This window comes from Galeopterus variegatus, unplaced genomic scaffold, assembly GCF_000696425.1.
Source record: "Galeopterus variegatus unplaced genomic scaffold, G_variegatus-3.0.2 Scaffold648, whole genome shotgun sequence".
Classification (NCBI taxonomy): domain Eukaryota; kingdom Metazoa; phylum Chordata; class Mammalia; order Dermoptera; family Cynocephalidae; genus Galeopterus; species Galeopterus variegatus.
Window position 1 is genome coordinate 444,854 of NW_007726759.1, and position 69,935 is coordinate 514,788.

The 69,935-nt window shown below is 35.4% G+C and overlaps 1 protein-coding gene across 1 annotated transcript; it reads left to right on the top strand.

Moving 5' to 3' along the window:
- Nucleotides 1-10,285: 10,285 nt before the first annotated feature.
- SPOPL (speckle-type POZ protein-like) lies at nucleotides 10,286-60,391 on the top strand. Its single transcript, XM_008570963.1, has 11 exons — nucleotides 10,286-10,427; nucleotides 41,678-41,815; nucleotides 42,191-42,312; nucleotides 42,594-42,745; nucleotides 44,267-44,394; nucleotides 50,045-50,222; nucleotides 50,304-50,359; nucleotides 51,871-51,993; nucleotides 55,049-55,191; nucleotides 55,281-55,334; nucleotides 58,921-60,391. The coding sequence occupies exons 2-11, from the start codon at nucleotides 41,738-41,740 to the stop codon at nucleotides 59,063-59,065; spliced, it is 1,179 nt and encodes a 392-aa protein (XP_008569185.1). The 5' UTR covers nucleotides 10,286-10,427; nucleotides 41,678-41,737; the 3' UTR covers nucleotides 59,066-60,391.
- The last annotated feature ends 9,544 nt before the right edge of the window (nucleotides 60,392-69,935 follow it).

Here is a 69,935-nt window from a genome sequence, read left to right on the forward strand (position 1 = left end):
AATCATAGATGAGAAAATGAGTGTAATTCTCCTGAAGCAATCAGTATTCTTTTTACCCTTTTTGGAGATGTTGTGTGTCCACTAAACTTTAACATACTCATGTCAAGGATACTATATCTCTTCTGCCTTCCCAGCAAAAGTAACCCTTTTGCTACAACTTGTTTCACCTGTTTTACAACTTGCTTTGGTCAATATTTTCTTAAGCTAGGAAGAAAGCCAACTGAAACAGTTGGAGATTGGGAACGGGTCTCAGAAACCCACTGATATAAGCTAGAGGACACATGTTTGGAGACTTGGGATCAATATTTTAAATATAATAATTTCTAGACTTTAAAAAGTTATGGTTTGGTTTCCAGTTTCCTAGAAATTCATATTAGGAATAGTAATAATATGAAGGATTTTACAGATTATGACCCAGCTTTGATGCTCATAAAATTCTAACTCCCACAGCTATTCAGGGTAGTCTATACATGTACAGATTCAGAATATCTGAGTAATGTTATGATTGAAACATATGTCCCTACTAATGTTCAATCTGAGTTTCCTTGTCCTTTTAAGGACATCAAAAGACTTCAACATATAATAGTTAGATATAAAGTATTAGTGTATTTTTTAAATACCTAGTAAAAATAACAAAAGGTATTCATTGCATGAAGGAGAAAAATCCATCCTGGTTAGGCAGTCCAACCTCAATACTTAATAGGAAGATTAGCCTCTCCAACATAAATATTTAGTAACACACACCACTACTGTGACAATAACCACTGACTTTCACTGCAGGGTTATGGATCTCTAACACAGGTTATCTTTCATGACTGAACTGAATTTTTATGTTCTTTGGAAACATATTTTTATCATCTTTGGAAAGCCTGACTCCTTTTAATTTTTGTTTGTTAACAACTTAAATTAAAAAGAGATGACATTTTTCCAAGTAGGTTTTGTTAAATCAGTGGTTTTCAACCTGGGCTGCTTTTGTCACCCTTCTCCCATTGGATATTTGGCAATGTCTAGAGATGTTTTGATTGTCACAGTCAGGTGGGTGCTACTGGCAGGGATGCTGCCAAACATCTTACAAGGCACAGGATAGCCCCCAACAACAAAGAATTATCCAGGCCCACATGTCAATAGAACTGAGATTGAGAAATCATATGTTAGATCAAAGCTATTAAACTTCTGGATAAATTCCAGTTCAGAAATAACTTTGTTGCTAACTTTTAAAAATACATTTGTTCCAAGAAAAATAACTGATTTAGTCTTATTTATTCTTTTAAAATAAATTCTTACATTTGTTTAGCACTTTATTATTTACAAAATCCTTTAATATGTTCTGTCTCATCTTCTCCTCATAGATCTGTAGTGTAGTTATCTTTTTCCCTGTTTTACTACTGAGGAGGGCACTGTTGTGTAGGAAGAGGCCAAGGGATTCAAACAAAGTCACACTGATTCAAATTCTAAATAAAAAATCCAGTGCCCTTTTTGCTATTCTACAGCTGTGAAATTCTTTTTAAGAACACTCTGTAAAAACGGATTTAAAAATAAACAAAAACAAATTATTGTGCACCTTTGGGGATGTGCTCCCAGAAGACAGATGTCATATGCTCTAAGGATGGAAAGACTGGGAGAGGACAGGGCACGGGTTGGGTATAGGAGATGGAGAGCTAGTATGGGGAATAAAGAGTGAAAAAAAAAAATGACATTAGTCAAGGCATCTGGTGGAGCACAGATAGATTCATAAATTTAATGTGACTGCTTTCCTGTGAAAATCATTTCTTCTCCTATAAGAATAAGGCTCTTATGAAAATATAAAATGGATAAATGTGATGAGTCCAACCAGAAAAAAAGAAGTCACACGCATTACTTCAAATAAAGAATGTGATACAAGGAAATCATTGCACATGGAAAAACTGAGAAGAGTCCAGGGATTTGCAACCATAGGAAACCATTACACTTTTGAACAGGTGGGAGGGAGGAAGCAGTATTGCCAGAGCCCAGGGCTGATTTCATGGTGGGCCTGTCCTGCAGGAGATGGAGCCTGGAGGAAACACAGTTGCTGCCGGGGACAATGCCTAAGGCAGAAAGAGAAGGGGAGAATCACTGGTTTTTCCCACCCTCCAGTCACCTGGGTAGTATGCTGTTGGCCTAACCCAGCAGGAAGCCAGCTGATATAGGAGTCTGGGAAACAGCCTGCAGGAGCTAGCTGAGATAAGGAGCAGAGAAGAGCAGGGGAAAAATCTGAAAGCAAACAGGTTCAGAGTCATCACATGTCCTGTGGACAACAGGCCAGTGGAAGAACATCAAGGAAATATTCCAGGACCTTAACCACGTTTTCCTTCAAGGTTGATATGTCTTAAGTCTCTTCTGGAACACAAACAAATAAGTAAAATAAAAATCAAACTCAGTAGAGAGAGGGGATTTGACAAATGAAGCATGGTTAACATTTTGTATAAATACCTAGGCCTTTTAGGGTTAAGTGATTACAACTGAGACAAATAAAAGAAATAGGAAAAAAAAAAAAAAGGAAAACAGTTTGAATAGGTGCTTAAAAGGTAGCTGGGATTTTGTCACACATGTTTTGCACATAGTAGGTTCCACAGTCAAAATAGAGGCTAATTCTTGCTGAGCTCTTGACAACAGGAAAATAAAAACATTCATCACCTTTCCTCTCAAAATTGCAGACTGCAGCAGAACACAAGACGTATATTGAAATTGCAGAATCACTAGTATAAAGACTGCAGAAATCCTGGAATGTAAAAGCCAAACTGCTAATGGCTATTTCAACTAAGTAATGGTTAATATTCAGAAGAGATATAATCTAGGGTAATTGCTGGGGACACTTTTTGATTTCTTGTATATGTTCTCAATCTGCATAACGAATGATCAGGAAAGCCCTCAGAGAAGTGTAGAAGTGATGCTGTATGTAACTGAGGCATAAAAGATCTCCTTTAGAGAAGGGGACCCTCAAAGCACAAACAAATGTGAGAAGGAACTTAAATAAAAATCTAAAGTGTGGTTTCTGGTAGCTATTCTGCTTGGACACAAGCGGGCTTTACTGGTCAGTCCCAGCAGGCATGGCAAGACTGAAGCATCCAAAATTCAGTACTGGACCTGTCTCTCAGAGTGAGGGGGGCTACCAGAGAGCCAGATGCAGCTGCAGGCTTAAGAAAGTCCAGTCTGAGAACATCATCATTTCTACAGTGTCAAGCAAACAAATGCCATAATCCAAAGCAGGAGTCTCCTATGGACAGGGTCCTCAGAGACGGAAGGAGAGCTGTGAAGGAAATGAAGGGGCTGATGATGCGTTGTAATCTTGGTGGGCCAGCCAGCGCTGGGAATAAGGGGTGTGTCTGTGTTAGCACTGCTGGCAAAAGGTGAGTGGCCGAGGCAGGGGTCAGGCAAAGGCCGTCTGGTTATTAAAAACTGGGCAAGAGGGAGATTTAAGTGATGATGGAGGAGGGGCTTAAAACAGAGTCACAGAGACATGCAGAAGTTCTTATCTCCTTTTCTCCCTTTCTCTCAGAGCTATTTTTTAAACCTTTAAGGCTCGGATTCTCACTATAGGCATAGCGTCCTGGGCCCATAAGTGTTTCCAAGTTTTATCAAATTGTTTGAGCTGGAAACAAAAATGTCTTGGCTCTAAACTACAAGGAAAACTGCAAAATAAAATTAATAAATATTTCAAGAGGAAAAGGATATCAATCCCTTTAATTTTTCATAATAGAGCACTGTATCCCTCATATGAGATATGGCTATATTTTCCAGTGTTTGATAGGATGCGGAATGAGGCCTCTGAAAGAACATCCAGGGTTTATATAACCCTTGAATTGGCCCTTCTTCTGCCTGGCATAGTTAAGGCAGGGAAGGTCAAGTTGTGTTAAAACTTCGGCAAGTCTGGGCAAGCCAGAAAAGTGGGGGAAGGGAGGGCGCTGGGGATGGTATCCGGGACAGTTGTGAAGGTTGGCTTGACCGAGTGCTGGGAGGTACAGGAACAGTGCCTGTGGAGATGGTGCAGTCTAGTTTCTAATTTTGGAAATGGCCATACAGGGGTTTCCAATCCAGTAGGAGGGCTGGCAGCAAAGGACTCTGAATAGCAGAGAGAACCATCTGGAGGCAGGTGGCCATTCAGTGTTGTATAGGGGTATGAAAGCAGAATTGACAAAAGAGAGACAGCAGGGCTTAGTTTCTAAAGCAGGGAGATGGCAGAAGGGGAGTCAGGACTGAGCAGAACTTGGTCCTTCTGAGGCAGCAGAGCAGTGAAAAATCAGCAAGTCAAGGAATATTGAGGCCCAGAGATACCGAGGCTCCAGGGTTTACCTAGTGTCTGATTGGCTGCAAGGCAATCCAAGGAACCCTGCAGAAGCTCAACCAATGAGACAGAACTTCTAGACTGTTGGTCTGGGCACAGGGCCTAATTCTATATGCCTCCCTCTTGGGAGGAGTGGGTCCTGAGTCTAAGAGAAAAAGGAGATGATAATATCCAAGATTATCCTGGAGGCAGGGCCCCTTTGTGTGTCCAGTGAAATAGACTACGGAGCTGCCATTTCTTGAGTCAGGTTCAGAGGCGACTTGGGTGAAGTGGCCCCAATTTGCGGGGAGGAGAAGGATACAGAGACAGGGAACCACCCAGTGGGCATTGTGGGGACAGATGTTTGAATAGACTTTTCTAGCCTGGTACTGCTCTGATAGGAAGAAGCGTGTGTCTCTCTGGGAAGGGATGACAGACCCTGACCTGGATACATTGTGATGACTGAACAAAGATAAAAGAGGAGACTGAGCAGCTGCACCTCTACAGTCATTTAGGGCCGCCACAGAGACTGGTTACCTCCGGCTGGAGAGCAGACTCGAGAGCATCAGGCTTCCCCTGGGACTATCTCCAGGGTCCAGAGTTAACTGCAACTTCTCAGGTTACCTGACAGCAGAGTAGGGGCAGGGTCAGAGCACCAGAGAGGAGAGAGAGATTAGCTGGCTAAGCCGAAGAAAGAGGCCATCAGGGATTAGCTCATGGCAGCAGCCTGGATGCTGGCACAGTAAAAGACTTCCAGCAACTGTAAGTGACCTTGAGTAAGAGTCCTCAGGGGATAGCTGGAGGGATGCTGTAGGGGCTTTGGATAATCTTGTAGAAGAGATCATTTTTATTTTTCTTCTATTACATTGTGAATATTGGACCTGCAAGAAGTATGACCAAGATTTCTCCAAGATGATATATTCCTCAGCAGAGGTATTGCTATTTCTAATTTTTTAGACACTTAATGATCCAGAATCTAGGGATTACTAGCATTTTAAAAGTCTCAAAAATGTTTCAAACCTGATTAAAATTAATATTTAATTGAATGACTATAAAATGTAGCAATATGTCAACTACTCAACTGCAACTCAACCCTTACTCTTTAAATTGTGATAGAAGAAAAAACAACAAAAATCATCTCTCCTACAGTAGACCTGACAGATTATAATGGACCAAAGCAGTTAATTTGAAATAAGGGAGCTTTCTGGGATATTTCACATAATGTGGCTAGGGACATGAAAGTAATGGTGTCAATGAAGACTTAAAGAACTTAAAATTAATCCTGTTCTCAGAATTCTAGGTGGGGACCATTCTCAGTTCTCTGGGAATAATTTGTGAGTGATAAGAACATCACGCTTAGAGGCCCTTTTTTGCTATAGGTATCACTAGACAAGGGCTGTAGTATAATGTTTCAGTTCTGAAGTTCTTTGTACCCTTTAAAAGTCAGTATCATACAATATAAAAGTACTACAAAACTAGGAATTCACGAGCAAGGTGAAAATACAGTGATTAAAAAAATGGAGACGTGGAAAGAGAATTATGTGTATGATAACTTACAAGTGACTCAACAAGGGTTTTAGTGTTTCCTTCCAGATAAAAGGCCTAATATTTACAACAGTGAAAAATAATCAGCAAATGAGTTGTCCTTTTCTTTCCACTTTAATTCCAAAAGCCAAATGTCATTTTAAATGTCTGATCACAAGTGTTAGCTTATGGAAGTAAGGGCTGAGTTTAGTTCGCTTGAAGAAAATTTAAGACAGGAGGTAATAACGGGTAGAATAATAGGTGGAAACCAGCTATCTAGCAGAGAGGAGCTAGGTGGACCACATTTAAAAGGTTAGGGGTAATAGGTAAATGTCCAGGGGCGGCAAGCCCAAAGAATACATCACTTAAGATTCATAATGTATAACAGGTTTGCTAACAAGCATATGGATACTTATTTTCTTTTTTCAAACTCTACACAGAAGATAATTGATTTGTGAGCTGTTTTGTATGGCTGTTTTTGACAACTAGAATTGGAAAATGATAGTACAAAATAGGCAGTGGCATGGAATGCAGTGGTGAGTCCATTGCACATACCCAGCAATGAAATGGGAGCATCTGTGGTGTTTAATTTAGAAAAGAGGAATAAGATGCTGCAGTCATTAAAATATCAAAGTGGGAAGACCGGCTGGCTCTTTTGGCAGAGACTCTTAGAGTTGGATCAAGGAAATCCAAAATTTGGGGCTCATCTGTGCTCATTAAGCCCAGAGAATGGCTGTCCAATTCATACTCACTAACTGCCAACCTATTAGTTACGATAAGTAAGTACCACCACATCAGCCACATACATTGAGGAGTTTAAACGGTTTCCTATAGAAAATTGACAATGAGCAGCAAAATGAATATCTGAAAGTTTGGTATTCGATCCTAATGGCTAATGCCTTAGTGCTGCAAGCCTGATATCAGACTGGTGGAGGCACACTATGGGGTACGCAGTGATAAAGGTATTACTTATTTCTCTACTTTTAAAATTTACTTATGGCAGCAATAAACAAAAGCCTATCATAATAGTCTAGTTTTCCAGAAGGTATCCAGTAAGTAGAAAATCAAATCAAGAAATGTAGTTCTTCAGCAGATTGGCACTATATTACTAATCTTTAATCCAAGTTTATTGACCATAAACTCATATTTTACTTTGCTAAACCATCACAGTTTTATTAGCATCCCAAGCCATGTTCACTATTACTATTTACTATCACTTTATTAGTGGCTGACATCACTGAAGAGAGAACTGGTATATCTGTAATAGTTTGTTTTTGCTGCTTACAACAAAACACCTGAAACTGGGAAATTAACAAAGAAACAAAATTTATTCCTTAGTTTCGGAGGCTGGGAAGTCCAAAGCCCAGGGAACACATCTGTTGGGGGCCTTCTTCTACAGTAAGGAAGGGCTAGAATGGCTGGACAAAAGAGGCTAATTTCCTCACTTGCTCTCCTTTTAAAGCCATCAGAACCATGCCCATTGTCACTCATTAAACCATCAACTTATTACTCCATGAATGGATCAATCCATGAGGGTAGTCTTCATAATCTAATCACCTATTTAAGGCCCCACCTTTCAACTACCATAGTGGGATTTCCTACCCTCTTAACGCTGTTACAGTGGAGATTATGTTTCCAACACATGAATCTTTGGGGGACACATTCCACCCATACCAATATCCTAACACTTAGGTCAAGGAGATCGAGCCTAGGGAAAAGAGTCTATGAGAATACCCTGAGGAGCAATTTGACATCCTTGTGGTGGAAATTTATTGAATTACTCCCCAACTTGAACTCAGTTAAGTGTGAAGGGTCAGGCCAGTCCATGGCTCACTCAGGAGAGTGTGGTGCTGATAACACCAAGGCCACAGGTTCGGATCCTATATAGGGATGGCCGGTTTGCTCATCGGCTGAGTGTGGTGCTGACAGCACCAAGTCAAGGGTTAAGATCCCCTTACCCGTCATCTTTAAAAAAAAAAAAAAGTGTGAAGGGTCAGGCCAGTCCATGGCTCACTCAGGAGAGTGTGGTGCTGATAACACCAAGGCCACAGGTTCGGATCCTATATAGGGATGGCCGGTTTGCTCATCGGCTGAGTGTGGTGCTGACAGCACCAAGTCAAGGGTTAAGATCCCCTTACCCGTCATCTTTAAAAAAAAAAAAAAGTGTGAAGGGTCAGCAAGAATCACTCACATCTTAACTCAATTGGAAATCTACTTGAAGGACTTATAATTTGATTCCTTGAGTACATTGTTTATTAAGTGCCTAATAATTTTTGATTAGTGGAGGACAGGGGGTGATATAATATTAAGGGGCTGAAATAGCTAAAAGGCTTGGTAAAAAATGACATGCAATTAATTTCCATTGTTTCTGTCACATCATAAAGCTAACACAGAGCCACAATGAGTATAGCAAATAGTTTTAACTGACCCTTGCTGGCGTTTGGAGTTGGAGAAATGTTTGTACTAATATTTCTTCTTTCCACCAGCCCCCACACACCAATGCTCACTTCCACATTTGTTTCTTAACTTTGGAGTTCCTTGATCTGCATAAACATTTACCAACTCAACCCAAGGCAACTTTGAATTCTACAGTTACGATGACCTTATTTTCTCTGAAATTTCTGAAAACTCTTGGCGAATATTGTATCCCAAGCACGTTTTGTTCTTTAAATAAAATTGCTAATATATTAATATGAAGTTGGGGGGGGGGGGTTGCTTGTCCAGTGTTCAAATTCAAGTAACCTAACCCTTGGAAGTTACTTGTCATTTCTGGTCCTCATTGTTTTTTCTGTAAGATGGTAATAATTCTTACCACGAAGTTGTAGAGAAATTGTTGAGAGGATTAAAAAGAGATGATACAAGTCTATGTTTAGTACAGTGCTCGGCAAACAGTAAAATACTTAAGATTTTTATTCGCCCCTCCCTTTTCTTGGGAAGCAAGTAATCAATCGGAAGTTAATCGATGCACAGCCAGTTAAAGTAAAAAGAGTTGGGATCATCCCTACTCTGGCAAAGCCTGAATTGTTGGTCCCTCAAACCTTCAATGACGTTTACTCCAGGCAGGTAGATCAAGATCTTTCTCTCATGGGCGTGCTTAATAAAAAGTTCTGTTGTCACTCTTTTATCTAAATTCTAAATATTTGAAGAGACGAGGCAATCTCCTCACCTCTTCAGATTTTTGCTTAGACACAGCTTGCCTTACCAACGTCCAGTCCTGGGCTGCCGCCTGCTCTTCTACACTCCCCAAGCATCCCGCATCCCTCCCCTCCTAGGCTCAGCCTCTCCAATTGAAAACCATTCTACTGTGGCACTACCTCTGTCTACCCGGACTGTTCTCCATTTCTCTTCGGAGTCTGTATACTGCTATTTGGGTTTCTGTAGTTCAGAGGGTTCTGGGCTCGCAAGGGGAGCTCAGCAAAAGTTGCACCTTGAGGCCGTCCCGTGGCTCACTCGGTAGAGTGTGGTGCTGATAACACCAAGGCCACGGGTTCGGATCCTATATAGGGATGGCCGGTTCGCTCACTGGCTGAGCGTGGTGCTGACAACACCAAGCCAAGGGTTGAGACCCCCTTACCGGTCATCTTTAAAAAAAAAAAAAAAAAAAAGTTGCACCTTGGCTTTCTATACCGGTGCAGCCCCAGAAAAATCGGGCGCAAGCACGGTCGCCACTTTTCCTACCTTGGGTGGATTAGACCAGTTAGGAGGCGTATCAGTGGTTTCAAGGCAGGGAAGTTTTTTTATGCTTGGCCGAAGAAGGGTGCTGGTAGAGCGAGGGCCCTCCTCACCCCCCGCCACAGCAGCCCTGGTTGCGGAGCCCGCACAGCCGGGTGCCCAAAACCAGGCGGCGGTGACGGCTCCCACACCCAGACGACGGATCCGGGCCGTAATAACTTCGTATAGCATACATTATACGAAGTTATCGACCCCCTTACCGGTCATCTTTAAAAAAAAAAAAAAAAAAAAGTTGCACCTTGGCTTTCTATACCGGTGCAGCCCCAGAAAAATCGGGCGCAAGCACGGTCGCCACTTTTCCTACCTTGGGTGGATTAGACCAGTTAGGAGGCGTATCAGTGGTTTCAAGGCAGGGAAGTTTTTTTATGCTTGGCCGAAGAAGGGTGCTGGTAGAGCGAGGGCCCTCCTCACCCCCCGCCACAGCAGCCCTGGTTGCGGAGCCCGCACAGCCGGGTGCCCAAAACCAGGCGGCGGTGACGGCTCCCACACCCAGACGACGGATCCGGGCCCGCCCGGAAGTGCCCGGCGCGGGCGGGAGAGAGGAAGAGCCTCGCGAGCCGGCGCGGCCGCCGCGCGCACGCGCACTCGCAGGCTGGGGCTGGGGCTGGAGTCGTAACTCGGAAGCCGGAGCCCAGACCCGCACGGGGCGGGGAGGGGGGGCTGCACCGGGGCTGGAGCGACGGAGGCGGCCGCCCCTGGCGGCGGGTTTGTTTATCCCGGGGAAGAAGTTTAGGAGCGGGAGATAGGGAAAGAGGCCGGGGAGGAGGGATGCGGTTCGGCGGAGGCGGCCGCCACAGGGACTCGCCGCCATCACCCCCGCCGTCGCAGCCTCGGGCTCCCGGGCCGCCACCTCAGCTCGAGAGGAGCCGCCGCCGCCCCTCACGTCCGGGTAAGTGCCCCTCCCCCTCCGAGTCCCCGCCGCGGCCGTGGTCCCTCGCTCCTCCCTCACACCCCCCGCAGGTGGCCTGGCGGGCGGCCTCCTTCCCCCTCGCGGTGCGCCTTCGGCCTTCTCGGGGACTGCCTGTCCTCCCCCGCGCTCCAGCCCGTCCTCTGCCTCCCGGACCTCCCTCCCCTACGGCGTCTTACTTCCCCAGGGGATGTCCCCTCTTCGATTTCCCAGCCTCCGCCTACCGGGATCCCCTTAGTTTTCTCAACGGGCCTCGCCCTTCTTTTCCTCTGGCCGGTCTCCCTCTTCCTTTATACCTGTATAGCTCCACGCCTGCCTTTTTATTCCTTTTCCCACCCACTCTGAGTACTGCCCAAAGCAAGAAACTGCCCCCTTCGTCCACCACCACCAGCGTCCACATCCGGTACCTCCTCATCCCAAGTACGGACGCTCGAAACTGTCATCCCTGTTAGTCCACTTTAGGGTGAGTTCTCAGCTCTCCAGACCACTCAGTACCTCCACCCCAGTAGTCATGCCTTCAACCCTCCCTACCTTCGAGCACACACTCTTCACTTTTAGTAATCTCGCGCACATTTACCAGGGTACATCGAGCTAACCCTGCATTTCAGGGTCTAAGTCTTGAAGGATACAAATCATGAGTTTCCCTCTTTAATTCCCTGCTGCTACCCTTTTTCCTAATTCTACCTCTTCTTGAGCTTATGAATTTGTGTACTGACTCACAAAAAGGAAAAGAGATGGTATTATTTTCTCCCTCAAAGCAGTCACGGAGTTCGGTAGGAATAGATTCACCTTCTACTTATCCTAACTTTCCGCTTATTTCTCTTCATGACTGTGAACACTATCATTAAGTCATCCTTGGAGGTTTCTGATGCTTCTTTATATTTGACTAATCCTGGAACTAGAATTTGCGCTATTATAAAACTCATCTTTCCACTTCTTTACAATTGGTTCCATTGTTCTTGGATTGGAAATTCAAGTAGTAAGGGGTTCATGCCTTCGAAAATTACATTTCCCCCTCTATGCTAGGACTTGTGGAATATTTCAAATTATTATCCCATCATTCTTGAGAGAAATGTTGCATAGTGGTGAAGAGCTCAGCATCTGTAGTGGAACTGCCAAGGTCTAACCCCCTGCCCTGCCCCTTTCCAGCTCTGGCTTTTGGGCTGGTTATTTAACCCTTCCAGGCCTCAGTATTCTTAAACAGCTATAAAATGGGGATAAAGATATACTTCATAGGATGGTGGTGGTGATTGCACGGGTTAATGCAGGTAAAGTACTTAGAACAGTGTCAGGCACATAAACATTTGATAAATATTACATTTTTCCTCCCTTCTTAGCTTGACTTGTTCTGGCTATTGGTAGGTTAATTCTGAGAGAGAAAGGGAATGGAAAGCTGCCTTCTTACTCTTTTCCCTTTACCACACTTTTTGGTGTAGATATGATTTGTATTTTGTTATTGTGTAAGTTAATTATAAATATAGGGTTTTAGTTCCCTATTTTCAAGTAAATTACCAAGCTACAGATAGGCCAGTCTTTATTTCAGACATCTGGAACTTCTACAATTTTATCTTTGTTTTGAAAATAAACGATGTTGAAGTGTGTAGCAGGTTCACTGGAATGGAAAATGAGGGTTTTACAGATAAGAATTTCAGTGCTGCAAATTAAATACTCCAAACTGGCGGTATTCTTCATACCCGTTTGACCTTTACCTTGAATCACTACTCAAGACAGAGCTTGGGCCTCATTCACAAGATTGGTGGCTTTTTTCTTTTCATCTGTTATGTTCATTCATATTCACATGCCTTTGCTTGGTGTTTACCAAATTTTACTTATTTTTAAACCCCCGATAGTTTTGCCATTATTTGCTTACCTCTTGGGCACTGTTGTTTACTTAATATGTTTTTAACTGACTCACTTTAAAAAATCTAAATAGATATTTCTTTAGTGCTGTTATAAATAGTAAAAATTTGAAATCGCGTACCATCCTAATTACATGTAAAAATATGAACATATCAAAATAAAAATGTTCTGGGGCCAGCCTGTGGCTCACTTGTTAGAGTGCGGTGCTGGTAACACCAAGGCCACGGATTCAGATCCTATATAGGAAAGGCCGGTTGGCTTCACTGGCTGAACGTGGTGCTGACAACACCAAGGCGAGGGTTGAGATCCCCTTACCGGTCATCTTTTAAAAAAATAAAATAAAATAAAATAAAAATATTCTTCTGTCTGTAGCCTAAAACCATTTTTGTACTGCCAGGAGAACTTGCTCCATACTCTGGGTGATACTGTCTTTGCTAATACTGTTCTCTGACCTAGAGTAACCTTTGCTCTTTCTCCTGCATATCCAAATTCTGCCTATCTTTCATCTCTTACTACTTCCACATAGTTCCTGCCAACATTGTGTTTTTTTTGTTTCTTGGCTTTCCTGGTGTCTATATTCTGCATTTTGGGCCTTGAATAGTATAGGCAGCACAGGCTGAAGAAAAATGACTCCCTTAGAGTCAGACTTTTAAGACTTATAGGAACTTTGAAGGAATAGAATAGAATTGACATTTAGTATCTGCTGTATGCTTAGCACTGTTCCTTTGGTTTTGTAAGTATTCATTCTTTCCAAAAATATTTAATGAGCACTTACTTACCTTGTGCTAGGCATTGTGGATACATAAGAGAGGCCCTCTCAACTATGGTTCCAGTGAAAATCAAGCCCTAATGCTCGAAGGCATTCAAAGTATGTAATGAATTACCTCATCTCCTGTTAACTAGGATGGTGCTAGCTATGTCCCATTCCTGAGAGAACTGAGAAAATAGTCACTCAAATCTGTTTTTGTAGGTCTTAATTACTGCAGAGCCTTTGAGAAAAGCTCTGTCAGGAAATGATAATAATTATGTCTCTGCTCTTTTGTAATTTATATTCTAATGTGACACTGACAGACAATAAACAAGTAAGTAGATAAAATTATAAGTGAGGACTGTTAATAATATTAAAGAGAATAATCGCTAACATTTATAAAACCCTTTGCCAAGCACTGGTTCAAAGAATTTTTATATATTATTTAAACTTCATAATGATTATTTAAAGAAGGCTTTATTCTGATCCCCATTTTAGAAATGAGGAACCTGAGAAGCAGATTACTTATCTTCTACAAAATCACACAGTTCAGTAAGCTTTGCAGCGAAGCAGTATAGTTCTGTAGTCTATTACTATTGTTGCTTCTCAGACCTTCCACTTCCCTGTTGAATACTTACGAAAAATCCTTCACTTTCTGAAAATCCTTTTTGTTTATTTTTTATAACTTAATCTTAACAGTGGGGTTTCCCTGTCTTTTTAGGTTGTTTAGGGAAGAAAAGGAAATTTAACTTTTGTAAAGCACCTGGTACACTATCTTATCCCAAGCCTATATATGGCTATATATGGAAGGTGTTTGCATTTGGTGGTCCTTCTTACTGTTTTGTATCCTGATTTATATTTGCTCACTTAGCAAAAGTTTATTGAACAACTTATCTTTGCCAGGCACAGTGCTAGGCTCTGGGGACACATGTTAATGGAAAGAGCATACCCATATTCATGAAGACAAAATCTGTTGGGGAATAAAGAAACTAAAAAAATTATAAAAAATAGTTATGATAAGTGCTAAAAAGGAAAATTATTGTAAACTATGAAAGCCCACTAATCCATCAGGGAATGCTTCTCTGAAGAAGGATTCTTAGGCTGAAATCTAAAGGATGAACTGTAGTTACACAAGTGATGTTGGCAATTGCAGCTTTCCAGAACTGAAAGATCCAGTGGGTACTGGACCCTAGTACATGAGGTTGGTGGATGGGAAGTGAGACTGGAGCAGATCACAGTGGCGAAAATCCATGCTAAGCGTTTTGTACTTAATCCTAAAGCAATAGAAAGCCAACAGAGAATGTTAAACAGCTGAATAAGTTACTCAGTTTTTTTTAAAAACATCACTTGGCTGCTCTGGACATATTAGAGAGAGGCAAGTGCAAACGCAGGGAGACCAATTAGGTCAGTGCTTCCCAAACTTATCTGTGGTGAAGGACCAGTTTTGTTTTAATTTCCAATTCATACTTGTACTTTACGAACACAATAAAATAGATGCTGTGGCAGTGTCAAATTGCTATAAAAATTTCTAAGTGCTTCCTCTTCATTTCTGTGTTTACCTCATCTCAGACCAATAGCAAATGGTCTGAGATGTGGACCGGTATTAATTCACAGACCACATTTTGAATAGCATAGAGTTCAGCTGTTATAGTAATTTAGGCAAGAGATGATGGAATCTTATTCAGGATGGCAGTGATAAAGTAGCCTGATCTGGTAAATATTTTGGGGGTAAAATTGATAGGATTTGGTGATGGATTAGATTTGGGGGCCTGGGAAGAGGAAAAGGCTGATTTCCAGGTCTAGTAGTTCTTATGCTGAAGGTGGGGAGTTCTAGAGGAGGAGCAGTTTTCTGTTTGGTAGTGTCAGAGAAGAGGAGGTATCGATCATAACTCAGTTTGAAAATTAATTAAACTTGAAAGTGAGACATACAAGTGGAGATGTTTCATAGTAGCAACTGGATAAATAGATTTGGAGCTCAGCAAACAGGTTTAGACTGGAGATAACTTTGGGAATAGTCAGTGTATTGCTTATCATTGATGTCTTGGGGTAGGGGATGAGATTCCCTAAGGAGAGAATATATAGAGAGAAGATAAGCAGGTTTAGGACTAAACCCTGTGCATCTTCAGCATTTAAACATTGGGAAAAAGAAATGGAACAAAGGAGACTGAGAAGGAGTAGCTAGAGGTTGGAGGAAAGTTTCATTGGTATCACTGAAGCTAAGGCAGTAGGCTGGAAAAAAGGGACTGGCCAGTCAACTATTTTGAATGCAACTGAAAAATCAATTTAGAACTAAAAAGTACATATTAGATTTAGCAACGTGAAGAAAATTCTACATTTCTCAGTAGTCAGTCCATCCATTTTATGATGAATTTAGTTTTAATCTGCCGAAGCTACAATCCTAAATTCAGAATAAAATTATATCTATAACATGAATCATACCTTCCTTCCTGAGCTCAGACCCATGTTTCTATTTATCACCGTCTGGATGTTCTATAAGTATCTCAAATGTTTATTCCACAACTCATTCATTCAGAGTACATTTAAAAAATCCTATTTATCATGCACTGTATACTAGACTTTTAGGTATGTTGTTAGAACTCAGTGACTAGGGACAGTGGAAAATTAAATATTTGTTATTCCAGTGTGATTAGTGCTGTCATAGCTGTTTATTCAGGTTGCCTTGGAAACACAGAGAAAGGGCATCAAGGAAGGCTTTCTAAAGAAAGTGACACTTGGATAGAGTGTTTCTGAAAGGCAAATTAAATTGAGGGGGAGAGAGCAAGGCAGTGGTAAGGAAGTTTAAAGAGACGGTATTTTAGGTGTTTTGAAAGCATGCAAAGGCAGGAATTGAGGCTAAAGCATATGGGTGGTAGGATGGAGAGGTAGACATGCCATTCAAAGGTTTCCCACTTGAACTTGTACCTTTCTTGTGTTTGCTGTTTTGATTAATATCATCACCACCCATGTAGTCACCAAATGTGGAGGTATCTTTGAATATCTTCAAAAATTAAAGATTATCTTTGCTTTAGGATTTATCTAAGGTGGTGTTTTATTTTTGCAGCTTAGCTTTATATTTTATATATTAAATTTATACTTATAGAATCATTAACTGATAACTTAAATATTTCAATTATACTTTAGTAATTTATTATGAGAGAAATATGTGTTAAATACATACTACTTTTTCTCAAATTTAGGGAGTTGAAAATGAAGGCCTTGCTAAGGATTGCCAAGGGTTTATTACTAAACTTGGAGGATATGGTCAGTGATAATGCTTTTGGGCTCAGTAGAATGAAAACAGCCCTCTGATATCTTACATGTTATTTTAGCTAGTTGTATTGCATCATAGAATCTAATAGTCCTTGGACTATGAGTGGAACACAATTCATCTTTAGGGATTACTTTCTGAAATATACTGTAGTTGGCAAAACCTTAATTGGCAAGCTCAAAGTCTCATAGAAAATAGTGGAATAGAAGGGAACATGATGTTAAAATGGATTTTAAAAACACAGTAAATGAAAATTCTAGAAAGCATGTTTTTTAAAATAAAAAAGGAGATCAGCTCTATCAAAACTTGCTTCTGAAATACCGTCTTGAGTTATTGTGGAAACATTGCTGTGTTATTCTCATTGCCAAGGTTGCCTTCCTTAAATTTTATATTAGGAAAATTGTAACTTTTAACATTTCTTTTTACTAGTTCTTACTAGCTTTAATATCTTTTGCTTTTGTCTTTACTGTGGTTTTTAGTTTTGTAGGTCTTAACTGAATACTTATGACAACTCTATGCTGTTCATATACTGTTATGGTTTTTACTTTTATTTATTTTTGTTTATTTATTTTTTGATGGCAGGCTGGACAGTGATTGAACCCTCGACCTTGTTGTTATCAGCACCACACTCTAACCAACTGAGCTAACTGCCCAGCCTTACTATTATTCTTCTTAAAGGCACAGTTTTATAGGCCTTTTATCTTATACTGAACATGAGCATAGCTCCTGTCTCATATTCTTTAGACCCGTCTGTATGTTGTAAGAAAAGACGGAATAATTGTTAGCATTATATTCTGAATCAAGTAATATAACTGTGTGAGACTGAACTTTATATAGGTAAAAGCTAGTAGATTTAAAATTTTTTTATCTTCAAATATAAAATTGCATTACCTCAAACATGGTCGGGATAGGTTGTATATACAGCCAAAGTGAAATATGATGGAAATATTCATCTGTGCAATATGAATATGTTTAGAAAGTACCTGTTTCCCCCACCCACCCACCTACCCCCCCAGGTCTTTGGGGTGGTTGTATTTGCTTTCATCCTCTATTAGATATAGGAATAAAAATGATTAGGGATAACATTTAAAAAAAAAAGAGGGGTTTTATTCTCTTAATAACTAATATAGATCTGAAAGCTTATAGTGTATCTAAAAAGTAGTATCATGCTTTAAGACTATTATATGAGATTTGTTAATGAAGAAGATACTTGTCTGGATATGTTTTAAGAAGCAAATTTAATGATTTTTTTTCTTGTGTAAAATATGTTTGTACCTCTCCTCCCCTCTCTTCCCACCCCCAAATAATGAGTGATTTAAAAAAAAATTTTTTTTAGTAGACTTTATTTTTTAGACCTCTTTTAGGTTCACAGCAAAGTTGAGTGGCAGGTACAAAGATTTTCTATACACCCTGCTCCCACACATACATAGCCTCCTCCATTATAATCATCCCCCATCAGAGTGGTACATTTGTTACAATTGATGAATCTGCATTGACACATCATTATCACACAAAGTCCATAGTTTTCATTAGGGTTCACTCTTGTTGTACAGTATATTATATGGGTTTGGACAAACGTATAATGATATATATCCACCGTTATAGTGTCATACAGGGTAATTTCACCGCTCAAAATCCTCTGTGTTCTGCCTATTCATCCTTCCTCTCCCCAGCCCCTGGCAATCACTGGTCTTTTTATTGTTTTGCCTTTTCCAAAATGTGATATAGATGCAATTATATAGTATGTAGCCTTTTCAGATTAGCCTCTTTCAGTTGGTAGTATGCATTTTAAGTCTCGGAGTCCATGTCTTTTCATTTAAAGCTCTTCTTTTTAATAGCTTAATATAGCTCTCTTCTTTTTAATGCTAAATAATATTCCATTGTCTGTATGTATTATAGTTTATCCACTGACCTACTGACAGGCATCTTGGTTGGTTTTAAGTTTTGACAATTATGAATAAAGCTGCTATAAACAACCTTGTGAAGGTTTTTTTGTTGACATAAATTTTCAACTCCCTTGGGTAAATACCAAGGAGTTAGATTGCTGGATTGGTACAGTAAGAGTATGTGTAGTTTTGTAAGAAACCAGCAAACCTCCAAAGTGGCCATACCGTTTTGCATTCCCACTGGCAGTGAATGGGAGTTCCTGTTCCACATCCTCGTCAGCATTTTTATATTCTACTCTTGGTGGATGGAGTAGTGTGTAGATGTCCACTGTATCCAGTTGGTTGATGGTATTGTTGGGTTCAACTATGTCATTACTGGTATCTTACTGGCATCTGCCCATTTCTGTTAGAGCAGTGTTGAAGTATCCAGCTCTAATAGTGGATTCATCTGTTTCTCCTTGCACTTCTATCAGTTTTTGCCTCACATATTTTGAAGCTTCCTTATTAGGCACGCATGTGTTAAGAATTGTTATATCTTCTTGGAGAATTGACCCCCTTATCATTATGTAATGTTCCTCTTTACCTCTGATAACTTTCCTGTCTCGGAACTAATTAACTGATTTTTAAGGTAAAGATTGCAATAGTCTCAAGGTGTTTTTCAGTCATCATTTGTATAGTTTTTTATGTTTTAGTGGGGAATTCCCTTGAAAGGTAAATAGTTTTCATTCTATATGACAATAAAATAACATTGAATATAAATTTGTTCAGAAACTGCCAAGGCAAGCACAAATACATGAAGTTACCAAATACCTAAATGAATTGAATTTCATATAATTAAATTTTTGTGTGGCAATTCTTAGGCTTAGTTTAAACCTTTACTAACCTGTTATTTAACATAGCAATTAAGCTTAATATATTCAGTTTTGGTAGAAAAGCTCAGGTGGGGCATGGGCACACACACACACAAAGCATATTTGGTCATTTCTGATCACATTCAAAATACATCATTTAAAAGGTGAAAATACTTTTTCATATGAGCATTTTATCAGTGGCATTTGAGAACTGAGTTGAATCAAGTAGTATTGTGGGAGTATCTTGGTTTATATTTTAATATTACTGATAGTTAATTTTTCTCAGGTGTCTGATTTATTTTTGCTGTTGATTGTCTATCTGCCTCCCCTACCCCCATCTTTTATCAACAAAAATTTCTTCTTCAAGTTGTGTGAGGGTACTTCAGTAGGTTCATGGAAAAATAGAATTAAAAGATGAGTGTTTCCATGAACTTTTTGAAAACCCCTTGTATAATGAAACCAGTATTTTTTCTTAGCAGAGTGTAACCATGTTTAGCAGGGTATAACCATGTTGATTTGAACATAGGCCTGAGAAACTGACAATTTACTATAGTGTAAAGATACCTTTACATCAAGTTTCCTCACAGATCATTTGAGTTAAAAGGGAAGAAGTACCTTAGATATTTTATTTCATTTGCTTCTTATCACTAACCCATAAGGTATAGATAATACTATAATTTCTTGAATTGTAGTTGCTGTCAATTACCAGATGCATCATTATTTATGTTAGAGATAGAGCACACACTGTGAATTACAATTGTAAGATGCTGTCCATTTCAGAAATGTTAAAAATCTGCAAAAAGTTACCGGATGCATCATTATTATGTACCCCAGAGAGAAAGAGAGAGAAGGGGAGCATGAGAGCACTGAATTACAGGTGTGAGATACTATCCATTTCAGAAATGTTAAAAATCTGTGTATCTTAGAATTAGTGAGAGGTGGAATTAGTGCCTTCCCGATTTATGGTTATCATTCAGGGTGAAACAGTCTCCTAACATGAAGTGAAGTGAGTACAAATTTAATTCCGCTTTACGCTAGAGCTCTCCAGGCAGCATAGCATAGAGGTTAAGAGCATACAGTCATCCTGCCATTTAATAGCTTTGTATTTTAGGCAAATTACTTAAAGGCTCAAGTTTTTTTCCTCCATGAAATGGAAATGATAATGGTACCACTTCTTAGAGTAACAATTCTAACTCTCATGACAGTGAGAACTAAATGAGTTATATTTACATTTAGAATGGTGCTCTATATGTAGTTAAGTGCTTCTGTATATTTTGGTTAATTAAAAACAGTGATGCTATTTCTGATCTAATATATCTCAGTAGATTGCTAAAAAGGACCTTATCAAATGGTTCATTGATACTTTGTGCATACATTAAAGATTAAAATATTTTATTGATTTGATTTTTAAAAAACTAATGTAAGATTGCAGTCTTCACAATTTTGACATCTAAATTACATTTTTGTTTCCATACAAATAATACACTATAAAGGTACAGATGTAATCTGCTCTTTTTCCCCATCTTTGTTATAATGTATTTAGTCAGAATATTGATGTGCTGTGATGGATATCTTGAAAATAGCCTGTGATATATACTTATTATTTCTGTAAATCTCATAAGGAACTCATCCAGAAATATTTTTAAAGGGTTTCAATATTACAGACTCATGTTTTATTTTTACTTAAAACATACTTCTGCATTGTGTAGCACATAGAGGAAAGGTAATAAGAAGGCAATTTTTATTTTAATGGTTTTTATGCACATGACTTTGTTCATCTTGAGATTTAAGATCTTGTCATATATTCTGATGATAAAAATAGATTAAGACTTTCCTTTGAACTTGATTTTTCCCTCATTCACACTTTTGCCTTATTTTTATTGTTTTTTTCTATTTGGGGTTCACATCATTCATTTACTTCATAAATAGTTCCTGGATAACTATTAAATGCCAGGTTCTGTGTTTACAGTGATGAATTGGAAATAGCCCTTGACCTGGAAGAACTCACTATTTGAGATTTATTAATAGTCTTTAGTCATTGAGTACTTAGGCATGGTGCTGAGGACTTTATACACATACTCTATTTGTTTTAATCATCATAAGTACCCTGCTAGGGTAGGTCATTGCTTCTGAATGTTTCTGCTGAATAATTGGCAGAGAAGAGTGAATTCTTGAGGGATGGAAGGGAGGTGAAGATCTGAGTGTGGTCAAGGTGGTGGAGAGGGGAGAGCTTTGGTATTTAAATTCTTTTTAAGTCAGTGTTTTCTCTTGGAAAGGATTTGACTTTTGCATCCTATTACCTTAATATAGCCTTTGTTTTAATATTAGAGTGTTTTAAATTAGCATGAGGGAAGGTTCAAAAGACTGTCTTGTTCCAATTTTAGGATGGAGGAAATGTACAAGGAGCAGGATTTTATTATGAACTTCAAGGGATCAGGGTGCTTATTTATTTATTAAATATTTCTTTCCTTTTTTTTAATTTAAAGTGAACTTTTGAAGTATAACATACATTCAGGGACATGAATATATTGTTATACAGCATGTACAGTCTTGTGCTGGCTTCTTACCCTAAATATATGTGTTTATGTGATCCAACCATGTTGTGCATAACTGTAGCTATTCATTCTCACTGCCTTATAGTAGTCCATTGTGCAACTATATATATATCGTAATTTACCTGTTTTACTCTTGATGGACATCTAGGTTGTTTCCAGTTTGGGGCCATATTGGATAGGGCCCCTATGCAATATTCTTGTATTCCTGTACACGTCTTTTGGTGCACATACATAAATTTCTCTAAGGAATATACCTTGTAGAATAATTGTTGGGTCATTAGTATGTTTTTTGTTCAGTTTTAATATGTATTACCCAATGATTTCCAAAGTTGTACCAATTTATAGTCTCATCAGTAGAGAATGAGAATTCTAGTTGTCTCAAATACTCTGCAACATTTGTTTGATATCTCATTTATTTAGCCATTCTGGTGGGTGTAAAGTGGTATTACATTGTGGGTAGGCTGTTTTCTCAAAATAAACATGATTCCTTTCCCCACTCCTACCCACGTATCCTTGTCATGTGTACACCAGGGGAAAGTGGAATAGAGACCTGTTTATTTTCAGAAAGCCTAACATATTCTGGTTGTCTTGCCAGTTAGTAAAATGCAGAAAATAAGACAAGTTTAAGTATAATTTAAGGAAAATGAGATTCTCATGAAAATTATAGCTTCATAATGTACTGACTTTCTGACAAACGGTGTATTTCTATCTTGCTAAACATGGGAAAAGTTTTATTTTGCAAGCTGGTGAAAAGTTTTGTAGGCTCCTTTATTTTATTGAGTGAGTCCACAGCATTGGTCCAAAGCTCTAATTACACAATACTGGAATGTACTTGCTCTTACTTGACTGTCTACGCAGATTATAGATTATGTTTGTTCATTATTTTGTGAGGTTTGGTACCAAAAGAAGGGAAACACCATTTACGTAGCAAAGCTTACTCAGTTTTCAGAACTTGAAAATAAGGTTGAAAAAATAATCTTTACCATGTGACCACAGTATGCTTTGTGGTGTTTTATACTTAATTTATTGTGGGGTTTTTTTTGTGGAGTTTTTCTTGTAAATTTCACAGAGGGAAGAGTTGCTAATTTCTACTTTTCATTATTGAATTATGTAGTGAAAACCATGGATGCAAAAAATATTTCTGCCTTGGTATCCTTTTCAGTGTTACGATTGCGGTTAATCTCTTCTTGTTCCTTAATGAATGTAGGTTATGTTAGTATCATGTGTAGGGAGGTGCTATTCCTATACCTTTTGGGAAAAATAATTAGTTGTTGATTTCTTCCATCAGAACACACGCATAGACTCTTAACTCTTGATAAACCCAGAGTTTTCCTTTTCTAACATTTTCATATGCCTAAATTTTTATAGCTAATACTTTATATCAACTTTATTTCTTACTGCTGCAAAGTACTATTCCAAGGTAGAGCAGCCATTTGATAAATACTTGTGCTCTACATATTCATAAGTGTACCAGTTGTTGCTAGTCGTAGGAATCTTGGAATAAGCTTATCATCATCAGAACTGAGATGGCATCCATGTTCTTACAGTGCTCCTGTGAAATTTATTCTGCAAAACATTTCCTTGTGAGGGAGATAAGGCTGATAGGTGATGGCAGTAACCTCCTTTTATTGAGTTTAGTTTGGCCATGTGTTACATCATTTCAGAAGAAACTGGGTGTAAATCCAGGGATATCCTAACACATTGCTCTCTGTGTCATTTTGTATCATTTCTTTTCCTTCCTCCTTCCCTTCCTTTCAGTTTCTTTTTTTTTTTCCCCCCTGTAAACTAAGCAGCTATGTAGTAAACATGTTTTTCTTTAAGGAGAATTAAGCCATTATAATGGTTATGGTCATGCAAAATGTAATGTTCTCTACTGACTTTTACAGTAAGGCATGCTATTTTGTCAATTTTTTTTTCTAGAACTTTTATAACTTAGAGGTTCAGAAAGTGCCAGTCCCTCTTATCTTTTTCAAGGATGATGGTGTATCTTGCTTTTTGCGTAGGACAGTACTAGTTTATGTCTTTTGCCCCAGCATCCTGTCTGATTTAGCATTTGTACTAGATATTTAATTTTTAATTAACTGCTATTATTGATAGTTGCATTAAAATAAGCCTGAGTTGGTTTCGTACACTTTTTTACTTCCAGACTCTGCCATGGTATAGTGTGGTGATATGTGAGTTACATGTGCCATGATAAGAGTTCTGTCTTCCACAGGTGGTAAAATCTGAAAGATAATCACTAAGTACATTTTTCTTAAGTATATTCCTTTAATGACAGGGGGTGGAGAGAGAAGAGCTCCATGATTAGAAGTGGGCTGGGTTATAAATGGTTAGGGGCAGCTTTCTGTCTTGGGTGATGGTAAGAGATATATTTGATGCTGCTGCCCTTATTGGCTGCTTTTGGTACATGAACATAGAACATGTTCAGTGCTGCAGCTTGCAAGATTCCTGAAACCACCAGGATGGCAGTAGGTGGGAAATTATAGGGTGTATGAACTGAAATAATGGCTAAACAATCTTGCTGTAGAACATGTGGAGAAGTACTGTTTAATAAAACTTTGTGCCATGATGGAAATATTCTATAATCTCCACTTTCCATTGTGGTAGCCACTAACCACTTGTGTTTATTGAATATTTAAAATGAGTTTAGTAGTTGATTAGAGTGTGGTGCTAATAAAATGAGTCTAGTACAGCTGAGGAACTGAATTTCTAATTTAATTTAAATTAATTTAAATTTAAATAGGCACATGTGGCGAGTGACTACCACATGGAAAGTGCACTTGTAGAAAGTAGTCTGATAGCTGCTTGCTACAGAGTTTTTAGGTGTAAATTTACAACTAATCATTTCATTATTTGGTAAGACTTATTTTGGAGCAAACCCTTTTGACACCAATTAGTTTAAAAAGTAGTACATATTTAGAGAAAGTATACACTTATGGAGCTGCTATTCTTTTTAAGATTTTACTCACTAACTCAAAGGAGCAAACAGTGGGTGGTTATACTGATACTGAGTGGAGAGTTTACAGGATGGTTGTGGTAAAAAAGAACAGAGGAGTGAGATCTTAAGAATGCTTGCTAGAGAGTATTCGAAGTGATGCATTGTGGGTTTTGGGTTTGATAAGGAAGGAAGTGAAGCTGTAATGGGGATAATGACTCAAAAAAATGGGAAGGGGTCAAGGATGTAATAGCAATAAGAGGTATCGGGGATTTAAATTGATGACAAAATGGGAATAAATTCTGTTATAAAAAGATATGCTGAGGTTTATTGCAGGGTTGCTTCCAAGTCCTTTTTCTAGATCCTTCACAGAGGGAAGAAAAAGATTATTTTAGGAATTCAACTTTATCTGCTTTAGTTAGGTATTTGCCTCTCTGGCCTTATCTTTGTCATCTTTATTTCACCAATGCCTGACCTTTTTAGGTACTTAATAAATGTTCGTTCAGTAAATGCTAGACAAATGTGAAATTGTTCCAGCGTCCTGGAATTCTAGAACAAAGAACATTGCTTAGAAACTTTAAAAGTGATTTGAAAACTAGTAAAACGAACTGTTACTTTAATACAATTATATGTTCAGAGTGTGGAATTAATTATCCTAACTGTAATGAGACATTTTGTGTTCAGAGGGGTAATACAGGAAATAAATTACATAAACTTTTACATAAATTGGTGGATGACAGTTTCTTGATAGGCTGTCAAGGAATGTTTGGGGCACTACTTTTTAGAGGTTGTCAGGAGGGTGTTGTAAAATTGATGCATATCTTTCAGGTCTTTGAACAGTTTTAACTCTAATTTCAACTCTGATCTCTGACAACTGGTTACTTTTGTTTACTTTCATTGGAGCATTAGGCTTTTGAGGAATGAATTGTAGCAGATTAATTTCAGGTCAAGAAGTAAAGTCTTCAGTAATGCAAGATAAAAATCACTAATTGAAGCAGGAGGAGAAATGCGAAGGCAAATGATTTTGTAAAAATAGTGGGAGTGGAGCTTTTGGCTTTAGCCAAAAGTTTCTAAAACAGAAGAGATTGGGGAAGAGTGGGAGAGGGAGGGGAAGAAAACGTAACTTTTATTTTGGATGAATGTTTTAGGATTCAGATAAATTTGAAAAATGCGTAGGGTTAATATTGGTGGGTCTAGAATTGCCAATTCACTGTACAGGAACTACCCTAAGTACTTTATAGACCTTATCTCTTTTAGTACTTTCTGTGATTGAGGGATTCCCTTTCTGAAGATGAGAGAGCTAAGGACCAGAAAAGGAAAGTAACTTGTTCCAGGGTTATAAAACCTTTTTTGGTTTTTTTAATTTAAAAAGTTTTATACACAGATCTTACAGATATTTCAATGAGTTTTGATAGAGATATTCACCTGTGTAACAACAGCCCAATCAAGATATAGATTATTTCCATTACTCCGGAAAGTTCTTTTAAAGGTTACACAATTCCTAAGAAGCATTTTGAACATCTTTTTCCAACTACACCTCCACATTACTTGCATTAAAAGACAGATGGAAGCTGTTAGAGATAAGCAGTGTGAGAGCAGCAGAATTAATAACAGATGTAATAGCTAATGGAGAGCCAGGCGATAAAAGTTGAAAAAGCAAGAATAAAACCTCAAAAACCAAATTTGGGCAAATTTAACTCTGCTTTCCTTTATAGTTTCTGAGATTATTACTGTTTTGTACTATAAGAATTATGAGAACTATTTAGAACTATAAGTTCTATTGATGAGTTTCATATTGATAACTCATACACATAACACCAAGTTATTGAGTGCTTTCTATGTATTACACACTGTATGAGATATCTTCTGTGCATTCCCATTCAATATACCAGTCATTTGAGACAATTACCATTTATTATTAGGTTACTGTTATTTCATAACATTGAAATAAGACCCTGTAATGAAGAAGTTGAAGGTAGCCCAACCCCCCTCAGTATAGTACCCAGGTAAAATGGAAGCCTTAGAGGTGAAGGACAAATGAAGGACAGCTGGGTCAATAATGATATTTTTATGTTAGTGATATCAATATCTAACCTTCATACTAGAACAGTGGTTCTCAGTGTGGGGTGTGGATCAGTAGCATCAGAACCACCTGAAACCTTGTTAGAAATGAAATTTGGGGACTTGACTCAGACCCACTAAATCCTTAAAGCTGGGGTTGAGGCCTGTTTTAACAAGCCCTCCAGCTGATTGTAAGGCACTACTTAACTTTGAGAATTGCTGCCCTAGAGATATATAAAGCCGTAAGTCTAACAGTGTAATCATTTAGAGGGTTGGGACTGTTGAATTAAACCTTGTTGAATTAAACCAATATTCTCCTGCTTTTGACCTACATAAATGGCATTTTCATATAGTTCAACCTGATAAAATTGAAAAAATTTGTCAAACTTTGAAGGGAAGTCACCTTTTACTTGGGGCAGAGAGCTCAAACTATAGAACAGCTAATTTCACTTATGCCTTAAGGACTCAGGTAAGTGGACTGTAAGGTAAATGAAGGTATTTGCTCAGTCCCCATGCATTTTTTTTTAAAGCTGAGGCCCTGTGTAACTTCATCACCAACCACCCATGACTTCGGTGTGCCCATTTCCCCACCCCCTAATCCCACCCACCTCCCTAACATCCCCACTTCCACCCCTACCCCCAGCTCTTTTGGATTTTCCATTATGCAGAAATGTATATAGCCAGGAAGGAGGAACATTTTCCCCAACCTTAGCCGTTTCTTTTCTCGAGTGTTCAGCTATTGCCATTTCTGTATCTTTCAACACACCCTGTTCCTGCCCCCCTAAGATTCTTCCCAGGAGCAGTGGTGTCTGGATATGCTGCCACTTAGTCTAATCAGTCTGCTGAGAGTCAACAGCTGTTTGTGTTTCAAAGAGGAATGTTTTAGTCAACTTTAGGCAAACTACTTTTAAGTGGTGAGAACTACAAGATGGCCTTTATTTTCATGTGTAGTTCTGAATTAGCCATTCCATTAATTCCCTCAGACAATATGAGAGTACTTCAACAAGTTCATGGAAAGATTTGAATTATCTTTTAATTCTGTTTTGACACAAACTTTTTGAAGTACCCTTGTATAACTAGCCCCCTCCCTTTTTATTTTTAAACAAACCCTGAGCGTTGTGCTAGGCTTTGCATTACAGAAATGAGTAAAGATTATAGTTAGGTAATACCACAACTTTGCACATAAAACTCTGTGGTAAAAGACAGTAAATGAGTGGGGGTAGCGGAGGTAGTAGGAGTATTTGATGTGAGCTGACTTTGTCAGTCGATAACTGGTTTGTTTTCTAAATTGGCATACTGTGTTATATACTACTTTTTTTCCTGCTTGTAATACTTTTTAAAAAATAGAAGTCGTGATTATCTTAATTTTCACATTACATAACAGAGTAAGGAGAATAGGAAATCACACTCCCACTCCCTGTTCCACTCCACACTGTAAATAGTGCCTGCTTTTAGTGTTTTTTATTAGTAATGTTCTTTTTTTATTTATTAGCTTTTATTTTTTATTTATTATCTGTGAATGATAGTCTTGTTCCTCTCCTTATTCTCTTAATCTCCTAATTATTATTAATTTTTAATTTTACATCAAGGTATTTGCATGTGGTTCTGTAATTGTAACTTCTTTTTTACTTTGTTTTTGATTCAGTTTTAAAAATTTTAAACCTAGAAACATAATGTACTTATATAAACATTCACTACAGAATGAAGTGAAATGACCCCCATAGAAAATGAAATGTAATCCTATGTGCATTAAAACTAGACCAGTTGGAAATTTTCTATGTCAGATTCCAGTGGATTCTCTCTTGGTTTTTTTAGTCTCCCCCTCTTCCTCTGATACATATTGTTTCTTCCTCTTGTTTCTCCAATTCTATGTTTTCTCTTTCTTGGATTTCTTTTTCATTTGTTAGAGCTGTGGTCTTCAAAATGAAGCATCTACATTAAAGGGGGGTGCACAAGATAGTTTGGGAGAGTGTCAGAATATTTTAGAAATTATCTGTGTCAATTTTTATCTGATTATTTTAAGTTTTTGTTTTGGTATGTTTTATAGTATACATAATATATTAATATAGTGACATGTCTATTAATTTATAAATAAATGTATACTGAGAGTATGTTCAGATGTTGTTTTTACTAATAAATGGTATGTCATACAAAAAAGTTTAGAGCTCATTGGGTTCTGAATACTTCATTGATTAATTTTCAATGTAGGATGGCATACTTATTAAGTATTTGCTGCCTGAAAATGTCCTTTATTTAGTCCTCATTTTTAATAAATTTGAGTATGGAATTCTAAGTTCAAAATTTTTTGCCTTGAAAACTTTAAAAGCACTTTTTTGTCTTAACGACATTCAGATTTCAGTCTGATTTATTCCTTTGTAGATAACATGGGAAGTTTTAGGATTTTCTTTTTTTTAATAGAATTCTGAAGTTTTACCAGACCGTGTCTAGATATAGATCTTTTTTCAGTAATCATCCTTGGCAGTTGGTGAGGCCTGTCTGTGAACTCATGTCTTCCTTCAGATTATGGAAATAATCTTTTTTTAAATTTTTTTAACTTTTTATATACCTGTTTTTTTTTTTTACTGTTTTTTACTCTCTTTATGAGCACCTGTTACATGAATATTGGACCTCCTCACTCTGACCTCCAGGTCCCAAATTTCTAATGTTTCCATATTCTTTGTGTTTTTAGTCTGTTTCCTCGAAAGTAGTCTTCGTCTTTTATTTTCCAGTTATGCATTAGTTTTTACCATTTTATTATTTATCTCGCACACTGAATTTTTGTCATTTATTTTTCATTAAGAATTCTTTCTTGTTTCTGACCACTTTTTCAAAGCAGATTTTTCTTGTTTTATTCGAGTGTACTTTAAGAAATTTTTAAGTGTACCATTCTGTCCCCTGAATTGTTCATTTCTATGAAGTTTATTTGTTGTTATTACTTTTTTTTCCCTATTTTGGGTCTTCCCTTTTATGTCATTATTATTTTTTATCCCCCCCCCCCAAAAAAAAAATGTCTGTTGTCCTTGGTTTTCCATCCATATGTTAGGATGAAGGACTGTGTTACTAAACAGTGGGATCTGGCTGGTATGGTTTGCTCTGCAGTTGTGTATTTCAGTTTACCCAGCAGCCTTCTTCCCTGAATGGGACTGCTATGGATGCATTCACTATAAGTGTGCAAGATTTATCAACATGATGACTTCCCTGCAGGTTGCATGAATAGGTTGGGAACCCCCACATATGTCGAGTAAGGAGGGCTTTATTTCGTGTGAGAGAGTGCTTTAATACTTTTTTTGTTAGTAGTTATCTTTTCTCCTTTTCTCCTCATCTCATTCCTAATGTTTGTTATGATACTCAGGGTTAGTCCAATCTGTATCCTGTTCGTTTCTTAGGAACTGACACTCTCATAAGAAACAGACCCAGACAGGTGGCCCACTTCCTTTATAGGGCAATTCCTGGGCTTTGGCATGATCGTAAAAGCCACAACTGCCAGTCTTGGGAAAGGGGAGAGCCCCAGCTGTATCAGCTAGCCTAAATACTGTTTCTAAATTAGTTATCTGGATGATTGCCACTTGGCTTTTTCCTGCTCTTTGTATTTGAGGGAAGGTTGGTTTTCCTTTGGGCATCCTTAAAAGAACTGTGGGTACCTCTAATATTTTGGATTGCAATTTTCTCCCCTTTATTTCTCTGCTAATTTGTTCCTGTTCATTTGCCTTGAATTTCTTAAAATTTCTGATCCACCACCATCACTCTTTCTTATTTTCCAGCCCTGTTATGTCTTTAACTTTTTGTAAAACTTTGTTGTCATCTCACTGATATGTTGGGAAATAAAAGACAGATAAATGTGCTCACTTCACTGCGTAGAACCATGTACTGTTTTCAGAATTCCATAAAATATATATTTATAATATATTAAAAATATCCTCATTGAAGCAGAGAAAAAAATTATGAAAAATACAAAGAGACTAGGACAAATGTGAGACAAATGTGAGACACAGTGACAGAGTCTAACATATATGTAAGTGGAGTCACAGAAGAAAAAGAGAGAAGCAGTATTTGAAGAGATAAATCACTGAGAAATTTCCAAAAGTGGTCAACAAAACTGTAATTGTGATGTCTTGGGGCTTAAATATATGTGAAATTAAAATGCATGATAAAATAATGTAGGAGACATGAGGGATAAATGGAGTACAAGTGTTCTTAGTGGGAAAAAAAGTGTCCTAAGCACACTTAAAACACACTTTTTTCCCCATTAAGAACACTTTTTAGGGCCAAGCCCGTGGCGCACTCGGGAGAGTGCGGCACTGGGAGCACAGCAGCACTCCCGCCGCGGGTTCGGATCCTATATAGGGATGACCGGTGCGCTCACAGCGCTCACTGGCTGAGTGCAGTGCGGCCGGTCTCAAAAAGGACAAAAAAAAAAAAAAGAACACTTTTTACTAGCATTCATGGCAAAATGGTAAGAGTAATTATTGGTAGTAACTATAGTAAGTCAGTGAAGCACACTGTAATCTCTAGGGTAATCACTAAAAATAAGAAAGACAGCTTAACTAAAAATATAGTAGATAAAAAATAGAAGAGTTGATACATAAAAATACAAATATGTAAATAATTACATTATATGTAAACAGGCTAAATTCTCCAATTATCAGACTGGATTAACATCAGAGTCTATTAGTGTAATTTATCTAAAGTGCTTTATTGCTTTACTTTCATTGTTATTTCTCAAATCTGTCTATAAACATTCTTGTATGTACCTTTTATTTTTATTTTTTTCCTTTTTGTCTTTTTTTGTGACCGGCAACGGATCGCAACCCTCAGTGTTGCGCCCGTACCGGACCGGGACCAGCTACGGGATCGCAACCCTCGGTGTTGCTCCCACACCTCGCTCAGCCAGTGAGCGGGAACCGGTCTGTATGTGGGATCCGAACCCTCGGCGGGAGCGCCACCGCGCTCCCAAGCGGCGCACTGTAGCAGTGCGCCACCGGGCCGGCCCATTCTTGTACGTACCTTTGATGAACATATTAATGTATGCTATTGGATATGTTCCCAGGAGTGGAATTGATCTCTTGTACGGTACTCATTTGCTCAACTTTAATAGATATTGCAAATAGTTTTTCAAAGTGGTTATATGTTCATTATTTGTGTAATTTTAGAGATTCAGTTTTCCATATCTATCAACACTTAGTGTTGTCTTTTTCATTTTAGCTATTCTGTTGTGTGAGTAGTGGTATCACATTGTTGCTTTAATGTGTTTGATAACTAACAAAGTAGAACACCGTTTCATGTTTATTGACTTTTGGTTATCTTTTTATACCTTGTTTATACAGTATTTGTGTCTTTAGCCTTTTGTTTTTTTCTGTTGGATTACCTGCATTTTTAATAATAATTTGTAGGACTTTTTTTTATGTATTCTGTATATAAGTCCTGTATCAGATACCTGTATTGCAGATATCTTTTTCTATCTTGTGTGCTGTTTAAGGAATATTTTCCTACCCCGGAGTTATAAAGCTGTTCTCCCATTTTTTCTCCCAAATCTTCATTGCTTTACTTTGATAATTAGATATAAGTCCTGTATCAGATACCTGTATTGCAGATATCTTTTTCTATCTTGTGTGCTGTTTAAGGAATATTTTCCTACCCCAGAGTTATAAAGCTGTTCTCCCATTTTTTCTCCCAAATCTTCATTGCTTTACTTTGATAATTATATCTGGAGATATCTGGGATTGATTGTTGTATATGATATGGAGTAGGAGTCAAGATTTTTTTCTATATGGCTATCCATTTGATTCAGCACCATTTATTAATTGACCGTTCTTTCTCTACTGAGGTATTGTACTTAATGGTTACTTTTGTCATAAATGAACTGACTATATATGTGTGTGTCTACTCTGGACTCTATTTTTTTTTTCATTAGCCAGTTTCTTTATTTTTGTACTAGTACCACGTTGTTTTAATTTCAGTTGCTATATTTTAAGTCAATGTGTTATACTCTGAGTCCTTCTGCTTTGTTATTCTTCGAGATTGTTTTGGGTGTTCTTGACCCTTTTGCCTTTCCACATAAATTTTAGAAACAGTTTGTCATTTTCTACCAAAAGCAGCACTGGGATTTTTATTGTGATTGCATTGAATTTATATGTCAATCTAGGGAGAATTTATGTCTTTATAATATTGAAATTTCTCATTCATAAACATGGTATATTCCTCCAGTAATAAGGATAAGTAGCTTATCTTTACTACCTCACAATAACATTTGTAATTTTTTAGTGTAGAGTTGCATCCTTCATTAGATTTATTTCTAGAAAATGGATTTTTAAATTATAGTATAAATGGTGTCTTAAAAATTGTATTTTCTGATTATCGCTAACATATAGAAATACAATGGATTTTTGTATGTTGCCGTTGTATACAGCAACCATGACAAAATTACCTGTTGTTCCTGGTAGTTTGCCTGGACTCAATTATGTTATCTGTGAATGGTGACCATTTTCTTTCTTCTTTTCATTTTTCTTGCCTTAAGGTACTGGATAGGGTCTCTAGTACATATTGAGTAGAGGTGGTGATAGTGGTCCTTCTTGTCTCATTCGTATCATCACAGGGAAATTTCACTGTAGGGGGTGTATATGTGTGTTTTAAGACACTGTTCATAAAAAAAGGAAGTTTATTCCCGGTTTATAGAGAATTTTTATATTGAATGGATAGTGAATTTTATCAAATGCTTTTTCTGCAACTATCAAAGTTGAGAGCCTGATGTTCTAACTCAGGTCCTTCTCTGTGGTTGACCCTGAACCCTAATCCTTATCTCCTTTGCAATAAAAGATATCTTAAAACTTTGCTGTACTTTTTGGAGGCTTGCTTCTTGGCTTTTTGGCAGAAGTCCTAAAGCATACTTTTCACCAGGATCTTAGCTGCTCAAGTATCCTATTTTATCTGCAGCCCAATTAGGCCAACAAAACATTTGCTGATATTTTTACTCCTTGGCGGTGGCTTTCAGTCTGGGCAAAGCATGACTTCTCACTCTTGCATGGTGGCTAGAATCAGCAAGTATTCTTAGGGAAAGAAGTGGCTATCGTCTGTCAGCTCACCTTTAGATTGTTCTGTCTTCTCTGGAATCTTGGGGACCCTTGTCCTGCTTGCTTGAGCAGCTCTAGATTCCTTTGAAAATATATTTCTTTAATTTTTATGCAAGTTTTTCTACTTGTCAGTCGAACTTACTTCACCTGTCAGCGATTTCATCATACTCAGGAGCAAAACACCCTATGATAGTCTTTAAGTACTTTTTGTATATGTTATTCATTTGTTTTGGTTATTGCTACCCTTACCACACTTGCTGAAATTATTTGTCCTCTAATGTCACCAGTGAAATTTTACCTGCTATGTCTATTCCAGTACTCACTTTGTGCTGAGTGTATGTATAAAATTTTGTATTATCTACTCACCAACCATAAGGGAATGAGGTACTATAGTCATTCAGTAGACAAAGGAAAGGCCCAGTATCTGTAAGATCACAGAATTCATGGCAAAGCAATGATTCACATTGGTCTCAGTATATTAAAATCTGTGCTGTAGTTTGTGGTGTTCTTATATAATCTTGTTTGCTTTCTGTAGAATCCAGCTCAGGGAATATCTTTGGGACATTTTCTCCTGGAAGTGCTTCACTACCACTTTGTACATTCTTCTCTCATATTATCATATTAAAAATATCCTAGTGTGTGTCTGTCTCTCCTGTTATAGTCTTCTTCAAAGTGGGGAATGTACTTTATTCACCTTTGTCCTCTAAGGTTCATTGAAGTGCATAATATATCTAAACATATAATAAATGTTTACTGTACACCCCTGAAGTCATCATATGCTTAATTCAAAATGATTTTTAAAATTTATGATACATGTATTATTGTTTTTAACACTTTTATAATCATGTTAGAATCTAATTATGCTTCCTGATACAGTCTTAGCAAAACTGTTGAACATTATATATTAAGTAATTTTCATTGTGTAATCACGATCATCATATATGTATGTGTGTGTATATAATTTTTTTGACCTCAGATAGTATTATGTTCAGTTATAACTTCCTGAAGCAGTTTAGAGGACTTTGAACATAAATATGGTAGTATTTCACAGTTGTAGAGTGATTTACAATTTGTTAGTTGTAGAATTAAACAAAAATTCTATGATTAACATTGCAGTTGATTAAGCTACCTCTTAGAAGACTTGAACTATTACAGATGACAGTACAAGAGAGGTGGTTCATAAACATGTTAGTCACATTTTATAACTGTATAAAATTTTGATAATATTCTTTACACAGTGTGATTTTTTTTTAACTGTACTTTGCTATGTAATTTATATATTCCATTGGACTGGATGCTTAGCTAACACTAGAAATACTGAGCAATTGAAGACATTTGTTAAAGAATCTTAGTATTTTTTCTTTTGAGTCAATAAAAACAATCTGATTACTACTTTATGCTCTGGTAAGTGGCTAATTTAGATTCAGCAGTTATGGAAGAAACTTTATATTTTCTTCCTTTACCTTTTAATCACAAAAGAAATGCATATGTATGAGGATGTAGATATATATGTGTGTATACATATTTAACTGAGGTAAATTTCATAGCACATAAAATTCACCATTGTAACCATTTTTAAAAGTACACTTCAGTAGTGTTTAGTACATTTAGTGTTGTGCAGCCAGCACTGCTGTCTAGTTCTAGAATGCTTTTATCACTCCAAAAGGAAACCCCATGCTCAGTTACTCCCCAATTTCCCCTCTCTCCGGACGCTGGCAACTACTAATCTGCTTTATGTATGTATGGATCTGCCTATTCTGGATATTTCATATAAATGAAATACATTTTGTGGCCTCTTGTGTCTATCTTTTTTCACTTATCATAATATTTTCAAGGTTCATCTATGTTGTAGCATGTATCAGTACTTCATTTCTTTTTATGGCTATGTAATATTTCATTGTGTGGATATACCATATTTTTTTTATTCATTCACCCATTGGTGGGCAGTTGGATTGTGCACCAATGGATGGATTACTAGCCAGTAACCTTTAGCTGTTGTGAATAGAGCTGCAATGAACATTTGTGTCCAAGTTGTTGTTTGAACACCTGTTTTCAATTCTTTTGGGTATATACCTAGAAGTGGAATTTTTGGATCATATGGTAATTCTATATTTAATTTTTTGAGGAACGACTAAATTGTTTTCCAGAGTGGTTAAACCATTTCCCATTTCCACCAGAAGTGTACAACGATTCTAGTTTCTCTACGTCCTTTCCAAAGCTAGTTATTTTCCACTTACCTCCTTTTACCTACTATGTCAGTTTCTGCTACTCAGACAGTAACACGTGATGTATGTTAATGTGGGTAACAAGTGGGTAAAACACATGATATGTATTTTCTATGGGTATATATGAGCATGAAAATAACCATATTTTCCACTTCTGTTAAAAATAATTACTTATGTTTCCATGTTAATTAAAACAACACATTTAGAAAATATAAATAAATAAGAATAAGAAAGAAAATCTCATCACCCATAGGTAACTTCGTAGTATTTAGATGTATATCCTATCAGCATTATCACTGCAAAGCCAAAGTGCAACTCAGGGCATCTACCTGCCAGTCTGTTTTTCTTAATGCACCGGTATTAACTCTATGTGCTATTTATATTTCTAAGAGTGAGGTCCTTTTAGGCGTACTCTTTGTCTGATTTTGTTTCTTAATATACAACATACCTTGAACACGTTCCTGTCATTAAGAAAATTTAATATACTCTTAATGGTCACATAGTTTTCCATATAGAAATATATTGCAGAAACATTCTGTGTTTATAATTATCTTTTTCCACAGTCGTAATAGTTTTCCTAGGGTGAATTCATAGAATGAATCTGACAAAGAATTGCTTTTGCTACTAATTGTAAAATAGTCCTGTAGGAAAGCCTTACCCAATATAGTGATGTCTGCTTCTGTGCAATTTTGCTTGCTGTAGGGCTTAATAGTTTAAAATGATGTCTGACAGTATTAAAGATGAGAAATGGTATGGGTTCTTTATGTATTTCATTGATTACAAATGAGTTTAAACTTTTTTATTATTATTATTTTTACTTTGTAGTTATTCTCCTTGGAATGCTTGTTCATCTCTACACCTTTCTCTGAATATTTGTAGAATCACTCTTAGTGACCAGAATGGTTCTAATGGACATCAAATAACACCATCTTTATTTTCTTACTTAGATTAGCATCATTTTCTTCCCTTTTTGTCAGAAATTTCACCGTAAAATATGAGAAAGGAGATTATTTTAAAAACTTATATACTCTCACTAATCTTTTGGATTTTTGCTCATTTGATAGGTAATAAGTGACTTTTTAGTATTAATTTGTACTTTACTAAGTTTCTTTCCTGTGAGTTGTCTGTATTATTTACTTGTTCTAATTTGTAGAAATTTTTTATATATTAAGGAAATTAGCTTTATGTGCTATATGCATTGCAAATATTTTTCTTGGTTGTTGCTTTTGAAATTGGTCATGATGGTTTATCAGCTTTCTTCAGAGTCACTGACAAAAGTATTGACCAGGACAGGGCCCTCTCCTATATTACTAGAGATTTTCAGGTAAGGCTGATAATTATTACTCTTTCAGTACATGAATTTGCCTAAAAGAAATATCCAACTGTATTTCTTTTCCTCTACTCACAGATCAGTAGACATGGTAGTTTTAGGAACTATCTAGGAAAACCAGCAGCTAGCTGGGAAAATCAGCAGCTTTGCTGCCAGATGGGGTAGACTTGATTTGAGGCTGAGGGAAGGTGGGTTAAACCTTTGGCTTTATCAGCTAAAAGTAGCAAACTCAGTTTGAAGGAAAGGGAGTATCCTATATCTTTGTTAGCCAGGGTTTAAAAAAAAAAAAAAGGAATAAAGGCTAGACATATTTCAGCAGCCACACAATATGGGTGAGACAAATATTGCTAAGTCCAAGCAATTTACTTCAAAGAAAACAACTCATAGAAAAATCCAAATCCAGAGTTGTTATGGTATATTAACTAAGATGTCCAGCTTTCAACCAAAAATTGAGGCATGCAAAGAAACAGGAAACTAATATATTCAAGAAAAAAAGCAGAAACTAGACATAAGACAACCTATCATACAATTCTATTCCCATGACATTTCTAGATAAAGTATAACTGTAGAAAGCAGATTAGTGGTTGCCTGAGATTGGGGATACAAGAACTTTTTGAATGATGGAGGTGTTTTAAAATTGTATTGTGTTGATGGGTGCACAATGTATAAATTCACTAGAAATCATTGATCTGTACTTTTAAAATAGATGAATTTTGTTAGATGTAAATTATACCTCATTAAAGCTGTTAAAATTGGGGGTGGGGAACCAACATTTTTAAAATGACATATGCTATTAGTGATCTCAACTGTTGTGACTACCTGCATACCATTCTGTTCTCACATAAAAGTAAATAAATAACCATTTGTGGTCTATTAAAGTAATTATATATAGCAATTGGTGGTACTTGACAGTAGTGCCTACTGTTTATGTAGAAATGAATAATTCTTGTTAAAAGTGGTAATGTGTAATGTCCTTAGAATGAATTGTGTATTCACTTTTCTTTAAGGAACTTTTATTATCTTCCATCATTCATTCCTTCTCTTCTTGCTTATTAAATTAAGCATATCCACTCATCTTCACTTTTCTTTTAATGGTGACCGTTGACTTTTAAGTGCTTCTAAGAATATCATCCTGCTGGTTCCCCAATTCACGTGTTGTGCTGCAAGCACTTCACCTGATAGGAATTCTTTCATGTATAAGTTGTGAATACTTTGTAAAAGGATTTATTTAAAGACTGTTCCATTTGAAGTGTTTTCTGATGTTGCATATATCACTTTATTGAATCCCTCAGGCCCCAAAATTACTATTCTTGTCTCTACCCTATTTCTCCGTCTTAGTATATGGTATTGCCATCCTCCCAGTTGCTCAAGTCCCAGACTAGGACCTATCCTTGATTTCTCCTTTCCTTAATTGTAATCCATCACAAATTCTGTTGATTCCAGAATATTTTCTTCAGTCAATAGGCCTACTTTCCCTATTTCCACTGGCATACCATATTAGTCTGTTACCATCATCTCTTGTCAGACTGTACTCAACCTAACTTGTTTTTCCACTTTTATTTTTCCTCATCCTTTATTGACAGTGTATTTATTCCCTGAAAGATGTCATTCTGACAATACTGATCATAAATTACACTGTTTTTACCCTACTTAAAATCCTTTAGTGACATCAACCACATTGGACTCCTTTCTCTTCCTTAAGTATTCTCAAATTCTTCCCTGCCCTAGGACATTTGCACCTGCTATTTTTTCTCCTCCCTTACAGACACCTTCCCTTGACTTGTCTGCTATTTTTTTTATCTTTTAGTTCTCTACTTAAGAATATATTAACTCTTCAGGGAAGCCTTAACTTATTATCCTGTCTAGCAGCCTTTTTACTGTCTCATTGAAGAATTTTCCACCATTGTATAGCAGTTACTCTGTCCTGTTTCTCTTTTATTTACTTTTAATTTCATTTACTACAGTTTCTTACCCTGCTTCATTGTTTTTACCTGTTGTATGCTTTTTTCACTGACACGTTTCCTGAACTTAAAGAGCATATTATAAATAGTAGCTACTTAATAAATACCTGTAGATGAATGAATTATAATTAGTTGGGCAAGTTTTCTTTCTTTAAATCTTAAATGGTATAAGATGGAGGAGTTTTTCACCAAACTTTGCTTTTGATTTGAATCAGCTGTTTTCTTGATACTAAGAATTAGATGAATGTCTTCCCTTCATTTATGTATTTCAAAACTAAGTCGTGGGCCCGCTGATTTTGTGCCTTAAGAATAAGGGAGGAAGGAGGGAGGTTTTGGTAATGGGCCGCAATAATCAACCACATTGTATATTGACAGAATAAAATAAAATTAAAAAAAAAGACTAAGTGTTATTTCATAATTATACTTAATGTTTTAATCAGTTGACTTATTTTGTCACAGTCTTTTAAGAATTATTTTTGACATATCTATTCAGTTTTAAAACATTGTGGATGTGTTGTGTATGTTCATTGGTATAAAAATTAGAACTTTCCATTATGGAGTTTTGTTTTTGTTTTTCTTTTTGTTTCATCTGCCTTTGGCTGGAAAATAACTTGAACAAATGTATCCCCTGCACCAAATAGCTCTAAGGATGGCATACATATTTTACATCTCTGAAAATGAATTTTTACTTTTTAAGCATAAACAACATTATATAGTTTATAATTCTTGCCCTATAGCCCTTTTCCCCTTAGAACTCTAGTAATTATCCTGTTTTACTTAGATTTTTAGCAGTGAGGAGAAAAACAGGGCCATCTTGACTTTTGTTCCTTTGAAAGAACATGTATAGTTGTGACATGTTTTTATCTCATTTTGAATTTCACAGAAACATTTCAGTGGTGGTTGCTTACTTTGTTCGGTTATTATGGAATTCATTCTTAGAGACCAAGTTCTTCATTCAGCTCAGGATAGTCTGCCTCTGTTGTCTTTATTTACTACTGTTCCATTTGTTATAGTCCCTTCTAGAACAATCATCTTGACTAGTTCTGATTTTGTTCTTTATCTTCAATATTTGTCACCGCCTTTGTTTTCTTTATCATTTTTCTATGAATCTGGAAGAGCTTTACACTAATATGAATTTTTTTCCTCAGTGTTGAGTATATTCTTTATTTCTAGTGCAGATTTGTAATATGCTTCTTCATTTGTAGTTTTAAATATTTTCATGTTTTGTAGTTCTTCTTATTTCTTTGTTTTCTTGTACTCTTGTTTTATGGAGTATAAAGATAGAGCAAATATTTTCCTTCGCATTTTGGGTGAGGTCCTCCCTCCCCTTTTCCTTAGTAGTTTTCGTTGTTGTTGTTTTTAATTTTTTTTTAAATAACCCCCTAGTAGTTTTTTTTTCCATAGGACCCATGTGGTTTTCTTTCCTTGTTAATTATTTTTAAATGAGAAGAGGGTTCTCCAGACTTGAATTCCTGTGTTGAAATGTAATGTTGAAATTCCCTTGCCTCTGCAAAATAGACTCCTACGTAGTAGCTCTTTCTGATTTTGGCTCTTAAGTTGCAAAACATCATTACTGAGTCACTAATATCCTGGCCAATTTATGAGGAGTAAATTATGCATCCAAAGGGAGGTAGTAAGAGAATAGCTAACTGGGAGGAAATTTTATGATATAGTACATCTTAGTAGGAAGCACTCTGATAGGGACAAAGTCTTGCCAGACAAACTGTTTGAGATAGACATATACTTTTGTAGAAATCTATATAATTCTTCTTACAGCGCATTGACATATCCTATTCTGTGTTTTACCTGGAGAAAACAACTAGGGTCTGACAGATGAATAACCAATATTTATAGTTCTAACTTGGCAACCTTTTTGGTTTTCATGAATATGTCAATAAAAAGGTGCAGGAAAGTAAATCAGGTATTAATTATGTCATGAAATTTTGTGATTTTATGTTTATATTAAGATGTTACTATTAAGTGATGTTATTTTTTGATTTGTGATATTTTGGAAAATATGCCTTCACAAAATAATCTTATCTATAAATATTAAGTTTGTTCAGATTTATATGTAAGTGTTGTATGTTACAAAAACATTTTATTTCTTAAAATTATGTAGAGTCTCTACATGTTCTTTTTTTTTTTTTTTTTTTCCTTTTTGTCTTTTTTTTACTGACCCGTAACGGGATCACAACCCTCGGTGTCGCGCCCGTACCGGGGACTGGCAACAGGATCGCAACCCTCGGTGTTACGCCCGTACCGCGCTCAGCCAGTGAGCGGGAATCGGTCTCCACATGGGATCCTAACCCTCGGCGGGAGCGCCGCCGCGCTCCCAAGCGGCGCACTCTCCAGTGCGCAACCGGGCCGGCCCATACATGTTCTAATTTGGGATAGTAATTGTTTCCTGACTATTTAAATACGTCTTCCCTCTTGATTCTGTCAGTTAAACTGTTCGATCAGTAAGTCAAACTTCTTTTCTTTGTAGGTAAAGTACTCAACTGTGTAGGATAGTGCATAGACACTAAAAGACTGTAATAAAGTGGCAATGTCTCTGGAACCCACCCCACCTCTACCTGGAGATATGTCTATTGGTCCTATAGCAGAAAGCTGGTGTTACACACAGGTACATGCTGTTTAAAATGCCTTCCTTTATGTCATTTAGAAATATTACAGTATTTTGAGAATATGAGGGTACTTCAAAAAGTTCATGGGAAAATGGAATGAAAGATAATACAAATCTTTATATGAACTTTTTGAAAACCCCCTGTATTATTGTGAAACACTTTGGCATAGTTATTAGAAGTTTTAGGGGGCTGACTGGTTAGCTCAGTTGGTTAGAATATGATGTTGAAACACCAAGTCAAGGGTTCAGATCACCATACTGGCCAGCTGCTCAAAAAAAAAAAATGTTAGAAGAGTAGATCATAGGATGTTTAACATGTAACAATTTAAAAGCATAAGAGTCATCATTATAAAAGTGGTTTTCTGAATCTCTTAGGTTAAAGTTGTAAAATTTTCCTACATGTGGACCATTAATAACTTCAGTTTTTGTCGAGAGGAAATGGGTGAGGTGTTAAAAAGTTCAACATTTTCATCTGGCCCAAATGACAAAATGAAATGGTAAGATTTTTGTTTGTTGTCGTTCTTGTTTTTTGTTTTTGATGTAATCATCAGTGGCCCTTGGTTTTGTTATTGTTGTTGTTCCTGAATGAGTATTAGTCTAATTTTGTATTAGATTGGTAATAAGTTCCTAATAGTATGGAGAATTGTAAAGAGCTGTTGGGGTAATGACAGGAGTGCTGTTCATGATATTAACTAACAAATAATTTCAGTATTGCTTCTCTCTTTTAAATGCTTCAAGTATTATATTCCTCCATGTTGAGCCTATTGTTTTATTTTAGGTGCCTGAGGGTAAACCCAAAGGGATTAGATGATGAAAGTAAAGACTACTTGTCCTTATATTTGCTTTTAGTCAGCTGCCCCAAAAGTGAAGTTCGAGCAAAATTCAAATTTTCCCTTCTGAATGCTAAAAGGGAAGAAACAAAAGCAATGGGTAAGTGATTTGCACACTGAATGAAGTCTCTGTAACTACATACTGTACCTTTACCTAGAAAAGTTTCAGATTTTTTTTCCACTAAAAATTGCTTAACCTAAAACATTTAATTTGGCTATTATTTAATTTTAAATTCTACTATATTGTTATCTTACTAAATCTTAGGCTTCATAAGATATGTAAAAGTAGTTTAAAATAATGTTAACTTCTTCATGTTCTAAAATGACATTTACTTGTCACTTGGAAAAGTAGTGGCTGTTAGGGCAAGGTGCCTGGTTCAGTGCATGGCATGTACAGTAGGTGTTCAAGACATATTTCTGTTTTCCCTTACCTTTTTTGCCAGGTAATAAAAACTGAAGAACAATGTGAGGGAGGTGCAATGTGTTGTCACTAGAACTTTTTGAGCAGTGGACTGAACACTGACTGAAAGGAAATCAGTTTGTCTTAGTCTCAGGGCCTATTAAATTTTGTCCAAGATTCACATATATAGCCAGCTGAAACACTGTATCCTGGATCTTCATAATAGAATATTGTGGGAAATATACAGTGTGCATAGTAGGAAAATATCTCATGAAGTGCCACATTAAATTTGAAATATTTTGTAGAAGTGAGTCACAGAATCAAGTAACTTCATTACAAAAAATCTCCTCCCCACATGTATTTTAAAATAATATATTTTATTGCCAAAATAATATGTATTTTCACATAGTCTCACATTTAAGATAGTGGAGAATTTCAATTACATTTATTACTGATTTTCTACCTTTTTATTTTTTGTGTAGTAGATTATGAATACTTTCTGTAGAGGATCTTGTTTATTTCATAATATACAGTTGTGTAGTACCTTAGACATTTGAAACATTTACTTCAGATATTTATTTATTAAATCTTTTACAAATTATACTAAAAACAGCTTTTTGGCTTTTATGAAAGTTTTTTTTTTTTTTTTTAAGGGATAAGAAGATTATGTCTAGAGACTTAGGAATGATGAGGGACTTTGTTTAGCCTTTTCACCAGTTAATGTATTTTTCTGTAGTTCAGTAAAACTTAAATCAGTTTGATGGGTGTGTCAGGAAAGCTTAAAAGATGCCTGATGACTTAGAGCATTAATTTTTAGAAGGAAAAACAGGAAATAAGTATGTTTCTAACCAGGTTCCGATATTAGATAATGAATAGTATGCTTATGCCAACATATTCTGATCTTGTTTCAGTGTCTTATAGGGCCTAGATTGTTTAAAAGATTTCTTCTTTCTCCATGAGATTTGATCTGGCTTTTCTATTTAAAGATCCAGAAGTTTGAAGTTGAGCTCATTGATGCCAAAATTTGAGTAGCAATGCAAAATGATCGCGTTCTACCTGATTTAACTTACGACATTTTATGTATGAACACACATATCTGTAATTTTTATGATAGATGTATTGGCCAAGTTCTATTTCTGCATGTTTTATTTAACTGTGTTATTAAGAAAAATGTCTCTTGGGTACTTGTTTTATTTAAACTTCTATTCTTTTTTCCACCAGAAAGCCAAAGAGCATATCGATTTGTGCAAGGGAAGGACTGGGGTTTTAAAAAATTCATTAGAAGGGATTTTTTGCTTGATGAAGCTAATGGTCTTTTACCAGATGACAAGCTTACATTATTTTGTGAGGTAGGTACATTTTTTACTACAAGGAACTTTATAGTTATATTCAGTGATACGGCAAAGTATAAGCTGAATTAATATTGAGTATAGTTTAAAAATTAATTAGTATAACTGATAAAGTTTTATTTCTAAATGCTTGACCAGAAAAAGCTGATTAGATTGTCGTCGTACAAATCAGTGTGATAGCCCATTGTGAAAAAATTTTGTCATATCTCAAACTATAAATTGAATTTGCAGTTATACTACCACATACTAATTCCTTCTTGAAAAAACTGTGGATATGTACATCTTTATATGAACATTTCTAAATAACTTCTTTACTGTGACTGACTCGTAGGTGGTCAATATTTTTTATTTTCAGATTGATCATATTAAACATTATTACTCAGTTTATCAGTTTGAATACAGAAGTTCCTGGAAAAGTGAGAAGCTTTCTGATTAATCAAGCATTTGGGTTAATTTAATCAAATAGGTATTAGCATTCTAAGAAATAGATATCAGATTTTTAAGATACTCCTATGTCTATTGACAAACTTATGAGGTGTATTTATATGCATAAAACGTTCTATTTTGAAAGTTACCAGCATTACCTCTGTCATAGTTTACACTTGTGATTTGTCTTAATTTGAGGTTTGAATTTGTTAATGTCATTGTTGTCGTTAAGTAGTTTTATCTATGCGAATTTTTGAGATCTGTCTTCAGGGTAAATTAAAGGATTATATTACCAGCACAATTTACAGAGATCAGTAACAGTTTTATTGAAATATTTAAGGCAGTTGGTAATTTTCATTAAAAAGGCAGTGAAAAGGTTATGATTAAGTAAACTAAACATTAAATATATTTCAACACATTGTGAACAGATGAATGTTGTAGAAAGCACAATAACTTTCTTAACTGCTACTAAGTTAACTTTGATCTTTTTATAGTAAATGTGTAAAATTTTTTGGCAAGATTACAAATTAATTCTATGTCATTATGTTGTCAGAAGAATAATTGAATTATGACCCCAGAGACTATCTACTTTACTTATTTTCACTTAGACAAGTTAAATGGACTGTATGAATTTGTTATGAATACAATTATTTGGTTGATAAAGCATATACCACAAGTCTCTTGAGCAGGGCTTATAATTAAATAATTTAGGGAAAAAACATAGTAACGAATTTGTTGCGGACTGTATGAATTTGTTATGAATACAATTATTTGGTTGATAAAGCATATACCACAAATCTCTTGAGCAGGGCTTATAATTAAATAATTTAGGGAAAAAACATAGTAACGAATTTGTTGCCAATAGATATTCTAAGTAGTATTCTAAATAAATGTTAATGCTATTTAAAATTTTTAGCACACTTAAAGTAGATTCTTCCAGAATTTTAGCATTTCTCTTAAATTTTGAAAATGTTATCTTAGAATTTAAAGAAACTTAAAGGCTATTTAATCCGATTTTTAAAACACAAAACAAAACAACTACAGCTAAAGTCATTTTGTTAATGAACCTTTTTAGAAAATACTTCCTTTTTTAGAGTTGAAATACTGTTTACAGATATTTTCCTAACTATATTGTACTGGAACCTAGACAAACAAGAAATTCAGAATTAAGGCTGAAATTGTTTAGGATTTTTTTTTTTTTTAATAAGTATTTTTGAAGTGTGCTTGGTATCCATATGCTAGATTATACATGTTAGTGACCCACTAAAAATAGAACCCACCATGACATACATTTTTAAGTTGGCATTGATCAGATTCGTTTTTGGTTCCTGAAATATGCATCTTTTTACTGATGTAGATGTTTCTACCTTGGGCACCGTACTTAGCATAGGTGGGCAAAAAGTACTTCTGACCAACATTCTTCATGCCCTCCATTGTTTCTTCCGCCCCTCTCATGGATGCCCTTCCTTCTACAGCATCTCCAGCACTGCTTGCAGAAGAGGAGGAAGCATTGCACTGCCCTACCTAAAGAACTGCCTCCTCCCCCTCCCCTGCAAGTGGTGCTGTAGACAGGTAAGGCAGTTCGGTGCTACTCTTTTTGTGCAAGACATAGCTTAATCTTGCAAATTCATATAGTGGTTCAAGTGGACAGAGGTAGATGGAGATTTCTAGCAATGTAAATAGCTCTGTCCTCTCTCTCCCCAAGTGATGCAGAAAACAATAGCTGAGGAATACATAGCAAAAATAGAAACCTGGTTAGATTAATTTATCTACAGACGCATGCCATTTCATGATATACAGAAAAATATCTATGTACAGATAAAATATGTACAATGAGTTTTTCGTGAAGTAGATTCTTTTTTTAATTAAGTACATATCTTTTTTTCCAATTCTATTTTTCTTTTGCTGAAATAACCTTTCTGTTTCAAAATACTTGTGATAATGGGTGGAAGTAGGGTTTTATTTTCTAAAAAGCCCTTTCTTGGTAAAATGAAAAGTTGACTACCTTTTTCTGTCACCAGATTTTTAAAAATGATACCTATCTATGAAAGTCAAAAAATCTAAGACCTGCTATTCTAGAAGACAGTGTGAAATTGGACTATTAAAAGTTTCTCACTTTAGAGCCAATGTGGGGAGTGGTTAAGTAGTTTATTAGATTGATGAAATTATAGTATTATGCAGCTTTGGAGATTCCTAGCTTTTAGAATTAGAATTCAGATTTTTTTTTTTTTTTACCTTTTTGTCTTTTTTCGTGTCCGGCAACGGATCGCAACCCTCAGTGTCGCGCCCGTACCGGACCGGGACCGGCAACGGGATCACAACCCTCAGTGCTGCGCCCACATCTCGCTCAACCAGTGAACGGGAACCGGTCTGCATGTGGGATCCGAACCCTCGGCGGGAGCGCCGCCACACTCCCAAGCGGCGCACTGTAGCAGTGCGCCACTGGGCTGGCCCTAGAATTCAGATTTTTAAAAAATGGAATCAGTAGTCACTTTAGTTCCACATTAAATGAGATCCAGATTTTCAGTGTAGTAACAGAGTTGATTAGATCCTTCACATGTTCATTTTCAGTCTAAATGATATTCTCAGGGTAGAGAAAATTAAATTTGAAAAAGGGCTGTCAAATGAGTTTGACGTTTTGCTTTGCAACATTTGACAGTTTTGAGTATTATGCATTTGCCTTTTTTTTTTTTTTTTTTTTTTACTTGAAAGAAGAACAAATTTGACCTCAGGAAAGAATCTCAGCCTTTTTCCTGAATTTTTTATTCTAGGTTCCATTCAATAAGAGTGTTCATTACCTGTATTTGAATATGTACTAGAGAAAACTAAATTTTTATCATTTTTTAAATTATAGGTATCAAGAAAAGAATCGTCAGAATTCATTGCATATCAATTTTTAAGTAGATCACTAATTTCTACTTTATAAATAGTCCCTTGAATACTTTAGAGTATGAAATGTTAATTCTGTATCTTAGTTAAAATTTGTGATTGCTGTGATAGTAATGTGTAGATAGGTATGTCAATAATACAAATTCTTCTGAATTAAGATCGCTTATACAGAATACAAATATAACATTATCAATATGTGTCCGATAATGTCTTTATTTTTTTAATCTTTTTATTCTGACACCTGATTTTTGCCAAATTTTTATATTAAATATATTATTTTGATTTAGGTTGAGAGACAATAAATAGAATTCAAGAAATCTTTTTTTAAATTAAATATATCACATTTTTATTACTCGACTGCATATTTTTATGCAGGTAATTGAACAGATCCAGTTCCTTCTGTATAGAAGTTTCAAGAGCAGTGCTCATTATGAACAAGTAAATAAGGTCCGTGTGCTAAAAAAAAAAGCTGATCTCTAACTAAACCCTGAATATTAACATCAACATTTTTGGTTTATATATTTTTAGGTTATAATATGTAGTGGAACAGGGCAGTCAGGTAAAGGATTAGTGAAGCTTTTCTGTTTTGTGGTTATTAAAATTTTAGAAACAATTTGAGTGATTTAAAACTTGAATAGGATAGGAGAACCTTTATTGGTGGATTTATTTATGTGCACAATATCTTGGCTGCCATATTTAGAAAAACATCTTACAAGATTGTTGTGAAAAATGCTTTTTTATTGTAATTGTGTTAAAGTAATATTACTAATTTTAAATAATATTGAAAACAAATATTGATTAGTACAAAAATCCATAAGAAAAAGGAATCTGAAGATTCGGCTCCAGTCTTCCTCTGATATTAACTAGGAATGTGATTTAGAACACTAATTTGGCTTGGTCTCAGTTTAAAATCTCTGTATAAAATAAGGTGAATGGATTAGATGGTTTCTATGACACACAGGATTTATAAAGGTTAATATGGAAGTTGGGGTGAAAAAAGTAGTTAATAAAAATATCTTTGGAAAATTAAAGCTTTCGTTGTTTCTCTTTAGAAGCATCCATTCAGTCACATGAGATACAGTTCTACATCTGTGTGAATCAGGACTTCTCTGACTTACTATTCTCCAAACATTTTACTCTGGACCATTATTTTACTTTGTGTGTTAGCATGTTAGTAGTTTGGTCCAATTTATCCATTTCTAATGTACATTTTCTGTGTAGTTTATTATATTTATTAAAGGCCTTATGAAATGTTTTTAAATGATTATACCTATGTATTGCTGCATAACAAATGATCCCAAAACTTAGCAGCTTAAAACAACAATAGATAGGTAACTAATAACAACAACATTAGATAACTAATACAGCACTTTTTTCTTTTTTTTAAAGTTTCATTTACTCTAAAACATTTGCTTTACTAGTTGAGGTAGTGTTTTTTTTTAATTTATTAAACGTAATGTGAAATTTCTAATAATATAGTAGAATGCCTTTTCTTAAAAGTGGTCTGCAAGACTTAGTAGTGTTTTAGGAGATAATTTCATTGATATCATACTGGAATCTACATAAAAGCAGTGCTGTAATCATACAACTTTTATTTTTCATTTCATAGGTAAATGTCTGCATATCGAAATAAATTATATTTGTATTGCTCTTGCCATTGATTTTTTTTATAGAATATTCTCATGAACTTTAATAATTATGATTGCTTTTGTGAGAATTCTTGTACATTAAAATTTACATCAATTTTACTAGATATTTAAATCAATTTTGCTAGAGTTGAAACATGTAGGAATTATACTTTTTTAAAAAAATCCCAGTTTGTGTATCATATACTGTAGTTTTATATAACCTTTTTCCTATATCAAAAAGTCGTTATGAGCCTTATACTACTTTTATTGTATGTATAGTAAAATTTAAATATTGATAGGTCTGAAGTTTAAGTGAGGAAATAAAAGAGAAATTTCTTCCCCCACCTCAAAAAAAACCCTTATTTGACTTAACATCAGATTGTGACTTTTCTGTTAAGAAATAGTTTTGGTAATTACTTTAATAATCAAGCATTCCAAACAATCCATAAGCCATTTATTTACATAAAATATCTCTATTGGAAAAGATTAGTAATCTTTTCTATATTATTTCTCTTTCTTTCTATATTATTTTTCTCCTTTAAATTGTATCCTTAAAATTAATTCCTGGGTATTAGGATTTTTGATAAGGAATACATTGAATTTTCCAAATGATTTTAAAGATAAAAAAAATTAAAGTTTTAAACTTAGTAACTAATTAGTGATATTAACTTGTGAAAGTGTTTTTCTTGCCATCACTTTTTTATTAGGTGAGTGTGGTCCAAGATTCAGTAAACATATCAGGACATACTAATACAAACACATTGAAGGTGCCTGAATGTCGACTAGCGGAAGATTTAGGTAATCTCTGGGAAAACACAAGATTTACAGATTGCAGTTTTTTTGTGAGAGGAGAAGAATTTAAAGCTCATAAATCTGTGCTTGCAGGTACTTTTCTATTTTCGTGTTCCATAGTACATTTTTTAAACAAATTTGTGCATTAAATAATGATGCTTACTCTTGTTACAGCTCGATCCCCAGTTTTTAATGCAATGTTTGAACATGAAATGGAAGAAAGCAAAAAGGTAAACATGGTTTAATATTTAATTTGTACAAATGTAAAATAGTGGAATTTATATTTTAAAAATAACAGTGCATGTTCTTATTGTTATACTATAATAAATGGGGAAAAATTTAAGAACAAATAGAAAAATGGGAGAAAAAAATCCGTTCTCTAATAAAATAATGTGGATTCTTAGTGAATATTCCAAGTAACAGCTATTTTGATGCCCATCTGGTGTGTAAATAAATCAGTATTTGTTATCTAAAAGGATGGTTATGCAAAAGGACTGTTCTGGTGCATAGGTATTTTAGAGGTTTCTGATTAGGATGTATATGCTTCCTTTCTAGACTTTATGGGTTGATTTGGGGATTTGTTTTCTAGCATAACAAAAATAATGTCTGCATTCTTTTCAGCAGTAAAATGAGAGGGTATTTATTAAATTTAAGAAAAAGGACATAGATTACATCAGTACTGTATACTAACTATAATCAAGATATTACCTATTTAGCTCCCTCAGATGTTTCTTTTACGCCAGTCATCTTGAAATGTAGTTATAGAGCTCAGAGGTTGATTCTTTGCTAGTTGCAAAACAAGTGAGCCTTAGGGCTTCAGCAGGACAACTACAGAGTTTTATTCATGTGGCTCAGCCTTATCCTTTCTGCAGAACCTAGAGGCTGCGACAAAATAGCTGCTTTCCTTTGACTTTTGTTCTCGGGAGGTGCTGTGATCAGCCTTCTGATCACTTCCAAGTGGGGAGACATCAGTGATGTAAGATGTTATTTGCAGCAAAGGGTCAGAAAGTTTGGTGTTGTTTAGTGTTAGATATTTAGCTCCATTAATCTCAGGAGAGAAGTGAAATACAACAATGTAGAAGTAAAAAACAACTAGTCCTCTTTGGACTTCTGTGTCTTAAGTAAGGAGGTGCCAGTAGATAATATCACATGCCATTTTTGTAAAAGGAGAGTTCGAAGTAGTGAGCTCTGTTATTTTCTATCTCTATGTTCGTATAATGCTGGGAATAGAACCCTTGGTTGTAGGGTCTTAAGCATTGTACTTGGACTTAGGAATACAATGAAGAAAAGTTAATAGCCATCATCCTCTAAGATAGAGGTTAGAAACTGAAAACAAATGTTATTTTGTTTGACCTACAATTTTTGTTTGTTTGTTTGCTTGCTTGCTTTTTGTTTTTCTCTTTTTAATTTAGAAATTGGGGCTTATATTCCCATATAGTAGTGCTTGGCTTGGTTGGAGTATCAGATATGGGCTCTCCAGCTAGTCATGATTCCCACCTTCCATACAGTATATGTTTTTCTTCTTATACTTGCCCTCTTCACTTTTCTTGATTAGCTTACTGAAGATTTACTCACTTCAGTTTTAAAATACAGTTCAGAAATATCCGTAAATGTGTTATTTGAGCTATAAAATACTTTACTGCATATTTGGGGCTTTTAGATACTGTCGAAGGTTCACTCTGGTTCATTTGTGTATGCATGTTCTTTATGTTTAAATTTTTTGTGTTGTTTTTAATATTAGAATCGAGTGGAAATAAATGATTTAGACCCTGAGGTTTTTAAAGAAATGATGAGATTCATTTACACAGGGAAAGCACCAAACCTTGACAAAATGGCTGACAACTTGTTGGCAGCTGCAGACAAAGTAAGTAATTAAGCCTTAAAGAGCTGGAAAATACCTTCAAGCTTGATGTATATTAGAAAGCTATCATCAAATGAAAACTCTACATATCTTGAAATACTGGATTAATTTATGCTATTTGTAGATGGCTCTTGAGAGTTTTATGAAATAGCATATAGTGGGATAATATGGAAATGAGATTTTTTAAAAAAATTTACAAGATGTAAAAATACCTTGAGCAATTTTTTTCATAGGAGATTAAACTTATAAGCTTAATAGTTTTGAGCATGTTTACTCCCTTTTATGAGGACACACACAATAGCATATGTAACTTATTGTAATTTTTGAATATTCTTAGGCTGAAGATATAGCACATGACTTTTTTTTAAAGGATAAAATATCGGGTATTTTGTGTAATTTAATTATATGTATTTATAGATATATGTTTTAATAAGACATCATAGAAAGAGGAAAAAGAGTGTTAATTTTATAATGCTCTTTTGTAATAGTGATTTCTTGAAGATGGGGAAGCTGAAAAATATCAGAAAATCTCAAAGCCAGTGGTTCTCAATCCTAAAAGCACATCCAGTATATAAAGCACACATATATGTGTGTATGTTTGTATGTATGTATACAGAGGTACTTCAAAAAGTTCATGGAAAGATTCGCATTATATTTCAATTCTGTTTTTTTGTGACCCTTTTGAAGGACCCTCATATGTATGTGTATATATATATATATATATTTATGTATATATGTGTATAGATAGAAGGATGGTATATGCATGTGTGTATCTGTGTGTATATAACATTTGAAAAATGTTACCATTAGGGGAACCTGGGCCAAATGTATATAGAATCTATCAATAAGAATTTAAATTACAAAATACCATTTACAATAATATTCAGAAATATTAAATACATAGACATAAATCTAACAAGAGATGTTCAAGCCCTGTACTTTCAAAGTTATAAAATAATGCCAAGAGAAGTTCAGGAAGATCAAAATAGATAGAGAGATAAATCTTGTCCATGGATTGAAAGTCACAATGTTGTTAAAAGGACAGTTCTCTTTAAAATTGGTTAGTAGAATCAACATGGTTCTGTCAAAATCCTAGCAGATTTTTTTTAAAGGAATTGACAAGTTGATTAAACAATTTATGTATAAAGTGCAAGGATCTAGAATGATCAAATAACTTTAAAAAAGGTTACTGCCTAGATAGGAGGACTTATTTTAAAGCTTAATAATTAAGACTGTTGTTTTGGTGTTGAGATAGACAACTCTGTGGAACAGAATAGAGAGTATCATAATAGACCCTAAAATATATGGATATCTAATTTTAATCAAAAGTACAATTACAATTCAGTGGAGAACGGATAGTTGTTTTCAATAAATGATGGTGGAACAATCGAATATCCTTATGCCCAAAAATGAACTTTTTTTTCATACCTCACACTATATACAAAAGTAATGCAGTTATAAACCTAAAAATCTAAAATTTCTAAAAGAAGACAAAGAAGAAAGTCTTTGTGATCTTGGTTTTGGCAAAGATTTCTTAGCTGTGGCACCAAGAATGTGATTCATAAAAGTAAAAAATGATAAAGTGGACTTCAATAAAATTTTAAATTTATTTTCTTCAAAAGACAGGAGGATAAAAAGATTAGCCACTGACTGAGAGAAAATACTTGTATAGCATGTATCTAATGAGCAGCATTCATCCAGAATATATCTAACTTTTGTATTCAGACTATATAAAGGACTCTCAAAACTGAATTAAAAGAAAACAGTATTATTTCTAAAAATGGACAAAATGTTTGAACAGACACTTCCTGAAATAATGTCAATAAAGTACAATAAAAGATGCTGAGCATGATTAGTCATTAGGGAAGTGTGAATTAAAATCATCATGAGATACTTCTACACACCTATTATAATGGTTAAAATTACAAAGACCATACTAAATGTTGTCAAGGATGTGATAGAATTAGGACTCCAGTCCCCTACTGAATGGAATGTAAAATGGTACGACTGCTTTGGAAAGCTGTTTGGCAGTTTCTTGAAAAGTTAAATTTACCGTAGGATCCAACGAATTTACTTTTAAGTTTTTACCCAAGAGAGAAGAAAGCATGTTTGCATACAAAGACCTGTATATGAATATTTATAGCAGCTTTATTTGTAATAGCTAAGAACTGGAAACAAGCCAGATGTTCATCAACAAGTAAATGGATAAACAAATTGTGATGTACCTATACATAATAGAATATTACTCAGCAATAAAAAGGATTAAACTATTGATACACAGGCAACGACATGCATGGATATCAAAATAATAATAATGAAAGAGCTAGACAAAAATGAATACATAGTGTATGATTTTATTTATAGAAAAAGCCAACTAGCCTACAGTAATAGAGAGCATATCTGAGGTTTTGCTTGGGATGGGACAAAAGGGAAAGATTACAAAGGCATAAGAGGAAACTTTTGGGGATGATGGGTACATTCACTGTCCTGAGTTGATGGATTTATGTGCACTTTATTGTATGTCAGTTATACCTCAAAGCTGCTAAAGATTTTGTATTATATAACATATACACTAATAACTGCAAGAACTTATCATGGTTATGAATATGATTTGTTTAGCTTTATAATTCATTCATTCTTCAAGTTAGTGGAGGCAACATGCAGTGTACAAGATTGGCAAGATTCAGTGGTGGCAACATGCAGTGTACTGGGTGGTACAGTCTAGTGTTTGAAATAGTAGAGAAGAGAAATATACACATTAAGAATATTGAGTAATAAGGTAGCTTTTTAAAAGAAACTCTATTTTAAGAATATACTGCATTTTGTACTTAATGCAAATTGAAATTTTCTGAAGAAGCTAGTCTTTCTCCTAAATGCATTTATTCATATTTTCTTCATATTAGGTTAAAACAAACAATGATTTGAAGACTTTTAAAATAACTTAATTTCAAAGAATAATGTGCTTTAACTTTATGTTCTAAGTTTCAGATATTATGTATTTGAAAACTTCAGTTGTTGGAATAAACGTTTAATGGTTATATGTTTTCCTTTTGGATAGTATGCACTGGAACGGCTGAAGGTCATGTGCGAAGAAGCTTTGTGTAGTAACCTCTCAGTAGAAAATGTTGCTGATACCCTTGTCCTTGCAGATTTGCACAGTGCAGAACAGTTGAAAGCACAAGCCATAGACTTTATTAATAGGTAAGCTATGCTTGTATTTTAGTGCGCATGACACCTTCAACATTTTTTCTTTGGCCTTTTTTTTAAGTGTGTTTAAATCTTCAATGCAGGTGCAGTGTACTTCGACAACTTGGGTGTAAAGATGGGAAAAACTGGAACAGCAAGTAAGATGACATCAGTTTCTGACTTAAAGTTGATCTGCATAAATGAAATTGTTTGCATAGCCTTTTGTTCATCTACAATAAGTACGAATCCAGATGTTAGTTACTTTAAGCAAACTGCCAGTTATTTAAAAAAAATAATTTGACTACTCAGTGGATTCCTGAGGCTATGCTCCCTTGTGGATCAGCTTCAAATGCAAACTGGGGTGGACACTCTAATTTCTTAAGCACATATGCCACATGGTGTATAGCTGAATCCAGGTATTATCAGGGCTGCTAGAGATCCAGCCCCTGCTCCTTCAGAAAACATTCCTAAAAATGTGGGAAATATTTAGTCATATGAGGAATGTACCCTCCAGATTTGCTTTAAAAGTCTTTATGTTTAATGCTAACTCACTGCTTCTTAGGTTAGCCAAGTACCTTAGATCATATGCTATACAAGAGTACTTCAGAAAGTTCATGGAAAAATAGAATTAGAAGATATTTGAAGTATTCTCATATTAGGCTAGCTGCTTGTATTCCAAAAATGGTAGCAATTTGATCTTTCTTTTTCCCTGGTATATTTATCACTGATTGGATAGCTGCTTTATCTTTTTAAGCCTGGATCTTCTGAATATGAACTATTCGAACTTATTATTCCCTACTTTTTTTCTCCTCTCATTTTTAGAGCGACTTTCCTATTCTTTGAAATTATTTGAAATCAAAAAGGGGGGAAAGAGTTGGTAGATTGAAGATTTCACATTTTCTTTTAATTAATTTTGCCTGTAAACCCTTAATTCCATTTTCTCAAATTGTCAAGATGATGAAAGTAAAAAAAAGAGGACAGTGGTAAAAATAATAAAATAAACTAGTTTGTTGACTTTTTTTCACATTGCTGTCATTAGTTCTCATATATGTGAAGTTGGTTAACTGAATTCCTATTAGTTTGTGAACTCTGTTTTCTGAAAGTAAAAACTAGTGATTACTTTTCAATTATTGGTTGTACTTTATATTGGTCAGTGTGTAATAATATGGTATCGTTATGGTTTGTGATCCTAGAAAAAAAATCATTTTGAATTTAAAATATACTGTATTTGCAGTAAATTGACAATTCTGTGATTCTTTAAACTTAGCCAGTTTCAAGCTCTATTTTATTCTTGTATTAGTCCATTTTCTGTTGCTTATAATAGAATAACTGGAACTGGATAATTTATAAGAAAATGAAACTTATTTCTTACAGTTTGAGAGGCTGGGAAGTCCATGGTCCAGGGGTTGCATTTGATGAGGGCCTTCTTGGTGGGGGCTCTATTCAGAGTCTCATGGCAACAGAAGATATCACATGGCAAGAATGGCAGGAGCTCTTTAAGGTGCTCTCCTTATAAAGCTGCCAGTGCCTTTCCTGTGACAAGCTACTAAACTATTAACCCATTATTCCATGAATGGATTAATCCATTTCTGGGAGCATGGTCCTCATGATCCAATCACCTCTTAAAAGGCCCCACCTTTCAAATACCATATTTGGATTTCCCACCCTCTTAATACTGTTACAATGGGGATCAAGCTTCAGTGAGTTTTGGGAGGACATTCAATCCACAGCAACTCTGTTAAGAAAATACTTAACATTTTATATAACTTTTTCATTGTCAAAGAGTATTAGCTTATTTTATACCCCATTGGAGAAGCTGTGTGATGTGTACAGACCTTCAGTAGGTATTTATTGAATTAATAATGATCAGGTACATTAAGAGTTATCTGTGTCGTTCTAAACAACTAGTTGAAATTTTAAACATAATGACACACTAGTAATTTGATGTTTGGCAAATAAAAAAATTGTTTTGTTGATACCAGCTGCTATTTAGTTTAACAACCATTTACCCAGCATCTACTGTTTGTCGAACACCATGCTGGGATGCTATATATAAAAAGAATATTGAGGGGAAATGCTTGTTCTTGAGAAATTTATCTAATGGAGATGGATACAAGAACATACTATTTCATTATAATATGGTAAGTAATATAGAGGAGGATATGTACAGGCACTTGATTAAGCCCGGAGATTTAGGGGTGGCTTAGTGGAAATGCCTGAGTTAAGTCTTAAAACATGAATAGGAGTTAGAACTTGGAAGGAGCAGGCATTGCAGAGCGAAAGGTTAGTTTTTTTTTTTTTGTCTTTTTTCCGTGTCCGGCAACGGATTGCAACCCTCAGTGTTGACCCCGTACCGGACCGGGGACCGGCAACGGGATTGCAAGCCTCGGTGTTGCTCCCGCGCCTCGCTCAGCCAGTGAGCGGGAGCCGGTCTGTATGTGGGATCCGAACCCTCGGACGGGAGCGCCACCGCGCTTCCCAAGCGGCGCACTATCCAGTGCACCACCGGGCCGGCCCTGAGTTAAGTCTTAAAACATGAATAGGAGTTAGAACTTGGAAGGAGCAGGCATTGCAGAGCGAAAGGTTAGCATGAACCAAAGTATGGAAACATCAAGCAGTAGCTGATCATTTGACAGATACTTATATTTTATTATCTAGTAAGTTACCAAGGCACTGTGCTCAGTACAAATATAGCGGTGAGCATGACAGATGTTTTCTCTGCCTTCATGGAGTTTATGATTTAGCAGCAAACTAATTAAACAGGTAATTAAATAGTTAATTGCAATAAACTCTGATGATAACGAATGTATAGCATACCTATTTAGGAGCATTATATATACATAACAAAGTGGTCTAACCTAATCTAGAGGCCAGAGAAGGCCTTTTCAAGGGATTGTTGTAAAAATAAAGACCTGAAGTACTGGTAGGAATCAGTCTGGTGAAGAAGAGGGAAGAGAGGAAGGAAAGTGTGTGCTGGAAAAAGAGAATAAGATGTGCAAAATTTGGTGATGAGATAGAGCAGTGGTGTGTTTGTGTGGAGCCGGGGAGATAATGAGAAAAAGCGGGAGAAGGCAGGCAGCAGTCAGATCCTGGAAGACCATGTAAAATAACATTAAGACTTTAAAGCATTATTCAGAGAGTAGTGGGCATCCAGTAAGGGGGTTTTCACCTAGGGCAGGGTATGATCATGTTTATATTTTAAACATTCTCTCTGTATGCAGGTTGGAGAGAATGGATTGTGGGAAGATTGGGGTGGTGGTGGTAGTTGATGAGCAAGGTTAAATACAGATAGACCAGTTGGAAAGTTATTAGAGTAGTTCAGGTAAGAAATGAAGGGTGTTTTCTCTGAAGGTAAGAAATCAATTAGATTCGATTGGTGACAGTGAGACTGGAGAGAAATGAAAGTATATAAGAAATATTTTGAAGGGAGAATCTATAATATTTGAATATTAATTGGATGGTGGGTGGTATACCAGAAGAGAGGAGACAAGAGAGTGTAATGATATGTTGCCTGAGCAATTATTTACTCTGTACAGAGAGATCATGTTGTACATAGGGTACAGTAAGTAGAAAAATTTAATAGTTTTAGTTACAATAGAAAATACCAGTAAGATAAAAATATTTTAATAAATTCAGATAGTGTTCAAGCATTTTGGAATCACAGATTTTAAAAAAATTGACTAGACAACAATGCATTTTGAAAAGTACTGTTTAGTAAACATCTCTCTTAATTTTATTTTTCAGCCAAGCAACCGACATAATGGAAACATCAGGGTGGAAATCCATGATTCAGTCTCACCCTCACTTAGTAGCAGAAGCCTTCCGAGCACTAGCATCTGCACAGTGTCCACAATTTGGCATTCCTCGCAAACGGCTAAAACAGTCCTGAAATCTTCCGTGAACAGTAGAAAAATGGAATTGACTTTTACTCCTCCAGGTCCAGAAGGATTCTAATACACAAACCATAAGCAAGAGTTGTTTCTGTTATCTCGTCCACAGAACAGAATCTGAAAAAGCATATTGCTTGCATTTCAGGTGGATAATTTATGGTTTATTCTTCAGCTTTAAATTAGACTGATTAATTCACTTCAAGGCCTTAAATTATCTTCAATAACTTCTCTTGTTCATATAATACTTTAATTTTTTTATTGTGCCTTGTCATTTTGACCAAGGCTATGCAGGATTGCACTAGCTCCATAATGCAGTAATATTGATAACTGAAGATATTAAGTTTCGAAAGGATCTTCCATTATTTTGAGGAAAGAAAAATGAATTTTATAGGGTTTGTCCTACGCTATCTCAAAGTTTAAAACTAGGTTCTTTTTAAAAGCACTCGTATTGGAGGTTACCAGTAATATCTCCTGTCTAAGTTCTATAAATATAGGAGAACCTGCTTACCTTCAAGGTAAGTTATGGCAATACACTGCTTCAATTCTTATTTATTTTTCATTTCAGGGGGCAAATATGCAATGAGTTGGCCCAGATTTTTAGTAAAATTCATGATGTTTGTCTGTTAACTGTCCAACAAACTAGGTTTATCCAAGTTTACAATGATTGAAGTCTTAATTTTAATCAGTTTTCGACAAGAAGAAAGCATGTTTTGTGCTGAAGTAATTTTTTTTAAATTTATAGTTACCTGCATTTACATGAAGATTTACAGAAGTACATGTTAAAAGTAAGGATGACCAAATGTAAATTTAATGAGTGGGCCAATTGAGGAAAGATATATATGCACTTTTAATGTGTAATTTTTGTATGCTCAATGGTACATATATTTTTTTGCTTTTGAGGGAATTAGTAAGGTATAATTAATTGTGTCTTAACTTTTGAAAGCATTTTTTAAGACAGATGGAGGCAACTGGGATGCTTGTGATAATAGATAAGAAAGATATCCTTGATTATAGTTAAATTGGTTTGGATTTCAGATATTCATTATTGACTTTACTCCTGTTTTATCACACTTTGGAAAAGACACCTGAACAATAAATTAATCCTGGGCAGTCTACTCTCCTTCAAATAATGAACTGATATTAATTATTTGCCTGTGGGAGATGCATATTAAAGGAGAGAACCCATATACTATATCAGGCCACACGATGAACTTTCTCGCGCCCTCCCCCTTGTTATTTTTCTCCTTTGTGTTTCAGTTACTGTACTAACATTGTTGATGATATTGAAAATCTACATAATGTGAACAGGATAAACTATGATCTGCTTTCCATGGGCCAGTTCTTTACTATAAACGAATTTTAGCTTTAAACACATACACATGGTCAGTGTTTGATAGTTGTGTTCCTAGTGGAGATTTGTTCTGGTTCATTGTCCTGAAAAAGCAGGGGTGACCAGTGTCAGGTCATGGCATCTGACTTACTGTAACAGTGATAGTGTGCTTCTTAAGCAAGATTTATATTTGACCACAAGGGAAAAAGTGCATCATTGGGGGGAAAAATGTGTATACCTATGTATTTGCATATAGAACTTTATTCCCCAGACTAAAATTTGTATAATTTGTTTATTTAATTTTTGAATTCTGGACAAAAAGGAAAAAAAAATGAAGCCTGAGGTTTTAAAATAGATTTTATTTTTGCTATCTCTTTGTTAGGTGTTAATTGAAGCAATCCTAATATATCAAGAGTGATTCATATTTACATTGAGCAAACACTGTTAAATAAGCATTTGTTATCCACAACAAACTAGAGTTTGAAAAGATTATATTTTCAGACATCTTAATTTCTTTCTGTATAGTTAATTTAATTGAGTCTTCGTTGTGGTAACTTAAATTTGAAATTGGAAGAATCACTTGAGATAGAAGATTCTTACCAGGTTATGGACTTTATCCTATGTAAGAGTGTTATGGGGAGTAGACTCATTTAACTCCACCTTAATAATTAGCTTTTAAAATTTACAGTGTGCAATTTAAAAAATACACATCCAAACACATATACATACATATACACTTTTAATTTAAGATTTTGCCAGGGTCTTGAAAGATAAATTCCTTCAGACAATAGAATTATATTGTCATATACCTAAAAACTACTGGTGTATCCATTAGTTTCAAATGCACATCATGCTGGCACTGCTTGAATCTGCATTTCTAGCCACAGTGACTTCAGTAATAATATCATATAATGAACATTTCAGCTTGCCCTCACTTACTTTAGTGTTTATTACAAATCTTAAGGATTTTATTATAAAGATTTTTTTTTTTTTAAGTTTGGTGGCACATTTTGTACCAAAAATGTCAAACACTGTGCTGTAAGAATACAAGAGTACTTCAGAAAGTTTATGGAAAAATAGAATTAAAAGATAACACAGACCTTTCTGTGAACTTTTTGAAGTACCCTTGTATCCATGTTTTTAGAAATGTCCACTTTTCAGATAATATAATGCCTATGGTTATACTAACAGAATCGTATGGTGGTTGATTTATTTTTTTATTTATTATGTATATTTTTGGTATTGTACATTCTTGAGGCAATGATGAAAAACTATTAATGTATTCTGATGTGAGTGCTCTAAATAGCCTTTCCTGCCCCCCATTTATAAACTACATGTGTTTTCAAAATAGGCATAGATTCTGTCCAGAGCAGTCTTGTCTTTTGAACTATCAGCCTGCTTCTGTTTCCCTTTTCACCTAAACAGGTCTTTTCCTTAGAAAGTAGCGAGTGAATTACATATTATAGAAGTAACCATTGGATAACTTCTTTAGACCAAGATTTAGAAACACTATACGAGGGTGCTTCAGAAATTTCATGGAAAAAATAGAATTACAAGATAAAGTGAATCTTTCCGTGAACCTTTTGAAGTACCCTAGTATTTATGCCTTTTTCATTTTTTAATTTTAACATGTATTGATATTTGGAGCACAAATATGAAGGTGCCATAATTTGGCTTGCCAATGTTACCTCCTTGAATACTCATGTCATTGTCTTGATCTAGTAATTGGAGAACCTTGCATGAATTATGCGGTCATTTATACGTGTGTGTGTGTGTGTGTGTGTGTGTGTGTGTGTGTGTACACACCTCTGTTCTCTTGGGCTTGTGTGTGGTATGTTCAGAAGAGTGAATTTCTGAAAATAGGGCTCAGTTACTCTTCTCTTGGGCTTGTGTGTGGTATGTTCAGAAGAGTGAATTTCTGAAAATAGGGCTCAGTTAAATGTTGAAAGTTCCGGTTAGTTGAAATATTTCATTTAAATGTGCTTTATTTGGGGGGACAATTGATTGACAGAGGAAATTATAATTCTCAAAAATGTGACCAATTTACTGCATAATGAAATGTGAAAACAGTGCCTTTTTAGGACATCAATGATAATAAAAATTTTTAAATATTAACAGATCTCTTTAAAAATTGTCATGAACATTTATGGTTTATTCTTAAACTAGATCTGAGTGAAAGCTTAAATTGTCAAAGGTCTAATTACTAATTTATTTATCGATTTAAGTTTATGCATAAAATTTAAATCTAAGCAGAATTCTTTATACTGTTATGGATCATAGATACTACCCAGTGTTACTAAGATAGAACAGGGACTTTGGTAAGTTAAATTTGTGAAAATCCAACTCACCAAGCTTTGCTTATAGCCAAGTATACTTGAAGAGGTGAGTTATTCTGACTTGTACATGCACGCTCTTTGACAGATAAAATATTCAATGTATTCTTGCAAAAGAAAGTGGGTGGGTGAGTGGGTTTGTTTTAGTGTTCTCAGATTATAAAGACAGCACTTTTAGCACACATAAGAGTATTTTGCAAACCTTTTTACTACAGATTATGGGCTCTACTTTAAGTGTTCATAGAATTTTAGGTCCAGTTGAACAAATATTGAGTGCCTACCATATGCAAGACTTCCTCTTCACTAGAAAAGAAATCACACCGTGTCTTCTGTTTGCAGTATGTGAACTTTGTGTTTGCAAAGGAATTCTTCTATTTAAATCTTTTTCTGTTGTTAGTTTATTGTATACTGTAACCCAGTTAATTTTGCATTCAGTTTCTTAAAATGAAGATATAAATTAAGTGAGTCCCACTTTTTAAACTTTTGCTAAAATTATTTAAAAATTAGTTCTGGGGGAAATTGATCTTCAAGACTCAAATGTATAAAAATTTATATTGAACTTTTCAGCCTCGTTTTTAATCAGCTTATGTTAAGGGTGAGATACATACTACTTGTATCTTGTTGCCAAAAATATTTTTACATTTCAACACATTGAGTTAAAATAAAGTTGTTATTACTTATTCAGAATTAATTGGCTTATATTGTGTTTATTTGAAAAATATAAACTTTTTTTTTTTTTTTTTTAGAATTGTATGATGCTTTGAAAAAGACTTTTCAGCCTCGTTTTTAATCAGCTTATGTTAAGGGTGAGATACATACTACTTGTATCTTGTTGCCAAAAATATTTTTACATTTCAACACATTGAGTTAAAATAAAGTTGTTATTACTTATTCAGAATTAATTGGCTTATATTGTGTTTATTTGAAAAATATAAACTTTTTTTTTTTTTTTTTTTTAAGAATTGTATGATGCTTTGCAAAAGAACCATGAAGTTGATACAAGTTATGCACAGTAATTGTCTTTCTACATAGGGAAGCTAGTATTTTTGGAACCTGCTGAAGATTTATTTCCTAACTGAGAAATATTACACATATTTATTTTAACATGTGTATACCACCATGTGTATTGAATGACTTATTCTAATGCCACATACCCTTAATGTAACACTTAGAGATCACCTTTTCCTTGGTGCTCTATCCTTTTCTTAATTTTAGTTATTTCAGGCAACTTAATCATTTGCTGCTATCAGAAAGCAGAGTTGGGGCAGGATATTCCTGAATTAGCTTAGTAACAGTGACGCAATTAGTGCTTAAATATTATGACCAAAGTGTCAGTAGAAAGACATAGTGAAAAACCTTCTGTATACTTAACTAACACATGTACATATACACTAAATTCACCTTAAAAGAATAAAAGAAGGGTGGAAAAACTTAGAACATTGTCTATGCAAGTATAGTAAACTAGGACAAGTGGTTGGTTGTATTCTAAATGTTACCAATGAGCTATACCTTTTCCCTCCCACTTTTCAGCAGCCAGTCCCCTCAATCCTTTGAGAACATTGGGGGTGTTGTGTCTCTTCTATATGTCACCCAGAATAATTCGTTCCTAAGAGAAGGCCAAGAGTGGCATTTGCTTTACCAGAGAGGTTTGCATGCATCTGCAGTGGATAGTAACAAAAGACGAGTTTGTCATTCCTGTTGTGCTTCTTTTCCACATCTCCCTTTCTTGTTCCCCTGCCCTTGTTCCCTTTTGTAAAAGATTCAGATGTAGTCCTATGCCAGCTTGTGACATGACCAACCGCCAAACAATCCCTATAATAACTAATCTTAATCCTTTTGCTCAAATTCAAACCAGGCCTTAACAGACAGAAGCAAAGAAAAATTGTGGGATTTATGAATAACAAATGCAGCACAAAAAAAAAAGCAACCAGTGCCCTGAGGACCCTGATATTCACTTTGCTCTGAAACAGATTTACTGCCATAAGCAGGTTTTTAGAATGTATACTTTTATAAAGTGCTTAAAAAAATGTGAAGGTCATTATGAAAATCGAACAGGCAAAGATGAAAACTGAAAATGTCAAGCAATTGAAAAAGAATAGTAAAATTGGGTGCATTAAATTTGATAAATACCAGAAATGATAAAGCAGACATTTCAATCAGTAAAAGACAAGGTCAAGAAAAGCTCCCAGATGACAGAGACATGAATAGAGGTGAAAATAAAGATGATTCAGTTTAATTCCTATCAACAATTAATTAAATGGAGTGTCTGGCATGTGCTGAACTCTGTTTACAGTGATAAAGTAGAAATAGCCCATGTCCTCATGAAGTCTGTTTTCTTGAAGAAAGCACATTATATAACATGGCATGTGATAATTGTGATAGGAATACTAGAAGAGCATTTCAGTCTGGGTTGGGGATGGAAGACCCAGATAGCCTTTCTGAGGATGGGATGTCTAAACTGAGATTGAGCAGGAGTTAGAAAGTTTAGTGGTGGTGTCATCCAACTCATTCCAAGAAGTCCCAGAGGTTGACCAAGGTTTATATGGAACAATTATGTAAATGAAAATGAACATAGCTATTTTAGTGTGTAAATGGACAAAAAGACTAATGTAAACTAGTAAGTCTTGGCTGTGGTTTTTTAATAGGCCTTATTAAAGGAGTTGGACTTAACCAATGAGCATTGAAAGGTTTTAAATGGCAATATGATCAACAGCCTATCAGTTTTCACAAAGATTGTGGAGGGGGCTAGAGGAGAGGAAAGAGAGACCCTCTTAAGAGGTGAGGGAATGCTAATGCTCTGTGCTAGACGAGGAATATTGGGATGGAGAAAAAGTGGGAGATTTGAGAGGAAATATTGAAAAGCCTTGAAAATAAATTCCATATGGTAGAAAGGAGAGAGGAGTCAAGAGTGACTCCTAGGTATTGCACTTGGGTAGCCAAGTGGAAGGTAGTACCATTCACTGATAAAATCATCAAAAGAGCAGGAGCAGTTTTGGAAGAAAAAAACTTGATTTGGAGCCTGCTGAGCTTACGGTTCCTGTGGGCATTCTGGTTAGAATATGTGAATCTTAAATGTGAGACATCTCAGTTATAAAGTCAAGAATCATCAATATAGGAGGTTACTTCAGAAAGTTCATGGGAAATGGCATTAAAAGATAATACAAATCTTTCCATGAGCTTTTTGAAGCACCCTTGTACAGACAATAATTGGGGTATGTAGGCTGAGGAGAAGCAGCTCAGGACAGAAATAGGGACAAGGAAAGAAAAGAGCCAGCAAAAGCTTAAATAATTGGGAAGATATAACCAGAAAAGTGTTCCTTTCAGAAGTTGGGGAATTCAATGTTTCTAGAGAAGAAACGGCTAACAGTGGCACATGCTGTTGAGTGGCCTAATATAAAGCTAAATTATAAATTATATTTTCAAAGAGGAAATGAAAGTCTTTAGGATGGGGAAAGTAGTAGAACTGGGGTGAATGAGGAAATGGATACTCCAAGTATAGAACATGGGACGTTTGATGAAGATGGCAAGGGGGAAACTGTCGCTATAGGAGGGATTTTAAATTCGGTTTCTTATTTTGATTTGTTTACATTTTTTGGTGGGAGAAGCATCAGTATATTAAGGTGAGGATAAGGAGTCGGAAAATAGAGTACAGGCAGGGGATTACTGAGGTCCTAGTCAGAAAAGAAGAAGAGAATCAGTTGCTAGACAGATTGCCCCATAACACATGGGAGCAATGAATGGATGCTCAGAATCAGATTTGTAAATTATTTTTTGCCTGAAATTTGATATTGTACTCATTTTATGTCTTGTATTATGAAGTCATCTATTCAGAGTAAAGGGAGTAGATGATGGATTTAAAGCAGGGGTCAGCAAACTTACTTTATAAAAGACTAGGTAGGAAATATTTTACACTTTGTTGGCCATTGGGTCTCTGTCCCACCTACTTAACAATGCCATTGTAGCATGAAAACAGCTATAGCAATTATGTAAACAAATGAGTGTGGTCATGTCCCATTAGAACTATTTACAAAAGCAGGCAGCAATGAATTTGACCCTTGTGTCATAGTTTGCCAAGGTGAATGGTTTGAGGAGTGAAAAGGAGCTTTGAAATAATTGACGTGGAGGAAGAAACATGGATGGCCTAGTTGGGATTGGAGGGCATGAGTTTACAGGGGATGTGTTGAGATCCAGTGTTTGCACAACCGATGTTTCCACAGAAGTAGTTGAACTAGAAGCAGCAATTAAAGACACTAGGAAATCATTTAAAGAAATGAATGTTAGAAATGAGAATATTCACAGTGCAGCAGGTGGAATCCATGAGCAAATATTCAAACCTAGACATACTGAGTGACTTAAATTGGAAAGATAAGTAAAATAGCATCCCAGGGATAAATTTTAAATTCTCATTTTTCTGGTAACACTTTAAATGAAAAAAAAAAAAAAATTGAGCCAAGAACTCTTACTACTTGGTGATTCATTTCTAAAGTTAACATTTATATAGAAGTAGTATTGACAAAATACCTGAAGAATAGGGAATGCTAAATAAAAATTGATCAAAATTATTCCAAGCTTAAAAGGTTGGGCAGTGAGTATTAAACTGTTAGAGGGAAGTCTTGTTGTAATATTGTTTACAGATATAAATGTGAAAGACAAAAGAATGATCTCGTAAATAAAAAGGAGACTAGGCAAGAAGAAGTGGGAACTGGGGTAAGGGAATAAAAGTGCAGAATTCTTCCATAAGAGGAAATTAAAAATGCTTTCATACTGATTTCTAAATGTTGAGTTATAAATATTTAAGGATTTTTTTAATAATTAAGGTGCTTTAACTATCCACTGGTAGAATTTAAAATAGACTATATATATCCTCCAAAGCACAAACTGAAACATTGTATGTGTAGTAGAGAGAGGGAGAAAAAAAAAATTAACCATTAAAAAAGAAGACAAAGATAACATTAGAAAGATCTAACAGAACTAGTACAGCAAATGCCATAGGTTAAATGCACCTACTATAAGAAGTACTTATTCAGGAATGATCTCATTTAGCAAATTATGCTAGCTGGGTATGTAATAGAGTGATGTGACCTGTTCTTATGAAATTTATTAAAATAAATAACAAAACATAAGCCTTGTGAACCGGTAAGTACGTGTTGTGTAGAACATCTCAACAGTACCTACTTGTTTGCCAGGCATGGAGGAGAAAAAGTGTTTTTAAAGGAACATATGTGAAAGCTCAGCAGTGAGAAAGGATATTGACTCAAGTAACTGAAATTCAGTATGGCTGAAAGGCAGTGCTTTTTTGTTGATGTGTGGTGTACGTGTGTGTGTGTGTGTGTGACTTTATTTTCAAAGGAATTTTTTAATTGACACATAATGGTTGTATATATTTATGGAGTACAGAGTTATATTTCAATACATGTATACCATGTGTGATGATCAAATCAGGGTAATTAGCATATTCATCATCACAAAACTTCACTGTTTCTTTGTGGTGGGAACATTTGAGCTCATCTCATCTAGTCATTTGAGAATATACAAGAAATTATTGTTCATTATAGATGCCTAGCCCTACTGTACACCACTAGAACTTATTTTTCCTATGTAGCTGTAATTTTGTGTCTGTTAACCAACCTCTCCCTATCCTCCCCTTCCCAACATCTAGTAACCACAATCTTAATCTCATAAAGTTCAAAATTTTTTTGTTAGCATTCACATGAGTGAAAACGTGGTATTTATCTTTCTGTGCCTGACTTATTTCACTTTACATAATGTCTTCCAGATTTATCCATGTTGCCGCAGTTGACAGGATTTCATTCTTTTTCATGGCTGAGTAATATTGTGTATATACACCACATTTTCTTTATCCATTCATCTGTTGACGGACACCTATGTTGATTCCATATCTTGGCTATTGTGAATAGTGCTGCAATAAACATGGGGGTTCGGGTATCTCTTCAGTATTCTAATTTTCTTTCCTTTGGATAAATACCCAGCAGTGGAATTGCTGGATCATATGGTATCTCTACTTTTAGTTTTTTGAGGAACCTGTATACGGTTTTCCATAATGGCTGTACTAATTTACATTCCCTACAATAGTGTGTAAGAGTTCCCTTTCTCTATATCCTTGCCAGCATTTATTTATTTTATTTTTTTTCTTTTTGATAACAGCCATTCTAACTGGGGTAAGATGATATCTCATTGTGGTTTTGATTTGCATTTCCTTGATGATTAGTGATGTTGAGCAATTTTTCATATACCTGTTGGCCATTTTTATGTCTTCTTTTGAGAAATGTCTATTCAGGTCATTTGCTCCTATTTTAATCAGATTATTTGTTTTATTGGTGTTGAGTTGTTTAAGTTCCTTGTATATTCTGTACATTAATCCCTTGTTGGATGAATAATTTGCACACATTTTCTCCCATTCCAATGGCTGTTTATATACTCTTGATTTCTTTATTTTTATTATGAAGAAACTTTTTAGTTTGATGTAATTCCATTTGTCTGTTTTTGCTTTTGTTGCCTGTACTTTCTTCTTCATAAAATTTTTGCCCAGACCACTGTCTTGGAGTGTTTCCCCTATGTTTTCTTCTAGTAATTTTATAGTTTCAGGTCTTGCACTTAAGTCTTTAATCCATTTTGAGTTGATTTTGGTATATGGTGGGCAATAGGGGTCTAGTTTTGTTCTTCTACATGTGGATATCTAGTTTTCTCAGCACTATTGAAGAGGCGGTTCTTTCCCCTATGTATCTTCTTTGCACCTTTGTTAAAAATAAGTTGGTTGTAAATATGTGGACTTATTTCTGGGTACCCTATTCTTTTCCATTGCTCCATATGCCTGTTTTAATGCCATTATTATGTTGTTCGGTTACTATAGCTTTGTAGTACGTTTTGAAATCAGGTAATGCAATGCCTCTAGCTTTGTTCTTTTTGCTCAGGATTACTTTGGCTGTTCAGGGTCTTTTGTGGTTTTGTATGGATTTTAGGATTTTTTATTTTTCTATTTCTGTGAACAATGTTATTGGTATTTTGATAGGGATTACATTGAATCTATAGATCACTTTGGGTAGTATAGTCATTTTGACACTATTCTTCCAATCCATGAATGTGATGAATGTGAAGTGTTTTTTTTTTTTTTTTTTTTTTTTTTTTTTGTGTCCTCTTTAATTTCTTTCATCAGCATTTTGTAGTTTTCATTGTAGCGTCCTTTCC

Bases quoted from the DNA above. Each gene is read 5' to 3' on its own strand.
- SPOPL (XM_008570963.1), top strand. From the start codon at position 41,738: ATGTCTCTGGAACCCACCCCACCTCTACCTGGAGATATGTCTATTGGT. The intron at 44,395-50,044 runs GTAGGTACATTT...CTTTTTTATTAG, and splicing joins AGCTTACATTATTTTGTGAG to GTGAGTGTGGTCCAAGATTC. The intron at 50,223-50,303 runs GTACTTTTCTAT...CTCTTGTTACAG, and splicing joins TCATAAATCTGTGCTTGCAG to CTCGATCCCCAGTTTTTAAT.